General features: G+C 38.6%; 4 non-coding genes across 4 annotated transcripts; 2 read left to right on the top strand and 2 right to left on the bottom strand.

Annotated features, from left to right (window-relative positions):
• Positions 1-9,223: 9,223 nt before the first annotated feature.
• LOC148580892 (small nucleolar RNA R71) lies at positions 9,224-9,327 on the bottom strand. The gene has a single exon (XR_015896893.1). It is a non-coding gene; the product is annotated as a small nucleolar RNA R71 (small nucleolar RNA).
• A 17,876-nt stretch (positions 9,328-27,203) lies between these two features.
• Positions 27,204-27,307, bottom strand: LOC148580891 (small nucleolar RNA R71). Its single transcript, XR_015896265.1, has one exon. It is a non-coding gene; the product is annotated as a small nucleolar RNA R71 (small nucleolar RNA).
• Positions 27,308-49,044: 21,737 nt separating this feature from the next.
• On the top strand, positions 49,045-49,148 carry LOC148580890 (small nucleolar RNA R71). Its single transcript, XR_015899116.1, has one exon. It is a non-coding gene; the product is annotated as a small nucleolar RNA R71 (small nucleolar RNA).
• A 14,004-nt stretch (positions 49,149-63,152) lies between these two features.
• Positions 63,153-63,260, top strand: LOC148580889 (small nucleolar RNA R71). Its single transcript, XR_015898603.1, has one exon. It is a non-coding gene; the product is annotated as a small nucleolar RNA R71 (small nucleolar RNA).
• The last annotated feature ends 8,829 nt before the right edge of the window (positions 63,261-72,089 follow it).

Genomic DNA, 72,089 nt, shown 5'->3' with positions numbered 1-72,089 from the left:
TTTGAAAATTATGCTTTATCTTTTGTCTATGTTTGTGTCTTTATTACATGATCATTAGTGTCTAGTGTCTATGTCTTAAAGATATGAATGTCCTATGAATCCATCACCTTTCTTAAATGAAAAATATTTTAATTGCAAAAGAACAAGAAGTACATGATTTCGAATTCTATCTTGAAATTAGATTAATTATTTTGATGTGGTGGCAATACCTTTTGTTTTCTGAATGAATGCCTGAACAGTGCATATTTTTTAATTTGTTGTTTATGAATGTTAAAATTGTTGGCTCTTGAAAGAATAATGAAAAAGGAGAAATGTTATTGGTAATCTGAAAAATCATAAAATTGATTCTTGAAGCAAGAAAAAGTAGTGAATAGAAAAAGCTTGCGAAAAAAAAAAGAGAAAGAAAAAGAAAAAGCAAGCAGAAAAAGCCAATAACCCTTTAAACCAAAAGGCAAGGGTAGAAAAAGGATCCAAGGCTTTGAGCATTAATGGATAGGAGGGCCCACAGGAATAAAATCCTTACCTAAGCGGCTAAACCAAGCTGTCCCTAACCATGTGCTTGTGGCGTGAAGGTGTCAAGTGAGATAATTTATAGTTGCTTGGAAACAAGCAACAATTTAAGTTTGGTGTTGTGATGAGCGGATAATTTATACCCTTTTGGCATTGTTTTTACATAGTTTTTAGATGTTTTAATTACTTTTTATTAAATTTTTATTAGTTTTTATTCAAAAATCACATTTCTGGACTTTACTATGAGTTTGTGTATTTTTCTGTGATTTTAGGTATTTTCTGGCTGAAATTGAGGGACTAGAGCAAAAATCTTATTCAGAGGCTGAAAAAGGACTGCAGATCCTATTGGATTCTGACCCTCCTGCACTCGAAGTGGATTTTCTAGAGCTAAAGAAGCCCAATTGGCGGGGTCTCAATTGAGTTGGAAAGTAGACATCCGGGACTTTCCAGCAATATATAATAGTCTATGCTTTATCCGAGATTTGATGGCCCAAACTGGCGACCAAATACAGCCTAAAACATCTTGGCGTAAAACGCCCAAACTGGCACCAGAATTGGAGTTAAACGCCCAAACTGGCACCCAAGCTGGCGTTTAACTCCAGGAATAGCCTATGCATGAAAAAGCTTCAATGCTCAGTCCAAGCACACACCAAGTGGGCCCCAAAAGTGGATTTCTGCACTATCTGCATTTAGTTACTCATTTTCTGTAACCCTAGGCTACTAGTCTAGTATAAAAACTACTTTTAGAGATTTATTTTATGCTTTTTGTATAATCTTTTACGTCTTTGGTTGATATAGACCATTGTACACGTTTGGAGGCTGGCTTCACGGCCATGCCTAGACTTTTTTCACATATGTATTTTCTACGGTGGAGTTTCTACACCCCAAAGATTAAGGTGTGAAGCTCTGCTGTTCTTCATGAATTAATTGAATTACTACTGTTTTTTCTTCAATTCACGCCTACTTCTTCTCCATGATATACTCTTGTTCTTAATTCAGTTAAGTCAGAATGAAGGGGTGACCCGTGACAATCACCCAATCTTTGTTACTCGCTCAGCCAAGATCCGCGTGCCTGACAACCACAAAGCGGTCTACATGATGTTCAACATAGTCATTGGACAATAGCTGGAGTATATTCTCTAGGATATCTGATACACGGACCGAGTTCGTGAGATTAGTATCTTCGTTGTATAGGCTAGAACCATTGGCAGCATACCTGAGATCCGGAAAGTCTAAACCTTGTCTGTGGTATTTCGAGTAGGATCTGGCGAGGGATGACTGTGACGAGCTTCAAACTTGCAAATGTTGGGTGCAATGACAGTGTGCAAAAGAACAATGGTCCTATTCCGACGCTAGCGAGAACCGACAGATGATTAGCCGTGTGGTGATAGCGCATATGGATTTGTTTTTATCCGAGAGGATCATACAGCTTGCCATGGAAGGAGGTAACGCATGGTTGGAAGAAAGCAATAGGAAAGCAGAGGTTCATAAGTAACAAAGCATCTCCATACGCTTATTTGAAATTTCTACCAGTGAATCACATAAGTAACTTTATCTTATTTTATATTTTATTTATATTTTAATTGTCAAAATATCACAACCATCTGAATCCGCCTGACTGAGATTTATAAGAATGACCATAGCTTGCTTCAAGCCGACAATCTCCATGGGATCGACCCTTACTCACGTATGGTTTATTACTTGGACGACCCAGTGCACTTGCTGGTTAGTTACGCGGGTTTGTGTAAGAAGTCTTGAGATCACATTTTCCCATACCAAGTTTTTGGCGCTGTAGCCAGGGAACGAGCAATCACAATTTTGCGTACCAGTGGACATTAAGTTTGAGCTTCAGAATCTGGCGTTGTTAATGCCGTTAACACTGTCAACGCCAGCGATAACGCTGTCAATAACGCCAACGACCCTAGCAGGTTGATCTTGTTCACTTCAAAGGACTATAACATGGGCTACAGAGGTCAGATTGAGGTACTTCTAGTTGAGTTATATAGCTAACATTCAGAGCTTTCTAACGATGTATAATAGTCTATAGTGGGCACGAAATTGAAGAACAAACAATAGGCATCTTTAAGCCCAAAAACACCAACTGGGGAGCAAGTCCTAGCATTAGCTACACTAACACCGGGGATAACGTTGGCTAAGGAAGGATTTGTGGCATTAGTGGCAACGTTAGCCAACTAACGCCGGTGCTAATGCTAGCACCTGGACCTCAATTTAATTCATTTCTCTCTCAAATCCACTTTATAGCTCAAGCAAGCAAGCCCACAATTGTCACCAATCAAGGCCACAAGAAACATCTAGAATAGATAATTTTCATTCCATTGTAATTTGCTTTCAATTTCATTTAAGTTTGTTATTTAGGAGAGCCCATAAAAAGGCCTGAGTTTCATAGAAAAGGGGGAGATATACATAGGGTGGGAGACCAATTTGGAATTCTGTGAATTGACACACTCCTCTGGGAGTGGGTCTTCGGACCCCTCCCCTTATACACTCTTCTTTTCTTCCACTTCCTTTCTTACTTTGTACACATTTTAGTTATGAATCTTTATTTTTCATTTTAGTTATGAGTCTTTAATTTTCATTTTTACTTTCATGCACTTTAATTTTCTTTTGAGTTTTTTTTAGAGTAATGATCAACTAAACCCCCACTCATTATGGGGAGGAGCTCTATTGTTATTCCAAAGAATTAATGTAATTCTTCTTCTTCTCAAACCGCTTGTTGTAGCTAAGGGAAAGCTTTTGTGCTTCATAGATCCATTCACTACCGGAAGGAGATTTGAATCTACTTGAATCTCTATGTGAGCCTTGGAAAAGGGATCATAGGATTAGTTTAAAGCTTTTCCTTCATAACTTTTTTGATCAACACATTTCGAGTTGGTACGTGACATATAACCTCTTTGAATTGAGATCCTAAGGGTTGTGTGGCTCATGGATTAGAAATTTGAGCTTAATCTCTTCTCATGAACAATTAGATCAAGGAATTGGCAATTGATTGTGTTAAGAGAAATTGCGTTGCCAAGGAATTGGAAGTCAATTATTGACAATCCGCCATAGATCTACTTCATATGATTGAGAAGGAGTGAGATCCATTGATTCAAGAGGAATCAACATCTCCAATCCCCTATGTTTTCTATCTTTAGTTTCCATTATTTACTTTATTGCACTTCATTTCCATGCACTTTATTTCCTTTTACTTTTATTTCTTGCACTTTACTTTACTTTTCTTGCTCTTTAATTTTCCAGCACTTTATATTCTTGCAATTTACTTTTCTTGTACTTTATTGCTTTCCTTTACTTTTATGTCATTTACTTTTCATGTTCACTCATCATTCAACCATGCTTGTCTAACTAGAATAATCAATTTACTATTGATTGCTTAATCCTTTAATCCTCGTGGGATCGACCTCACTCTTGTGAGTTTTATTACTTGATACAACCCGGTGCACTTGCCGGTAGTTATTACAGAGAAAAAATTTTTTTATTATCAAGTTTTTGGCATTGCCGGGGATTAATTGTTATTAACAAACTACCGGTGGTTGATTACCTAGATGAGACACTTTTTCTTTCTCTTTGTTTTAGTCATTTCTTTTTTTTAATGCTTTCTTTTATTTTGTCCCCAACTGTTTCTGTAAATGCCTCACCAAGAAACCCTTACTCGTGACATATTTTTCTCTTGGTGATTGTGTTATTAACATACAACAGTTTCTTTTACCTAGTTATCTTTCAAATAAATTGGAAGATGATTGCATTCTAAGTTTGGTGTTGCTATGCAACAAATTTGATTTCCAAATCTTTTCAGGGTACTTGCATCAATTCCAAGTGAAAGTGTCACACTAAGTTTGGTGTGCCACTTATCTTTTATACAATGTATCATGCACACCCTCTTATTAACAATCACAATGTCTCTGTTTCTTGTGCCTTCATTGTTATCTTTTATAATTTTGCTTGCCTAACCGCATGCACTACTCACATTTCAAGGATCAAGACATCCATGACCCATCATACACCCCATCACCATTGTTTTATTTGTGCTTGAAGACAAGCAATCATCCTAAGTTAGAGTGGGAAGGGAAAGAATAAGGAGGAAAGGGACAACAACAATGAAGATGAACTACAAGGTAGTAACGTTCCTTTTTCTCTTATTTGTTTTCATTACATTTAATTGCATGGTTGTCTCTTATTTTCTTTGTATGCATGTGTATTGTGAATAAGCATAGCTTGATTGCTAAATTGTAACATGTTGTTGTGACATTATAACTACCATCTTAAATTTTGTAAGTTCAAAGCAATTGAGTTTCATGATCATAAACAAACAAGGTCATTAAAGAAGAAGATAGCATGAGCATATTAGTATCGGGAGGCTAGCATGATTATTGTTTCTCAATTGCATTTGAACTTGTTTAATTAAAGTTTTCATCTAGGACATTTTCTGAGATCATTAAAACCTCGAAGAAGCAAATGAAAATAAGGCAAGAAAAGAAAAGAGAAAGAATGAGAAAGTTGAAGGCTCTGAGTACCAATGACACTTCATTTTTCAAGTACTTGTGGTGTTTATGTATCAAGCAAAAAGCTTGAAAACAAAACATTTAGAGTTGATGAGCGGATAATTTATACGCTTTTTCGCAGTGCTTTTACATAGTTTTTAGTATGATTTAGTTAGTTTTTAGTATATTCTTATTAGTTTTTAAATAAAATTCACATTTCTGGACTTTACTATGAGTTTGTGTATTTTTTTGTGATTTCAGGTAATTTCTGGCTGAAATTGAGGGACTTGAGCAAAAATCAGATTTAGAGTTTGAAGAAGGACTGCAGATGTTGTTGGATTCTAACCTCCCTGCACTCAAAGTGGCTTTTCTGGAGCTACAGAAGTCCAAATGGCGTGCTCTCAATTGCGTTGGAAAGTAGACATCTAGGGCTTTCCAGCAATATATAATAGTCCATTCTTTGCCCGAGTTTAAATGACTCAAACCGGCGTTTAACGCCAGCTTTCTGCCATATTCTAGAGTTAAACGCCAGAAACAGGTTGCAAAGCAGAGTTAAATGCCAGAAACAGGTTACAAACTGGCGTTTAACTCCAAGGAAGACCTCTACACGTGAAATCTTCAATGCTCAGCCCAAGCACACACCAAGTGGACCCGGAAGTGGATTTCTGCATCATTTACTCATTTCTGTAAACCCTAGTAACTAGTTTAGTATAAATAGGACTTTTTACTATTGTATTTACATCTTTGGATCATTTTTAGATCTTTGGATGTTTAGTCCGTAGACCTTGGAGGCTGGCCATTCGGCCATGCCTGGACCTTGTTCTTATGTATTTTCAACGGTGGAGTTTCTACACACCATAGATTAAGGTGTGGAGCTCTGCTGTTCTTCATGAATTAATGCAAAGTACTATTATTTTCTATTCAACTCAAGCCTATTTCTTCTCTAAGATATTCATTCGCACACAAGAACATGATGAATGTGATGATTATGTGACGCTCATCATCATTCTCACTTATGAACGCGTGCCTGACAAACACTTCCGTTCTACATGCAAACAAGCTTGAATGCATATCTCTTAGCCTCCTGATCGTGAGATCAGAGTCTTCGTGGTATAGGCTAGAATTATTGGCGGCCATTCTTGAGATCTGGAAAGTCTAAACCTTGTCTGTGGTATTCCGAGTAGGATCTGGGAAGGGAGGGCTGTGACGAGCTTCAAACTCGCGAGTGCTTGGCGTAGTGACAGACGCAAAAGGATTACTGAATCCTATTCCAGTATGATCGAGAACCGACAGATGATTAGCCGTGCGGTAACAGCGCATCTTGGACCATTTTCACTGAGAGGACGGGAAGTAGCCATTGACAACGGTGATGCCCTACATAAAGCTTGCCATGGAAAGGAGTAGGAATGATTGGATGAAGACAGCAGGAAGCAGAGGTTCAGGAGGAACAAAAGCATCTCTATACGCTTATCTGAAATTCTCACCAATGAATTACATAAGTATTTCTATCCTATTTTATATTTTAATTATCAAATCTCCATAACCAATTGAATCTGCCTGACTGAGATTTACAAGGTGACCATAGCTTGCTTCAAGCCGACAATCTCCGTGGGATCGACCCTTACTCACGTAAGGTTTATTATTTGGACGACCCAGTGCACTTGCTGGTTAGTTGTGTGAAGTTATGATGAAGAACTAAGATTATGAACGTGCGTATTAAGTTTTCAGCGCCGTTACCAAGGAATGAATGATCACGATTTTGCACACCAAGTTTTTGGCGTCGTTGCCGGGGATTGTTTGAGTTTGGACAACTGACGGTTCATCTTGTTGCTCAGATTAGGTAATTTTATTTTAATTTTAAGCTTTTTTGTTTTTATTCTTTTATTTTCGAAAAAAATTTTCAAAAAAAAATTTAATAAAAGTAAATTATTCTATGTTCTTCAGAATTTTTAAGAATGAATTCTAGAGTTTCTTCATGATTTGTTGAAGCCTGGCTGGCTGTCAAGCCATGTCTAAATTTTTGGACTGAGGCTTCCACTTATCATGGCAAGAGTCCTTGGACTCTCATCTAATAAGCTATTATATGCTTGATTTGTATCTGCTGAAGCTTGGCTGGCCATTAGCCATGTCTAGTGTTTTGGACCGGAGCTTTCAATGAAAGTTTGGCTGGCTAGTAAGCCATGTCTAATTCCTGGACCGGAGGTTTAGGCTGACATTGCATGATTCCTGGAATTCTCATTAAAAATTTTGAAATCCTTATTTTTCTTTTCCAATTAATTTTTGAAAAAAAAATCCAAAAAAAAATTTAATAAAATTATAAAGAACCAAAAATTCGATGTTTCTTGTTTGAGTCTTGTGTTAAATTTTAAGTTTGGTGTCAATTTTATGTTTTTAAAATTTGTGCATTTTTCAAAAACTCATGCATGGTGTTCTTCATAATCTTCAAGTTGTTCTTGACGATTTGCTTTGTTTGATCTTTGCATTTTTATGTTTTGTATCTTTTCTTGTTTTTCATATGCATTTTCAATTTGTTAGTGTCTAAAGTTTGAAAATTTCTATGTTTAGTGTCTTGCATATTTTTCTTTTCTTAAAAATTTTCAAAAATAAGTTCTTGGTGTTCATCTTGATATTCAAAGTGTTCTTGATGTTCATCTTGACATTCAAAGTGTTCTTGCATGCATTATGTGTTTTGATACATAATTTTCATGTTTTGAGTCTTTTTATTATTTTTCTCTTTCATTATTAAAAAATTCAAAAATAAAAAAAATATCTTTCTCCTTTTCTTCTCATAAAATTCGAAAATTTGAGTTGACTTTTTCAAAAATATTTAAAATCTAGTTGTCTCTTATGAGTCAAATCAAATTTTCAATTTAAAAATTCTATCTTTTTCAAATCTTTTTCATTTTTTCTTTCATAATTTCGAAATTTTCAAAATTTATTTTCAAAATCTTTTTCTTATTTCTATTTCATATTTTCAAAATTAATGCTAACAATTAATGTGATTGATTCAAAAATTTTAAGTTTGTTACTTGCCTAGTAAGAAAGGTTCAATCTTTAAATTTTAAAATCATATCTTTTTGTTTCTTGTTACTCAAGTAATCAACTTTAATTTTCAAAATCAAATCTTTTTAAATTTCTTTTTCAAATCTTTTTCAAAATAAATTTCAATCACATCTTCTTCAAAATCAATTTCAAAATCTTTTCTAACTTCTTATCTTTTCAAAATTGATTTTCAAATCTTTTTCAATTAATCTTATCTTTTTGTTTGATTCTTATCTTTTTCAAAGCTACCTAACTAATTTTTTCTCTCTAATTTTTGAAAATTACTAACCTCTTTTTCAAAATTTCTTTTCATTAACTAATTATTTTAAATTTTAATCTTAATCTTATTCCTTTTTATATTTTCAAATTTTAACTTTAATTTTAAATTAAAAACAAAAACAAAAATATTCTTATTTTATTTATTTAATTTTCGAATTCTTCTCTCTCTCACCCCCTTCTATTTATTTATTTATCTACTAACACTTCTCTTCTACTCAAAAATTCGAACCCACACTTCTCATCTGTGTTCAAATTTTTATCTTTCCCTTCTTCTATTCTTCTCTTCTTATACTTATATAAGGAGTCTCTATACTGTGACATAGAGAATTCTATATTTTCTTTTATGTTCTCTTTTTTTTCATATGAGCAGGAACAAGGATAAGAACATTTTTGTTGAAGCTGATCCTGAACCTGAAAGGAGTCTGAAGAGGAAGTTAAGGGAACCTAAAGCATAACTCTCTGGAGAAAATCTGACAGAAATTTTCGAAAAAAAAGGACACATGGCCGAAAATAATAACAATGCAAGGAAGATGCTTGGTGACTTTACTGCACCAAATTTCAATTTACATGGAAGAAGCATCTCAATCCCTGCCATTGGAGCAAAAAATTTTGAGCTAAAGCCTCAATTAGTTTCTCTGATGTAACAAAACTGCAAGTTTCATGGACTTCCATCAGAAGATCCTTTTCAGTTCTTAACTGAATTTTTGCAGATCTGTGATACTGTCAAGACCAATGGGGTTGATCTCGAAGTCTACAGGCTTATGCTTTTCTCGTTTGCTGTAAGAGACAGAGCTAGAATATGGTTGGACTCTCAACCTAAAGATAGCCTGAACTCTTGGGATAAGCTGGTCACGGCTTTCTTAGCCATGTTCTTTCCTCCTCAAAAGCTTAGCAAGCTTAGAGTGGATGTTCAAACCTTCAAACAGAAAGAAGGTGAATCCCTCTATGAAGCTTGGAAGAGATATAAGAAACTGACCAAAAAGTGTCCTTCTGACATGCTATCAGAATGGACCATCCTGGATATATTCTATGATGGTCTGTCTGAATTATCAAAGATGTCATTGGACCACTCTGCAGGTGGATCTATTCACCTAAAGAAAACGCCTGCAGAAGCTCAGGAACTCATTGACATGGTTGCAAATAACCAGTTCATGTACACTTCTGAAAGGAATCCTGTGAGTGATGGGACGCCTCAGAGGAATGGAGTTCTTGAAATTGATACTTTGAATGCCATATTGGCTCAGAATAAAATATTGACTCAGCAAGTCAATATGATTTCTCAAAGTCTGAATAGATTGCAAGCTGCATCCAATAATACTCAAGAGGCATCTTCTGAAGAAGAAGCTTATGATCCTGAGAACCTTGCAATAACAGAGGTGAATTACATGGGGGAACCCTATGGAAATACCTATAATCCCTCATAGAGAAATCATCCAAATTTCTCATGGAAGGATCAACAAAAGCCTCAACAAGGCTTTAATAATGGTGGAAGAAATAGGTTTAGCAATAGCAAGCCTTTTCCATCATCCACTCAGCAACAGACAGAGAATTCTGAGAAGAATCCATCTAGCTTAGCAAATATAGTCTCTGATCTATCTAAGGCCACTTTAAGTTGCATGAATGAAATAAGGTCCTCCATTAGAAATTTGGAGGCACAAGTGGGCCAGCTGAGTAAAAGAGTCACTGAAACCCCTCCTAGTACTCTCCCAAGTAATACAGAAGAGAATCCAAAAAGAGAGTGCAAGGCCATTACCTTACTTGGTGTGGCCGAACCCAAAGAGGAGGAGGAGGACGTGAATCCTAGTGAGGAAGACCTCCTGGGACGTTCTCTGACCAATAAGGAGTTTCCCTTTGAGGAACCAAAGGAATCTGAGGCTCATCTAGAGAACATCGAGATTCCATTGAACCTCTTTTTACCATTCATGAGCTCTGATGACTATTCATCTTCTGAAGAAGATGAAGACATTGCAGAAGAGCAAGTTGCTCAATATTTAGGAGCAATCATGAAGCTGAATGCCAAATTATTTGGTAATGAGACTTAGGAGGATGAACCTCCATTGCTCATCAAGAAACTAAATACCTTGGTTCAGCAAGCTTTACCTCAAAAGAAACAGGATCCTGGTAAATTCCTAATTTCCTGTAACATAGGAACCATGACCTTTGAGAAGGCTCTGTGTGACCTGGGGTCAAGAATAAACTTAATGCCACTCTCTGTAATGGAGAAACTTGGGATCTTTGAGGTGCAAGCTGCCAGAATCTCATTAGAGATGGCAGACAACTCAAGAAAACAGGCTTATGGACTAGTAAAGGACGTGCTAGTAAAGGTTGAAGGCCTTTACATCCCTACTGATTTCATAATCCTAGACACTGGGAAGGATGAGGATGAATCCATCATCCTTGGAAGACCCTTCCTAGCCACAGCAAGAGCTGTGATTGATGTGGACAGAGGAGAATTGGTCCTTCAACTGAATGAGGACAACCTTGTGTCTAAAACTCAAGGATCTCTTTCTATAACCATGGAGAGTAAGCATGAAAAGCTTCTCTCACTGCAGAGTCAACCAAAGCCCCCACAGTCAAACTCTAAGTTTGGTGTTGGGAGGTCCCAATAATGCTCTGAACATCTGTGAGGCTCCATGAGAGCTCACTGTCAAGCTATTGACTTTAAAGAAGCACTTGTTGGGAGGCAACCCAATGTTATTTAATTATATCTATTTATTTTCTATTGTTCTTTTATGTCTTTTTTTAGGTTGATGATCATGTGGAGTCACAAAAACTACTGAAAAATCAAAATCAGAATGAAAAACAACATTAAAAAATAGCTCACCCTGGAGGAAGAGCTTACTGGCATTTAAACGCCAGTAAGAAGCATCAAACTGGCGTTTAACGCCAGAAAGAAGCATCAAGCTGGCGTTAAACGCCAGAAACAAGCACCAGACTGGCGTTTAACACCAGAACAGAGCATGGAAGTGGCGTTTCATGCCAAAAACAGGCAGCAGTCTGGCGTTAAACGCTAGTATTGCATACAAAGGGTATTTTGTATGCCTAATTAGACCAGGGATGCTAAATCCTTGACCCCTCAGGATCTGTGGACCCCACAGGATCTCCCACAGGATCTGTGGACCCCATAAGATCCCCACCTATCCTAACTCTCTCTCTTCACACCTTTTCATAACCCTCTTCCCCAAATACCCTTCACCAATCACCTCAATCACTTTTCTCCATCACCTCTTAACCACTCACATCCCTCCACTCTTCCTCATAAACCCCACCTACCTCCCAAATTCAAACTCTTTTCCCTCCCAAACCCAACCCTAATGGCTGAACCCTAAACCTCCCCCCACTCCTATATAAACCCCTCATTCCTTCTTCTTTTTCACCCAACACAACCCTTTCTTCTTCCCCTTGCCCGAATACACACATCTCCCCCTCTCCTCTATTTTTCTTCCTCTTCTCCTTCTTTCTTTCTTCTTTTGCTCGGGGACGTGCAAACATTTTAAGTTTGGTGTGGTAAAATCATTTCTTTTTATTTTTCCATAACCATTAATGGCACCTAAGGCCAGAGAAACCTCAAAAAAAAGGAAAGGGAAGGCAATTGCTTCCATCTCTGAGTCATGGGAGATGGAGAGATTCATCTTAAAGGCCCATCAAGACCACTTCTATGAAGTTGTGGCCAAGAAGAAAGTGATCTTTGAGGTTCCTTTCAAAGAGATTAGAAGAAGAGGATGGAAAGTTCTCTCTAATCCTATTCAACAAGTCGGGATCTTAATGGTTCAAGAGTTCTATGCAAATGCATGGATCACTAGGAACCATGATCAAAGTATGAACCCGAATCCAAAGAATTGGCTTACCATAGTTCGGGTGAAATACTTAGATTTCAGTCCAGAAAATGTAAGGTTGGCGTTCAACTTGCCAATGATGCAAGAAAACGCACGCCCCTACACTAGAAGGGTCAACTTTGATCAAAGGTTGGACCAAGTCCTCATGGACATATGTGTGGAAGGAGCTCAATGGAAAGTTGACTCAAGAGGCAAGCCGGTTCAATTGAGAAGACTGGACCTTAAGCCTGTAGCTAAAGGATGGTTGGAGTTCATTCAACACTCAATCATTTCTACTAGCAACCGGTCTGAAGTTACTATAGACCTGGCCATCATGATCCATAGTACCATGATTGGGGAAGAAGTGGAAGTTCATGAGATTATAACTCAAGAACTCTATAAGGTGGCTGACAAGTTTTCCACTTTGGCAAGGTTAGCCTTTCCTCACCTCATTTGCCACCTCTGCAATTCGGCTAGAATTGACATAGAGGGAGATATCCTCATTGATGAGGACAAGCCCATCTCTAAGAAAAGGATGGAGCAAACAAGAGATCATGGACCTCAACAATAGCATGAAGAAATTCCTCACCATGAAATCCCTGAGATGTCTCAAGGGATGCACTTCCCTCCACAAAACTATTGGGAGCAAATCAACACTTCCCTAGGAGAATTAAGTTCCAACATGGGACAACTAAGGATGGAGCACCAAGAGCACTCCATCATCCTCTATGAGATTAGAGAAGATCAAAGAGCTATGAGGGAGGAGCAACAAAGACAAGGAAGAGACATAGAGGAGCTCAAGAGCACCGTTGGTTCTTCAAGAAGAGGAAGACGCCACCCTCACTAAGGTGGACTCGTTCCTTAATCTCCTTGTTCTTATTCTCCTGTTTTTCGTTTACTATGCTTCATGTTTATTTATGTTTGTGTCTTTATTACATGATCATTAGTGTTTAAGTGTCTATGTCTTAAATCTATGAATGTCCTATGAATCCATCACCTCTCTTAATTGAAAACTGTTCTAAAAATAAAAGAACAAGAAGTACATGGTTTCGAATTCATCCTTGAAACTAGTTTAATTATTTTGATGTGGTGACAATACTTTTTGTTTTCTGAATGAATGCTTGAACAATGCATATGTCTTTTGATATTGTGGTTTATGAATGTTAAATATGTTGGCTCTTGAAAGAGTGATGAAAAAGGAGAAATGTTATTGATAATCTGAAAAATCATAAAATTGATTCTTGAAGCAAGAAAAAGTAGTGAATACAAAAGCTTGCGAAAAAAAAGAAAAGAAAAATGGCGAAAAAAAAAGAAAAAGCAAGCAGAAAAAGTCAAAAGCTCTTTAAACCATAAGGCAAGAGCAAAAAGCCAATCGCCCTTAAAACCAAAAGGCAAGGGTAATAAAAAGGATCCAAGGCTTTGAGCATCAGTGGATAGGAAGGCCTAAAGGAATAAAATCCTGGCCTAAGCGGCTAAACCAAGCTGTCCCTAACCATGTGCTTGTGGCGTGAAGGTGTCAAGTGAAAACTTGAGACTGAGCGGTTAAAGTCAAGGTCCAAAGCAAAAAAAAGAGTGTGCTTAAGAACCCTAGACACCTCTAACTGGGGACTCTAGCAAAGCTGAGTCATAATCTGAAAAGGTTCACCCAGTTATGTGTTTGTGGCATTTATGTATCCGGTGGTAATACTGGAAAATAAAGTGCTTAGGGCCACGGCCAAGACTCATAAAGTAGATGTGTTCAAGAATCAACATACTGAACTAGGAGAATCAATAACACTATCTAAAATCTAAGTTCCTATAGATGCCAATCATTCTGAACTTCAATGGATAAAGTGAGATGCCAAAACTATTCAAGAGGCAAAAAGCTACTAGTCCCGCTCATCTGATTGGAGCTAAGTTTCATTGATATTTTGGAATTTATAATATATTCTCTTCTTTTTATCCTATTTTATTTTCAATTGCTTGGGGACAAGCAACAATTTAAGTTTGGTGTTGTGATGAGCGGATAATTTATAAGCTTTTTGGCAGTGTTTTTACATAGTTTTTAGTATGATTTAGTTAGTCTTTAGTATATTTTTATTAGTTTTTAAATAAAATTCACATTTCTGGACTTTACTATGAGTTTGTGTGTTTTTCTTTGATTTTAGGTAATTTCTGGCTGAAATTGAGGGACTTGAGCAAAAATCAGATTCAGAGGTTGAAGAAGGACTGCAGATGCTATTGGATTCTGACCTCCCTACACTCAAAGTGAATTTTCTGGAGCTACAAAAGTCCAAATGGCGTGCTCTTAATTGCGTTGGAAAGTACACATCTAGGGCTTTCCAGCAATATATAATAGTCCATACTTTGCCCGAGTTTACATGACGCAAACTGGCGTTCAACGCCAGCTTTCTGCCCTATTCTGGAGTTAAACGCCAGAAACAGGTTACAAACTGGCGTTTAACTCCAAGGAAGACCTCTACATGTGAAAGCTTCAACGCTCAGCCCAAGCACACACTAAGTGGGCCTGGAAGTGGATTTCTGCATCATTTACTCATTTCTGTAAACCCTAGTAACTAGTTTAGTATAAATAGGACTTTTTACTATTGTATTTACATCTTTGGATCATTTTTAGATCTTTGGACGTTTAGTCCCTAGACCTAGGAGGCTGGCCATTCGGCCATGTCTGGACCTTGTTCTTATGTATTTTCAACGGTGGAGTTTCTACACACCATAGATTAAGGTGTGGAGCTCTGTTGTTCTTCATGAATTAATGAAAAGTACTATTGTTTTCTATTCAACTCAAGCCTATTTGTTCTCTAAGATATTCATTCGCACACAAGAACATGATGAATGTGATCATTATGTGACGCTCATCATCATTCTCACTTATGAACGCGTGCCTGACAAACACTTCCGTTCTACATGCAAACAAGCTTGAATGCATATCTCTTAGCCTCCTGATCTTGAGATCAGAGTCTTCGTGGTATAAGATAGAATTATTGGCAGCCATTCTTGAGATCTGAAAAGTCTAAACCATGTCTGTGGTATTTCGAGTAGGATCTGGGAGGGGATGGCTGTGACGAGCTTCAAACTCGCGAGTGCTGGGCGTAGTGACAGACGCAAAAGGATTACTGAATCCTATTCCAGTATGATCGAGAACCGATAGATGATTAGCCGTGCGGTGACAGCGCATCTTGGACCATTTTCACTGAGAGGACGGGAAGTAGCCGTTGACAACGGTGATGCCCTACATAAAGCTTGCCATAGAAAGGAGTAGGAATGATTGGATGAAGACAGCAGGAAGCAGAGGTTCAAGAGGAACAAAAACATCTCTATACGCTTATCTGAAATTCTCACCAATGAATTACATAAGTATTTCTATCCTATTTTATATTTTAATTATATTTTAATTATCAAATCTCCATAACCAATTGAATCTGCCTGACTGAGATTTACAAGGTGACCCTAGCTTGCTTCAAGCTGACAATCTCCGTGGGATCGACCCTTACTCACCTATGGTTTATTACTTGGATGACCCAGTGCACTTGCTGATTAGTTGTGCGAAGTTGTGAAGACGAACTAAGATTATGAACGTGCGTATTAAGTTTTCAGCGCCGTTACCAAGGAATGAACAATCACGATTTTGCATACCAAGAGTCAAGGCTAGGCTCAAGTGCAAAGCACTCCCTCAAAGCTCAAGGCTCTGAGCATCAATGATTGGAGAGTAAAGAAAAGAGACAAATGAGCTTAAAGAGTCCTCTAATTAAATGCTTGTGGTGCTTATGTATCAAGTGGTAATACTTGAAAATAAAGCATTTAGAGTTGAAGCTTTCAACTCATGGTGCAAAGCACCCAAAAAGCTAAGCCAAGAAAGAAATGAAAAGCTTGCTTCAAGGAAGGACTACAAATAAAAGATTTCATAAAATGAGCTAGTTAGAAGTATCAATCATTTGAATCTCCATTGTGATTGTAGCATGCATAAGAAACTAGCTGACCATGAATATTACACTGCTATTCTTCTTACCTTGGATTGTCAAACCTTATTGGATGATTCTCTTCTTGCTTGGGGACAAGCAAGGTTTAAGTTTGGTGCTGTGATAACTGCGCATCATGTTATATTTTTCTATGCTTTTTCACCTTTAATTTTCACTAATCATGCTTAATTATTGAATACTTTTGTGCTTAAATCATAGATTACTTTCAATTCTTTTATTTGGTTTGAATTTGTAGAAATTGGTGGAAAAAGAAGTAAAAAGAACAAAACAAGCATGAAAGAAAAAAGGAGTTTAAAAGGTGAAGCAGAGAAAAGAAGAAGCAGAGGAAAGCAAGGAGGCTGTGGCGTTAGTGGCAACGTTAGCACACTAACGCCTACATTAATGCCAGTATCAAGAACAAGGCAGCGTTAGTGGTGTAACGACCCAACTTTTAGAACGTCATGTTTGTACCAAAAGTAAGGCGTTGCTAACTTGCTTTCCTTTATTAACTATTTACTATTGAGCCTTTAGTTCGATATCGCGATTTAGTTTTATAGAAAATTCTAGAAAATTTTGTTTTTGATTATCAAAATCATATATCAAACATTTCAAAGTAATAATAATCACATAATTATTAATAATAATATCTGTCATACAAAAGATTTCAAATAAAACTCATATACAAATCCTATCCCTCTACATAAAATAAAAATCTTAGGCAATAAGGACGAGGGAACTCTATGAAAGCAAATTAACTCATACACTTAACTCATAAATAAATTCTATAATCGCCCGCAGCTTCAAACTGTGTCTTCGAACCTGTGTCAATAAAAGGGTGGAAGATTTTGGGGTGAGAACAAACCACACGTTCTCAGTAGGGAATGGGAATGCCGTAAAAGTAATGATTAACATGCAAATAATTAACTTTGCTTAATAAACTATCTTTGTCAAACCCTTTGAAATACTTTTTAATCTTACTTTAGATAAATAATTACTTTCTTTAAATTCCTAAACCCAAAACAGATCTCAATCACAAAATGTCATATTAAATATCTTTCAGCCACATAATTGATTCTCAGTCACAACAAACAGTTATTAATCATCTCTATACATTCACAGACTACTAGCAGAAGTAAGAAATTCAATTCAACACACAAACAAATCACAATAAAACAAACCACACAATCGTAGAAGTAATACAAGCAAACACAACCAAAGGCAAATGCACAACCATTATGATGCATGTCTATCCTAAGCAGGCCATGAGCTCACGTGTCGGTTTACACCCTACAGCCCGACATTACCTAGGAAGAAGTCCCAGATATGGTTTCCCTTTGTGTCCTTAGTGCATACGTGTTGGTGGTTAAGAATACCACTCCTTCGTGACTACTGGCAGTCGGCGCAAGGCTCGACCCCAAAATATACGCACAAGGGGAATAGTGATCCTCAGTTCGTGGGCGTCCCCGAGATCAATTCACAAACAAAACAATGATCCTCAGTTCGTGGGTTTCCCGGAAATCAACATGCAACAACAAACATGATCCTCAGTTCGTAGGTTATACTCGAGATCAATACACAACAATACAATGATCCTCAGTTCGTGGGTTATACCCGAGATCAACATATAACAGTTAGTGGGTTATTCCCGTAGTTAATGATTATCAATTTGTGGGTTTTCCCGCATTTAAAACAAATAACAATTTATAGGTTTTCCTGAGATCAATGATCATTCAGTTCATGGGTACTTCCCGAATTTAACCAATTATCAATTCATGGGTTTTTCCCGTAGTTAAACAACTAATAGTTCGTGGGTTTTTCCCGCCTTTTATCACTTTTCATTTTCCTTTTTAAATTCTTAATAATTTTCCTTAAACATTTCTTAATTACTCAGGCATTTGTCTATAAAAATCTGAATCATCAAATCATTTCATAATTTATACTTTAGCAAATCTTAACTCGAACCAACTTTAAAACTGTTTTCCAGTTTAATTCTCTATCAAAAGACTCAAGAAAATTATCTTTCTCTTTACTATTCCAATTCAAATGTTATAATATAAATTCACAAATCTCTAAAAGGTAATCCTTTACTTTAAGCCCAAATCATAACTTTTTTTCTATATTGAATCAAACTCAAAACATAATTTCTTTCTTAAATAACTCAAATTCAAAACATAGACCTTTCCTTGGTAAATCGAACTCAAAATTTTATAATTCTTTTCTTAACTAAATGAAATTCAAGTAATATAATTTTCCAAATTCAAAGCTTCTAAAATAACTTTTCAAATGAAACCTCAGATTTTTATAAAATTTCGTAGCACCTCTCCTAAAACTCGGACTTAACCACGCTTACGGGTTCCCTTTTTCTTAACAATTTAACAATCTTTTCTCAACAATTATCAAATAGAAGATTCTCAATCAATCAGAAAATCCACAATTCACAACTATCACATAATTCAACAATCCTATTTTCATTTCATCAATTCATAACTAAACTCATAAGTCATAGAATCCTTTTAAATTAACTCAATCAATTCTCCATCTTTTTATCCGCAGTTATCACAACACCAAAATCTCAATAATCATCTCATCATAAATTAGTTTAACAACCAACATCCTAACATTAAGTAAAATCAGAGTTTACATAAACCATTCTTTAAAAGTAAACCAGTCCAACTTCAAGAATTCATTACAAACATCCCAAACATCAACTCTTCATATTTCTTGTTATTTTTAAAGTTATTTAGTTATTAGCAAAGTTACCATTTTATTCTAAAAATCATACTTCAAAAAAATACTTCAGTAATCAACTTTTAATCCTTTAACCGTTCACAAAATCAACTGTAGTTAACCTTAAATCAACAATAACAACCAACTTGACATAATCAACTAAAATCTGAATTTCCAACAACTCTAAAATAATCAGAAGACAATCATAATTAAACCATTATCACAATAATTCCAGACCAAGCACAAGCTTAAATCAATTCAACACTCAACACAATATTATCCAGTCAAATTAACATATCCAGTGACCAATAATTTCTCAAACAAGCTTGCAACAATATCCACCTTCATCAATCACATTTCAATTTCACAACTAAATCAAGAAATCAGCATAACCAGGAATTTGAGTAATTAGTCACTTTCAAACAATTCAATCATTATTCACAAATCACAACTCACAACCTCAAATCAAAATCAGTTTTAATACCACACCAATCACACGTCCACAACCTCAATTCAAGCTTAATTCCACCAACTAATCTCATAACAAAATCATACATTCATAGCAACAATCCAAACTCAATTCATCAATTATCTATTCGACAGCTTTTCAATAATTAACTCAGCATATTTCAATTTAATAAATTACACTAAATTAATCATTATTCCCAATAGCATCTAATTTCAGTCACAGCTCAGAATAATCACAACAACCAACTAATTCCAAATGCATTTCAAGTCATTCATGTCAATTAAGAAATTCTTAACCATTGTTAATCATTTGCACTTATCAAAATAACTTTGTAGGCATTCTAAATTAAAAATGTTTAACTTTAAAATTAAATCCCCTACCTCAATGTCGCAACACGCGAAAATCAAACACAGCGAACCCCTTTTTATTTTTAACTCACATCAGTAACGGTAGCTTCAACCTCCTCCGGTGTTGACCGCAGCAGTTGCATCAACCAATCAGCAGCTTTGATGGCGGCAGAGGCTCCGGCAACTGCGAGAATCATGAGCAGAGATAGAACTGGGCAAGCCTCCACTCTAAACCTCCAAAAATAGCACCAACTCCAACAAAGCTTGACGGTCGTAAAAGCTGACTTCGGTGCTGGTGATGCTGGACAGAACGAAGAAGGGAACGGAGGGCATAAATGGCGGCACTAAAATGACGGCGGCAGAACCCTCACGGTGGTGGCCGTGGATCGATAGCGACAGCGGCGTGGAACACAGCTCCTCTCCTCGGTGGTGGCCCTGACTCTCGCATTCGTTCTCTCTCTCTGTTGGCCCCTCAACGGTGACGGCTCCAAGGAAGACTATGAGAAAGGACGGCGGTGGCTCCTCGTGGTGGTCGCTTTCCTCCTTTCGGTAACGTCAGCAGCGACGACAGACCCTTGAAGCGGCGGCGGCAGAACACGAATGAACGACGGTGACGCGGGCTCGGGCTCTATAGACGGGACAGCGCTGCGAAGCATCTCGACGGCGAGCCCCAGGGCAGTCGAAGTGACGGTGGACAGGCTCCCCCTTCCTCTCTTTTCTTCTCCTGGCGCGCCTCTCACTCTCTTTTCTTTCCCTCTTCCGTGGGTGTGGGTGGCTGTGATAGGAAATTAGGGTTTGGGTTTCTTAATTTAGAAATTAGGGTTTCTGGGTTTGATTTGGGAATTAGGGTTAGAAATTAGGGATTTTATAATGGAATATGGATAGATATGAATAGATATTTTGATAAAATTGGAGGGTAGAGTAATTTTAAAATCAAATGTACTCTATTAAAAATATTTAAAAATATTATTTATTAATATATTTCTAAGCCCAATCAATTATTTTTAATTTAAAATATAAAATGAACATATTAATCACATGTTTATAAAATATAAGTTAAACTCAATATTAATTATTCAAATTAAATGATATAACTTTTCATTAATTTTCTATCACTAGAATATTAATTTCAAGTTGTAAAATAACTAATTATAATAAAAATTGTGCATAAATATTAACTGACTTAAACTTAAAGCATTTATAAAAATCAAACTAATCGTTTCTAATAAATTAATCTCTAAGAGTTCAAATTAATAAAATAGAACATAATTCATTCATAATAAAAATTACTTAAATTGAACGGTACAATTCTTTCTTATTTTTCAATTACTAAAATTATAATTTCAATCATCTCAAATATCCAATAAAGATTATATAAAAATTCTAATTAGTTTAAACTTCAATTATTATGAAACTCTATTTAATTAACTTTAGTAAAATGATTTTCTTAAAATAAAATTATCATCAAATAAAATAAATCACAAATAACTAATTATTTAATTTTTAAAAACTAGGGTTGTTACAAGTGGCAGCGTTAGCACACTAACGCCATTGACAACTCTGAAGTAATGACTTGTGGCATTAGTGGAAGCGTTAGCTAACTAACACCGGCGATAACGTCAGGCCAAGAGAAGACTTGTGGCGTTAGTGGCAGCGTTAGCCACACTAACGCCAGTTCTAAGGCTAGCACCTGGCAGCCTGACCGTGTCTTCTTCAAACAAGAATAACTTGAGCTACAAAGCTCCAAATGACGTGATTCTAATAGTATTGGAAAGTAAAAATCTAGAGCTTGCCAAGCATATATGGCACTACATGGTGCACGCTAAATTTGAGGGAGAAAGCTTGCCCTGAAAGTGCAAAGATGAACATAGTATCAACCTGTAGTAAGGCCAGCTGACCTCTTCACCTTCCATGGAGTATAACTCGAGCTGTAGAACTCTAAATGATGCGCTTTCAAAAGAATTAGAAAGTAGACATCCAGTGCTTTCCAACAATATATAATAGTATGGGGTGGACATTAAGTTTCAGCTTCAGAATCTGGCGTTGTTAACGCCGTTAACGCTGTCAACGCTAGCAATAACGCTGCTAATAACGCCAGCGACACCGGCAGGTTGATCTTGTCCCCTTCAAAGGGGTATAACATGGGCTACACAGGTTGGATTGAGGTGCTTCCAGTTGCGTTAAAAGGATGATATTCAGAGCTTTCCAAAGATGTATAATAGTCTATAGTGGGCATGAAATTGGAGAACAAACAATAGGCATCTAAGCCCAAAAACATCAACTGGGGAGCAAGTCCTAGCGTTAGCCACATTAACGCCAGGGATAACATTGGCTAAGGAAGGATTTAACACCAGAGCTAACCCGAGCACCTAGACCTCAATTTGATTCACTTCTCTCTCAAGTCCACTTCAAAGCTCAAGCAAGCAAGCCCACAACTATCAACCAATCGAGGCCATAAGAAGCATCTAGAATAGTTAATTTTTATTTCATTGTAATTTTCTTTCAACTTCATTTAATTTTGTTATTTAGGAGAGCCTATAAAAAGGCCTGAGTTTCATATAAAAGGGGGAGATACACATTGGGTGGGAGTCCAACTCAGAATTCTGTGAATTGGCACACTCTTTTGGGAGTGGGTCTTCGGATCCCTCCCCTCATACACTCTTCTTCTCTTCCACTTCCTTTCTTACTTTGTACACATTTTAGTTATGAATCTTTATTTTTCATTTTAGTTATGAATCTTTAGTTTTCATTTTTACTTTCATACACTTTAATTTTCTTTTGAGTTTTTTTTTTAAGAAATGATCAACTAAACCCCACTCATTAGGGGGAGGAGCTCTATTGTAATTCCAATGAATTAATGTAATTCTTCTTCTTCTCAATCCGCTTGTTGTAGCTAAGAGAAAGCTTTAGTGCTTCATAGATCCATTCACTACTGGAAGGGAATTTGGATCTACTTGAATCTCTATCTGAGCCTTGGAAAAGGGATCATAGGATTCAGTTTGAAGCTTCTCCCTCAAAACTCTTTTGATAAACACATTCTTAGTTGGTACGTGACATATAACCTCTTTGAATTGAGATCCTAAGGGTTGTGTGGCTATCGGATTAGAAATTTGAGCTTAACCTCTTCTCATGAACAATTAGATCAAGGAATTGGCAATTGATTGTGTTAAAAGAAATTGCGTTGCCAAGGAATTGGAAGTCAATTATTGACAATCCGCCATAGATCTACTTCATATGATTGAGAAGGAGTGAGACCTATGGATTCAAGAGGAATCAACATCTCCAATCCTCTATGTTTTATATCTTTAGTTTCCATCATTTACTTTCTTGCACTTTATTTCCTTTTAATTTATTTCCTTGTACTTTTATTTCTTGAACTTTACTTTTCTTGCTCTTTAATTTTCCAGCACTTTATATTCTTGCAATTTACTTTTCTTGCACTTTATTGCTTTCCTTTACTTTTATGTCATTTACTTTTCATGTTCACTCATCATTCAACCATGCTTGTCTAACTAGAATAATCAATTCACTGTTGATTGCTTAATCTTTTAATCCTCGTGGGATCGACTTCACTCTTGTGAATTTTATTTCTTGTTACGGAGAAAAAAAATTTTCGTGAATTGCACACTGGTGCGCAAAATTGTGATCATCAACAATGGTGCCAAAGGACTTGGAGCTCTTAAACATGAATCACACTTTGTCACAATTCCGCACAACTAACCAGCAAGTGCACTGGGTCGTCCAAGTAATAAACCTTACGTGAGTAAGGGTCGATCCCACGGAGACTGTCGGCTTGAAGCAAGCTATGGTCATCTTGTAAATCTCAGTCAGGCAGATTCAAATGGTGATGGAGGATTGATAATTAAAAGATGAATAAAACATAAAATAAAGATAAAGATACTTATGTAATTCATTGGTGGATTTCAGATAAGCGTATGAAGATGCTTTGTTCCCCTTGAACCTCTGCTTTCCTATTGCCTTCTTCCAATCATTCATACTCCTTTCCATGGCAAGCTTTATGTTGGGCATCACCGTTGTCAACGGCTACATCCCGTCCTCTCAGTGAAAATGGTTCCTGATGCTCTGTCACAACATCGGCTAATCAGCTGTCGGTTCTCGATCATGTCGGAATAGGATCCATTGATCCTTTTGCATCTGTCACATGCCCCACAATCGCGAGTTTGAAGCTCGTCACAGTCATTCCTTCCCAGATCCTACTCAGAATACCACAGACAAGGTTTAGACGTTCCGGATCTTAGGAATGGCTGCCATTAATTCTAGCCTATACCACGAAGGTTCCAATCTTAGATTAGAAACCCAAGAGATACACATTCAAGCTTGGTTGCATGTAGAACGGAAGTGGTTGTTGATGCCAGGGCATCTTGGCCAGTTTCACTGGCCTTTTCTTTACTGTTTTTAGGTTAGTTTCATGCATTTCTTTAGGAAATAAGCTAGTTTTGGGTAAATATTCACTTATGCCTTGACTCAAGCATACATTGTGCATTTTACATGATTTCATGAGGATTTTGCATAAGTTTAGTGACAAATATTATGTTGCATTACTCATGACTTGGACTAGAGCTTTGATGCACTTTGTTGCTTGATTTCAGGACCAAAAAGAAGCAAGAAAAGGGGAGGTAACTTGCAAGATTAATGAGAAAAGTGATTGCCAATAACACTCTCAAAAGCCATCAATGCCCACGTTAGAGAGTCACGTTAACCAAGTTAACGTGAACTCTAACGTGGAGAAAAGAAGTTGAGCCAACATTAGTGACACTCAACATTGTCACTAACGTTGGCAATTACTCATAAGTGGCCACGTTAGAAGCCACGTTAACCTAGTTAACGTGGCTTCTAACGTTAAGGGGGAGGGAGAGAAGCCAATGTTAGTGACACTCAACATTGTCACTAACGTTGGCCTATGGTGCTAAGTACCACGTTAACTCCCACGTTAACTTGGTTAACGTGGGAACTAACGTAGAGGATGAAGAGTTGTCGACAACGTTAGTGACACTCAACATTGTCACTAACGTTGAAGCAACCACACAACCCCCAAGAGTCACGTTAACTTCCACGTTAACTTGGTTAACGTGGAAGCTAACGATGAGAAATGAAGGATGAGCCAATGTTAGTGACACTCAACATTGTCACTAACGTTGGGATGGCTAAAAGATGGCCACGTTAGAAGCCACGTTAACCTAGTTAATGTGGACTCTAACATGAGACCTAGGGGCACATTGGAACGTTAGTGACAATGTTGAATGTCACTAACGTTCTCGAAGGATGGCAAAGGCCACGTTAGAAGCCACGTTAACCTAGTTAACGTGAGCTTTAACGTGAAGCAAGAAGGGGCTCACTGGAACGTTAGTGATAATGTTGAGTGTCACTAACGTTCTCAAAGGTTGACAAGGCAACGTTAAAAGCCACATTAACCTAGTTAACGTGGGTTTTAACGTAAGGCAAAAGGGGTGCATTGGAACGTTAGTGACAATGTTAAGTGTCACTAACGTTCCCGAACTTGGACTTTCACTAAATGATTAACACTCATTACGCCCTGAGCTTAAGTCTCTGCCCACTCCGCACTTTCTCTCTGCAAGCAAAGCCAAGCCCAAATAAAGAAAGGAACTGCTTCAAACTCAAGATCCAAAGGCCCAAGACTTGAAGAGTGAACTAGAAGCTGAGAAGAGTAGTATATATAGGAGTAGCTTTGAATTGTAAAATAGTTCTGGAGGCTGAAGAACCACTCTCTGTATTTTACTTTCTTTGCAATTTCTAGTTTTATGATGTATTCTCCATCTTTGTTTTCATTTTCAAGAGCTATGAACAACTAAACCCCTTTCATTGGGTTAGGGAGCTCTGTTGTAATTTGATGGATCAATACTAATTTTCATTGTTCTTCTTCTAGCTTTCCTCTTGATTTTACTTGAAAGCATTCGATCTTCATCCAACTGAGTAGTTATCTTGGAAGAGAAGCTATTCAAACTTGGATCTCTTTTGAACCTTGGAAGAGGAATGAAGAGATCAAGCTAGAAATGCTTTCTCATGCTGGACCAAATTGGGTTTGGATGGGTATGTGACTGTAACCCTCTCAATACTTGGTTTGGGAAATGCATGTGGTATAATCAGTGACCACACTTCATCTCTTCTCATGAGCAATTGACCAAGGAATTGGCTATTGATCAAGATTTGAGAGTTTGAATTGCAAGGAATTGCAATTCAATCACTTAAGATTGCCAAGGAGATCAATGAGTGTATTGATTGAGGAAGAGATGAAAATGAACTTGATCCGGAGAATTGCAACATCTCCTAAGCCCAATGAACTCCCCATCTCTAATCTTACCCATTCTCTTTAATTTCTGTGATTTACTTTTATGAGCAAATCCCCCATTCCCATTTATAATTCTGTAATTTATTTTCAGTCATTTACTTCCAGTCCTTTAATTCTAGCATTTACTTTTCTGTTATTTACATTCCCGCCATTTTATTTTCTGCAACTCTCAACCCAATTTCTGGATTCGCTCAACTAGAACATTCTTCTAATTAAAGTTGCTTGATCAATCATTCCCTGTGGGATTCGACCTCACTCTATTGTGAGTTTTTACTTGACGACAACTTCGGTACACTTGCCGAAGGAAGATTTGTTGAGAGACAAGTTTTTCCCGCATCAAGTTTATGGCGCCGTTGCCGGGGATTGATTGTGCATCAACAATGATTAGATTGGAAGATCACTAGATTGAGCATTTTTATTTTGTGAGTTTCATTTTTCTGTTTGAGTGATTTACTTTTTGTTTTAGCTTAACTTCTTCCCTTCTCCCTCTACCCGTTTATTTTTCTTTGTTATTTTCAATTCTGTTTGCTAACCCACTAACTGTTTGATATATTGCATCACCCACAACTAACAATAACTCTGACACAAATACTGTCTCCACCTATTTTCTTTGCTTGTACTTGTTGGTTGTATGACAGGGAGAAGAAGCGGGGCTTCAACTTCCTTTGATTCTGAACCAGAGAGAACCTTCCTTAGACTAAGGAAGGAGGCAAAAGAAAAATGAGTAGTTGGTGCTGAAGAAGAGGAGGAACAGTTTGAGGAATACTTTGAACCAAACATGGAAGAAAACATGGAAAATCATCATGAAGAAGAGACTCACAACCATGGCAGAGGAGGTGGAGCAAATCATGCTGGGGAGGATAGAAGAGTTTTGGGCTCTTACATTAATCCAAACCCAGGCAATTGTGGAAGTAGCATCCAAAATCCAACAATCCATGCCAACAACTTTGAACTTAAACCACAGCTCATCACCCTTGTTCAGAACAACTGTTCGTTTGGAGGAGGTGTTCAAGAAGATCCCAACCAATATTTGACCACCTTCCTGAGAATATGTGACACAGTGAAATCTAATGGTGTTCATCCTGATGCCTATAGATTGCTCTTATTTCCCTTCTCACTCAGAGATAAGGCATCCAAGTGGCTGGAATCCTTCCCAAGGGAGAGCTTGACAACTTGGGAGGATGTGGTGAACAAATTCTTAGCAAGATTCTACCCTCCTCAATGAATCAATAGGTTGAGAGCTGAGGTTCAAACTTTCAGGCAACAGGATGGTGAGACTCTGTATGAAGCATGGGAGAGGTTCAAAGACTTAACAAGGAGGTGTCCACCTGACATGTTCAATGAATGGGTCCAGCTGCACATTTTCTATGAAGGGCTCTCTTATGAGTCAAAGAAGGCAGTAGACCATTCATCTGGAGGGTCCTTGAACAAGAAGAAGACCATTGAGGAAGCCATAGATGTTATTGAAACAGTAGCAGAAAACGACTACTTCTATGCTTCCGAAAGAGGGAACACAAGAGGAGTGATGGAGCTAAACAATGTAGACGCTCTGTTGGCCCAAAATAAGCTCATTACCCAGCAGCTGGCTGACCTCACCAAGAAGATGGAGATGAACCAAGTAGCAGCAATCTCCACTTCATCAACAACACAAGAAGGAGTAAACCAAGAAGCAGAAGGGAGTCAGGAGCAAGCCAACTACATTGGGAATTCACCAAGGAAAAACTATGATCCATACTCCAAGACTTACAACCCTGGATGGAGAAATCACCCGAACTTTGGGTGGGGAAGTGAGCAAGATCAAAACCAAGACCAGAGACGTTACAACTCCAACAATAATGTAGCTCACCAACAATTCACCCAGAGGACATCTCAACACCCCCACAACAACACTTCTCCACATACTTATCAAAACCAAAACAGCACATCTTCTCCGAACCACTAATCAATTGATGACAGGCTCTCTAAGATTGAAGCCTTACTTGAAGGAATATGCCAAGAGATTCAAGAAAATAAGGTGTTCAAAGAGGAGGTGCGAGCCAATATTAAGAACCAGGGAGAAACCATTAGGAAGATGGAATTCCAAGTGGGATATTTAGCTGAGAAGATTCCCAAACCTACTGATAGCTTCCCAAGTGACACTGAGAAAAACCCCAAGGGAGAAGCAAAGAAAGTAAGATAGGAAGATTACAAAATGGTCACTACAAGTGATCAAGAGATTGAAGACAAGCAAGGCAAAATGTGCAAACAACCTGAAGACAACTCAACAAAGGAGGAGGATAGAGATCACAAAGAACCAGAAATCTCACAACAAGAGCTGCTGAAGCTCTATGCACCATTCCCTCATCTGCTCAATGGTGCTGTGGGAAAAAGAATATACTCAAGGTTCCTAGACTTGTTTGCATCTCTGCATGTGAACATACCATTCATCAAGGCAATTCAACAAATGCCTGCATTCATCAAGTATATGAAGGAACTTCTTCCCAGGAAAAGCTCACTCAAGGGAGGGCAGACTATAGTGATGAACAAGGAATGTAGTGCCCTTATTCAACCTGAGTTGCCTACAAAAAGAAGAGACCCAGGAAGTTTTCATATCCCTTGTGCCATAGGTGAAAATATGTTCGACAGAGCACTATGCGATTTAGGGGCCAACATCAACTTACTGCCCTTATCCCTGGTGAAGAGGCTGCAGATCAATGAGATAATGCCTACAGATGTCATTATCAGACTGGCTGACAAAACTCAAAAGCAAGCAATAGGAGTGGTGGAAAATGTGTTGCTAAAGGTTGGGAAGTACTTTCTCTCAACAGACTTTGTCATTCTGGACATGGAAGAAAGTCACACTCACCCAATCATATTGGGAAGACCATTTCTAGCTACGGCCAGAGCACTTATCGATGTAGAGAAAGGGGAGCTAATATTGAGAATCCATGATGAACGACTCAGCTTCAATGTTTTCAAACTCTCACAAGAAACAGATCAAGAGGACAAGGAACTAAGCACAAATGATGATGAGACACTGAAGGAGGAAACAAACACTGAAGCACAGCCAGTTCGATCTGAGACCCCCTTAACTGACAAACAAGGAAAACAGCAATTGCCACATCTCAAGGAAAAGTTGGAGGAACCCAAACCTCTAGAGGCAGGTGAAGACAGCATCACAACTCCTTGGAGAAAAGAGGTCACCAAGGGGAAGGCAACCTCAAAAGAAACAAAGAAGAAGGTACCAAGGAGATGGAGGAACAAGAAGATCCCTACGGAAGACTTCTCTCTAGGGGATAGAGTTGTCTCAGCCTACTTCCCAGATATTCCCCCTAATCTCCCTATTGTGCCATCTCAATTACCCAAGGTCTTCACTATCAACAAAGTTCTTTCCCTGGAACATGTGGAGATCATTGATCCAACCAATGGATACAAGTCCACAGCAAGAGGGAAGGAGTTTAAGCACTACCAACCACTATGATGAAAGAAAAACGTCAAGCTAGTGACGCTAAAGAAGCGCTTCATGGGAGGCAACCCATGTTTTATATGCTTTCAGATGATAATGAATAAGTCAGTCTTTATGAGCTTCAATCCAAACTTAACAAACAATTGGTGAAAATCTTCTTATGCAGAATATAGTGAGGAACAAGTTTGGTGTTCAAAGCAAATCAAGTTGCATGCTAGTCTTGGGAGCTTTGAACACAAAACTTTCATCACAGTGCTTCAAACTAAGTTTGGTGTCACCCCATGGTGCCACCAAAATGCATATAAGGAACCACCAATAGTTAGTTAGTTAGTTGGAATTCATAAATAAACAATCAAATCCTTTCTTTCATTTTATTCTAGCTGTAGAGTTTAATTTTTTTTTTATGATATTAATTTCTTTAATTCAAATCTTTATATGAAAGGAAAAGACGTATGAAAAGGGATTGATTGGACAATTAAATGGGGGAGATTTTGCCACTTAATGAAGAGCACTACACACATGTCTCAAGAGGGAACGCATGGGGAAACACTGCCATGCAACATTGGAGAAAGAAGACCCTTGAAGACCGAACCAATCACTCTCATTAAGTGATGATCCTTGTCTTTCCTTCATACACAACCCCATCCGTCCATTTAGTAAACATTCATGCAATCCACACCCTTCATTCACTCATAATTTTCTTATATAAGTGAACCTTAGTGCATGCTCACTCCTCACTTTCAAATCCCCACTCTCCACACTTCTATTGGCACATTAAACCCTTCATCACACATTGCTTTAACCAACCCACTCTTCATCTATCCGAAGCCTCAAACCCCCTCAAACAACAACTCAAGTCATGGCATCATCAAGCTCAAAGAGGCAAAAGAGGAAGGAACCTATGATGAGTACTCCTTTTGAAGACAAAAGATTCAAGACTGCCTTTCATGAGCATGAATTTGAGCGGATAAGTGCCAGAAGGATATTGCCAGAATTAATCTTCCAAATCAATGCCAATGAATCACCACAGATTTGGAGAAAAATCAAACAGAGGGGGTGACAATTGCTCACCAGCGCAGAGGGGAAGATCAATGGAAACCTCATCAAAGAATTCTATGCAAATGCAGTTAGAGAGGATAAGACCAAAGCCCCAACCTTCAAAAGCTATGTGAGAGGAAGGGAGGTGGACTTTAGCCCAAGTGCCATAACAAGAGCTCTTAACTTGAAATCACCTCATTTTGATGAGGAGAGTTATCAGGCAAGGATAAGTAGAAGCCCCAATAAGGATGAGCTTTCAGAGATAGCATCAGATATCTGTGTCATAGCCGCTGACTGGGAGAAGTATTCAGATGGGAGACCAAAATTCATAAAAAGGGAGACCTTCACCCTGAGGCTAAAGGGTGGTTTGAGCTTGTAAGGAGGTCCATCCTACCAGCTGCTAATAATTCAGAGGTCAACATCAATCGAGCCACTATGGTACAATGCTTAGTACAAGGTGGGGAAATCAAAGTGCATGAGCTCATTGCCGAAGGGATTCAAGAGTCAGCTGAGAAAGCTGACTCAGGTGCCAGACTTTAGTACCCCAGCACCATTCTCTGCTTGTGCAACAAGGCCAAGGTAATATTTGAGGACAGCAGCCCAGACTGGGTGAACCCAGGGAGGCCAATCACACTCGAGCGAATGGTCTATACCACACCGGCTCAACAACTAAGAAGGCCACATATAGGAAGGCAAAGGGCCCAGGAAGGAGCTCATCAAGAAGAATACCATCAGGAAGAATATCAACAAGAAGAGCATCATGACCCAGCCAACTTGAATATGACTCACCTTCTAAGAGCCATTGAAGATTTAGGACAGAGACATATGGAAGGACAAGAGCAAATACTGAACCGGCTGAGTCAACAGGAAGCATGGCAAAAACAACAAATGGAGCAGCAGCAGGAACAATACTCCCAGCTCACTCAAGCCATCAACCAAGTGAATGAGAAGCAAGAGATTCAAGAGAAGCACTTGCAAGAGCTCAACCAGCGGCAGATAGCCCAAATGAAAACTTTCAATGAGTTCTGTGTACTCAATGAAGGAAGGCAACTACATAGGGAGGAGTTCTATGTAAACACTCAAGCCGAGTTGAACTACATGACCACTAATAAGTATCATCTACACTATGCCATCCCCACATATGATGAGGTCCAAAAAGAATTTGTAGAACAAGAAGAGAGGAAAGTGAAACAGCAAAAGGAGACACTCAAGAAGAAGATGGAAGATAGTGGTTTCTGGAAGAAGCTGCTTGGAAAAGGCAAAGGAAGTGGGAGCACAAGCACTCAAGAGAGACACAATGAGGACAAGCAAGGAGGGGAGCACGGGCATCCACATGAATGAAAGGTGGTGGAGTTCCTTTTAGTCCATTGTTTTATATGCTTTAAATAAGGAAGATCTTGTATGAAATAGAACCTGCTTCCATGTTATGTTTAAACTTTTTAAAATTCTGTCTTTTAAGTTTTCCTTCTGAATAAGTCCATGATTTCTGGTTTAAATGTCACTGCATCATTCCTTTATTTACTTGTAAGCTTGTCCCTTTTTATCAAATGAAGAAGAGAATGTTTATGTTTTTAAAAGACCAGAGTAGGGTTCATATTGTGGAAGTGCATTCATGAATCTTTGGGGTAGTCATAAGTTAGCTAAGTTGGTTCAACCACAAGGCTAGGAAGATAACTATCTACCCTGAAAACTTGACTTTGGATATACTCATGAGACTAAGATAATAACAAGATCCTAAGAAAAGAAAAGGGAAAGAACAATGGAAGTGAAAAATAAAAGAAAAAGAGTAAGCAGCAAGGCTAGGCATCAATGGTTTTAATCTTGAGGCAAGTGTCTGTGGTGCTCCTGTGTGAGGGATCTACTTGGCTGAATAAGCTCTTAGGGGTGCTTTATCACTTCGTAACTTGGGTTAACTAACCCGGGATTATCAGCTGAAAATCCACTATCAAGAGTAACCCTCACTATAAAGCATTTAGTAACCCAAAGAGGTGCTGGACCCCAAGGTCTCAAGAAAAGAAAATAAATAAACTATATGCCTGTGGTGTGTATGTATGGGGGAGAGACTTGAGGGAGTAAGTCCTTAGGGGTGCTTCAACACCTAGCACCTTGAACCAACTGGTTCGGGAGTGTTGGCTGAAAGCTTATCTTAAAGAGTTGCCCCCTTACAGAGCACTTAGCCTAAATAACACAAATAACCCTTGAAATAACAATAAAAGGATCAATGAATAAAAGTCTCATGAGATATAAACAAAGTAAGTGTTTAGGGACATGATAAAGGTCTGAAAGCCAGTAATGGAATGAACCTAAGTTGCTATGCATGAAACCACCATAAAATCAGTAATATGACTTCCACAAGAATGACTCATTCCTCTGGATATTCCATTCATCATTCTCTTGTTCCAGTACTTGCTTAGGGACAAGCAAGCTTTAAGTTTGGTGTTGTGATGCCAGGGCATCTTGGCCAGTTTCACTGGCCTTTTCTTTACTGTTTTTAGGTTAGTTTCATGCATTTCTTTAGGAAATAAGCTAGTTTTGGGTAAATATTCACTTATGCCTTGACTCAAGCATACATTGTGCATTTTACATGATTTCATGAGGATTTTGCATAAGTTTAGTGACAAATATTATGTTGCATTACTCATGACTTGGACTAGAGCTTTGATGCACTTTGTTGCTTGATTTCAGGACCAAAAAGAAGCAAGAAAAGGGGAGGTAACTTGCAAGATTAATGAGAAAAGTGATTGCCAATAACACTCTCAAAAGCCATCAATGCCCACGTTAGAGAGTCACGTTAACCAAGTTAACGTGAACTCTAACGTGGAGAAAAGAAGTTGAGCCAATGTTAGTGACACTCAACATTGTCACTAACGTTGGCAATTACTCATAAGTGGCCACGTTAACCTAGTTAACGTGGCCTCTAACGTTAAGGGGGAGGGAGAGAAGCCAACGTTAGTGACACTCAATATTGTCACTAACATTGGCCTATGGTGCTAAGTACCACGTTAACTCCCACGTTAACTTGGTTAACGTGGAAACTAATGTAGAGGATGAAGAGTTGTCGACAACGTTAGTGACACTCAACATTGTCACTAACGTTGAAGCAACCACACAACCCCCAAGAGTCACGTTAAATTCCACGTTAACTTGGTTAACATGGAAGCTAACGATGAGAAATGAAGGATGAGCCAACGTTAGTGACACTCAACATTGTCACTAATGTTGGGATGGCTAAAAGATGGCCACGTTAGAAGCCACGTTAACATAGTTAACGTGGACTCTAACGTGAGACCTAGGGGCACATTGGAACGTTAGTGACAATGTTGAATGTCACTAACATTCTCGAAGGATGGCAAAGGCCACCTTAGAAGCCACGTTAACCTAGTTAACGTGAGCTTTAACGTGAAGCAAGAAGGGGCACACTGGAACGTTGGTGACAATGTTGAGTGTCACTAACGTTCTCGAAGGTTGACAAGGCAACGTTAAAAGCCATGTTAACCTAGTTAACGTGGGTTTTAACGTAAGGCAAAAGGGGTGAATTGGAACATTAGTGACAATGTTAAGTGTCACTAACGTTCCCGAACTTGGACTTTCACTAAATGATTAACACTCCTTACGCCCTGAGCTTAAGTCTCTGCCCACTCCGCACTTTCTCTCTGCAAGCAAAGCCAAGCCCAAATAAAGAAAGGAACTGCTTCAAACTCAAGATCCAAAGGCCCAAGACTTGAAGAGTGAACTAGAAGCTGAGAAGAGTAGTATATATAGGAGTAGCTTTGAATTGTAAAATAGTTCTGGAGGTTGAAGAACCACTCTCTGTATTTTACTTTCTTTGCAATTTCTAGTTTTATGATGTATTCTCCATCTTTGTTTTCATTTTCAAGAGCAATGAACAACTAAACCCCTTTCATTGGGTTAGGGAGCTCTGTTGTAATTTGATGGATCAATACTAATTTTCATTGTTCTTCTTCTATCTTTCCTCTTGATTTTACTTGAAAGCTTTCGATCTTCATCCAACTGAGTAGTTATCTTGGAAGAGAAGCTATTCAAACTTGGATCTCTTTTGAACCTTGGAAGAGGAATGAAGAGATCAAGCTAGAAATGCTTTCTCATGCTGGACCAAATTGGGTTTGGATGGGTATGTGATTGTAACCCTCTCAATACTTGGTTTGGGAAATGCATGTGGTATAATCAGTGACCACACTTCATCTCTTCTCATGAGCAATTGACCAAGGAATTGGCTATTGATCAAGATTTGACAGATTTAATTGCAAGGAATTGCAATTCAATCACTTAAGATTGCCAAGGAGATCAATGAGTGCATTGATTGAGGAAGAGATGAAAATGAACTTGATCCGGAGAATTGCAACATCTCCTAAGCCCAATGAACTCCCCATCTCTAATCTTACCCATTCTCTTTAATTTCTGTGATTTACTTTTATGAGCAAATCCCCCATTCCCATTTATAATTCTGCAATTTATTTTCAGTCATTTACTTCCAGTCCTTTAATTCTAGCATTTACTTTTCTGTTATTTACATTCCCGCCATTTTATTTTCTGCAACTCTCAACCCAATTTCTGGATTCGCTCAACTAGAACATTCTTCTAATTAAAGTTGCTTGATCAATCAATCCCTGTGGGATTCGACCTCACTCTATTGTGAGTTTTTACTTGACGACAACTTCGGTACACTTGCCGAAGGAAGATTTGTTGAGAGACAAGTTTTCCCCGTATCAGTTGTCAGTCACGCGTTCATTGGTGAGAATGATGATGAGTGTCACGGATCATCACATTCATCAAGTTGAAGAACGAATGAATATCTTGGAGAAGAAATAGACTTGAGTTGAATAGAAAAACAATAGTACTTGTATTAATTCATGAAGAACAGCAGAGCTCCACACCTTAATCTATGGTGTATAGAAACTCCACCGTTGAAAATACATAAGAACAAGGTTCAGGCATGGCCGTGAGGCCAGCCTCCAAACGTGCATAAGACTCTCAAAGATCAAAAGTTTATCAAGTGTGAAAATACAATAGCAAAATGTCCTATTTATAGAGAACTAGTAGCCTAGGGTTTACAGAAATCAGTAATTAATGCAGAAATCTTCTTCTGGGCCCACTTGGTGTGTGCTTGGGCTGAGCATTGAAGCTTTCATGTGTAGAGACTTTTCTTGGAGTTAAACGCCAGCTTTTGTGCCAGTTTGGGCGTTTAACTCTAGCTTTTGTGCCAGTTTTGGAGTTAAACGCCAGAATTCTTGGGCTGACTTGGAACGCCTGTTTGGGCCATCAAATCTCGGGTAAAGTATAGACTATTATATATTGATGGAAAGCCCAGGATGTCTACTTTCCAAAGCAATTGAGAGCGCGCCAATTGGGCTTCTGAAGCTCCAGAAAATCCACTTTGAGTGCAGGGAGGTCAGAATCCAACAGCATCTGCAGTCCTTTTTCAGTCTCTGAATCAGATTTTTGCTCAGGTCCCTCAATTTCAGCCAGAAAATACCTGAAATCACAGAAAAATACACAAACTCATAGTAAAGTCCAGAAGTGTGATTTTTAAATAAAAACTAATAAAAATATAATAAAAACTAATTAAAATATACTAAAAACATACTAAAAACAATGCCAAAAAGCGTATAAATTATCCGCTCATCACAACACCAAACTTAAATTGTTGCTTATCCCCAAGCAACTGAAAATCAAATAGGATAAAAAGAAGAGAATATACAATGAATTCCAAAAACATCTATGAAGATCAGTATTAATTAGATGAGCGGGGCTTTTAGCTTTTTGCCTCTGAACAGTTTTGGCATCTCACTTTATCCCTTGAAGTTCAGAATGATTGGCATCTATAGGAACTCAGAATCCAGATAGTGTTATTGATTCTCCTAGTTAAGTATGTTGATTCTTGAACACAGCTACTTTATGAGTCTTGGCCATGGCCCTAAGCACTTTGTTTTCCAATATTACCACCAGATACATAAATGCCACAGACACATAATTGGGTGAACCTTTTCAGATTGTGACTCAGCTTTGCTTAGAGTCCCCAATTAGAGGTGTCCAGGGTTCTTAAGCACACTCTTCTTTTTGCTTTGAACCTCGACTTTAACCGCTCAGTCTCAAGTTTTCACTTGACACCTTCACGCCACAAGCACATGGTTAGGGACAGCTTGGTTTAGCCGCTTAGGCTAGGATTTTTATTCCTGTGGGCCCTCCTATCCACTGATGCTCAAAGCCTTGGATCGTTTTTATCACCCTTGCCTTTTGGTTTAAAGGGGTATTGGCTTTTTCTGCTTGCTTTTTTTTTTTTTGCAAGCTTTTCACTGCTTTTTCTTGCTTCAAGAATCAATTTTATGATTTTTCAGATCAGCATATAACATTTCTCCTTTTCCTTTCATTCTTTCAAGAGCCAACAATTTTAACATTCATAAACAATCAAATTCAAAAATATGCACTGTTCAAGCATTCATTCAGAAAAACAATAGCATTGCCACCATATCAAAATAATTAAACTGTTTTAAAATTTGAAATTCATGCACTTCTTTTTCTTTTTCAATTAAAAATATTTTTCATTTAAGAAAGGTGATGGATTCATTTTCATAGCTTTAAGGCATAGACACTTAGACACTAATGATCATGTAATAAAGACACAAACATAGATAAACATAAAGCATAATTTTTGAAAAACAGGAAAATAAAGAACAAGGAAGTTAAAGAACGAGTCCACCTTAGTGATGGCGGCTTGTTCTTCCTCTTGAAGATCTTATGGAGTGCTTGAGCTCCTCAATGTCTCTTCCTTGCCTTTGTTGCTCCTCTCTCATGGTTCTTTGATCTTCTCTAATTTCATGGAGGAGGATGGAATGCTCTTGGTGCTCCACCCTTAGTTGTCCCATGTTAGAACTTAATTCTCCTAGGGAGGTGTTAATTTGCTCCCAATAGATTTGTGGAGGAAGATGTATCCCTTGACGTATCTCAGATATTTCATGATGAGGAATTTCCTCATGCTCTTGATGAGGTTCTCTTGTTTTCTCCATCCTTTTCTTAGTGATGGGCTTGTCCTCATCAATGAGAATGTCTCCCTCTATGTCAATTCCAACCGAATTGCAAAGGTGACAAATGAGATGAGGGAAGGCTAACCTTGCCAAAGGAGAGGACTTGTCCGCCACCTTGTAGAGTTCTTGGGATATAACCTCATGAACTTTCACTTCCTCTCCAATCATGATGCTATGTATCATGATAGCCCGGTCTATAGTAGCTTCGGACCGGTTGCTAGTGGGAATGATTGAGCGTTGGATGAACTCCAACCATCCCCTAGCGACGGGCTTGAGGTCATGCCTTCTTAGTTGAACCGGCTTCCCTCTTGAATCTCTCTTCCATTGAGCGCCCTCTTCACATATGTCCATGAAGACTTGGTCCAACCTTTGATCAAAGTTGACCCTTCTAGTGTAGGGGTGTGCATCTCCTTGCATCATAGGTAAGTTGAATGCCAACCTTACATTTTCCGGACTAAAATCCAAGTATTTCCCTCGGACCATTGTAAGCCAATTCTTAGGGTCCGGGTTCACACTTTGATCATGGTTCTTGGTGATCCATGCATTGGCATAGAACTCTTGAACCATTAAGATTCCAACTTGTTGAATAGGGTTGGTGAGAACTTCCCAACCTCTTCTTCGGATCTCCGGATACTCATTCTTTTTGAGCTTGAAAGGGACCTCGGGGATCACTTTCTTCTTGGCCACAACTTCATAGAAGTGGTCTTGATGCACCCTTGAGAGGAATCTCTCCATCTCCCATGACTCGGAGGTGGAAGCTTTTGCCTTTCCTTTCCTCTTTCTAGAGGTTTCTCTGGCCTTTGGTGCCATAAATGGTTATGGAAAAACAAAAAAAGCTTTAGCTTTTACCACACCAAACTTAGAAGGTTTGCTCATCCTCGAGCAAAAGAAGAAAGAAGAGAGTAGAAGAAGAAGAAATAGAGGAGATGGAGTGGGCTTTGTGTTTCGGCCCTTATGGGTGGGTTTGGGAGGGAAAGTGGTTTGAATTTGAGTGGTGAGATAGGTGGAGTTTTATGAAGGATGGATGTGAGTTGTAACAACCCTGATTTTCGAGTACGCGAGATCATTTCTGAATACACGGATTTCTCCGAAAGATCAGTAAAGGGAATACCTCTTCTGTATCATCAAGCATCTCAATCCTCATTGTCATTATATTATCTTTAACTCAGGACCTTAGTTGAGACAAGCTCGATAACGCGGTCACGAAGAACCTAGTTTTTGAACCGTATCGGTTAAGGGTTTTGATTCGGTTTTTCGTAAATAGTCTCAGTTACCGGACTCGATTTATGAGAGGAGAGAGATAATAGTATAATATTATCATTATATTAGTATTAGAAAATACTTGAATGATATTATAAGGTTACCTGGTCTGTTTTAGTTAAAAACATAAAATCGGTTTAACCGGGTTTACGGTTTACTGGTGCAGCTTAGCACCAGCACTCTCTGATGACTTTAGCAATGCTAAGGCCTCATTATACATGTTTTATTCTCAAAATAAATATGTTACTAGTGTCATTTATGCTAGTAGCTCAGAAAATAATTTTTAGAGATGTTTTTACAAGTGTTCCGATACATCTAGTTTTAGTAGTTATACACCTGAGATATTTTAATATTATTTTAATCCACCTCCAATCCAACCAATCACAACTCACCTTACACCCGCAAGACCCCCAAGGCTGTCTCATTTCATCATTTTGGCCGAAAATAACAAGAGAGAAAAGAGAGAAACTTTCATGAACACTTAATCTTCAAAGCATGATTTCTTCTGAACCAAAACTCAAATCAAAACTCCGATTTCACCAAAATGATCCTCTCTTCTTCCTCTACATAACCATGTAACTTATCAAGGATGGAAATAAGGTGAGATGGCTGTCTCCCTCCCATTTCAATTCGGTTTTCAAGGAAAACCATGCAAAACATGTATTTTCTTGATGTTCTTCCTCAGGAATCTTGCTTAACCTGACTTGAGGGCCAAGAAACATGAATTTCCAGTAAGTCTAAGGTGAGATATCTCTTCCTAACATACTGAGTGAGTTTTGGTCAGTTGAGAGTTTTTGGATTTAAAGTTGTTCTGGATGTGATTTAGGAGGAAAAAGTGCTTAAGGACCACCTGAAAGTTTAACCGAATTAGGAGCGGCAAAACCAGGTAGGGTGTCACGAAATTAATCTTGATTATTTGTGTTTGAGTTGTGTGAATGTTGTATAAATTGGCTGTGCTAAAAATTGGTTGCTTATATGATTGATTCTTGGTGAAAATTTGGTGAAATTTTGATGAAATTTGATGAAATTCAAGCTTTAAAGTTCATGTTCTTGGGCAGCTGGAAAAACGAAACCCTAAGCTTAAATTGAGGTTCAATTTGTGTTGAAATCATGTAGAAAAGATGGGGTTTTAGTGGCTGCTAATTTATTATGAATTATAGTAAAAATCGGTTGCTGAAAAGACCGAAAAACGGGTAAAAACAGAGAAAGAATCTGAAGAATTTATGAAGAACATGAAGAACACTTTGAGTGTGATGAAGAATAATGAAGAACACCTTTTTGGATTCATAAAAAGGCAAGGAAGTAATTAATTTGGTGTTTGGGGGGTTATTTGGTAATTTCTGAAAGTTAGGGTGGTAAAAGTAGAAATATTAAAAGTTACGGGTGGTAAAAAGTGAATTTTAAAGGTTAAAAGTAAAAGTTAAGTTAATTTTCGAAAATTTAATGATAAAATAATAAAAAATAATAAAATATTAAATAATAATATTTAATTAAAAATAATATTTTAATAAAAATAATAAAAATAATAAAATAATGCAGAAAAGGCAGTTTTCTGTAAAAGCTTTAGAAAGACAACTTTAAGCGCAGAATCTCATAATTACCTTCATAAAACACTTAGGGAGTGGTAAAAACATATTAGTGAGGCAAAGATAAATAAAAGATAAAAAGTTAAAGAAAAGATAAAAATCGAAGAAAAAGTCTGTAAAGTTTTAATGACAGAAAAACAGACAGAGACTAGTGAATGAACTAGGACAACATAGTTAGTCCTGGAATTGCGAATAGGGTTAGGTATTATATGAAAAGTTAAACTGTTTCAGTATAGACTTAGTGAACCTATACTTGGGACAGACTAACTATTCATACCGAAATTTACATAAGCTTTAAATACATACGTTAAACAGAGAAATCAGAGCAGAGTAAAGAAACACAGAGAACAGAGTAACCAGAGCAGAATAAAGGGATACAGAGAAAAGAGTAATCAGAGCAAAGTAGAAAGACAAAGAGAAAAGAGTAATGTGATAAAGAGAATGATGATGAATAATGAGAATGATGAAAGATGTAAAGTTTGTACAGTATGATTGAACAGAGAAAGAAAGAGGTACTGCATAAAAATGTGAAAATGATGATGAATAATGAGAATGATGATGAATGATGATAATGAGAATGATTATGTGATGATTTGTTGCTTGAGGCAACCCAAGAGATATTTATTTGTTGCTTGAGGCAACCCAAGAGATGTGTTTATTCATTTGTTGCGTTAAGGCAACTCCAGATATACTTGTATGATCATCTGCTGTAGTGAGGTAATCAGATAGATAATGGTGTGATCACTGAGAACGCTTTCCTACGGTACAGATCCATATTTTATTTCTGTAAGGCAGAGGGGTTATTTCCTGCTACAGAGGTACCGTGACCACCTGTTCCATTTCTGTAGTGGCAGAGGGGTTATTTCCTGTATACAGAAGGTGTGTCGAACGTGTTATTTCCTGCGTGCAGTGGACCCTGTGGTGGCAGAGGGGTTATTTCCTGTACACAGGGGTATAGCCAATAGGAAAGCCTTATCCAGACAGAGGTTGCTGGATAACGTCGGGAGCGGGTTAGTAACCGACAGATGAGCTCATTACCTGCGCTAGGGCTAGACATGCATCATATTTGGTTGCGCATTTCCTCCGTTATGATTGTTGTTTGAATGTATGCCTTCTTTGTTTTCATTCTATTCTCTGTGTCTGTGTTTTGTTTTCTTGTATTCTTTTGTTTGTGTTTTGCTTTCTGTTTTCTTTATTTTCTCTATTTATCTGTTTTTTCTGTCTACTGCTTCTCGGTATTCTGCTATTTATATGCTAAACAACACGGAATTAATGAACGTAACTAATAACCCCGGTCCTACTAAGAACTCCCCAGTTCTTACCCCTTCTCTCTCCCTTCCCCCTTCAGATGGAAGCATGAGTACCCTTCCGTAGTTCGCTGACGATCGTTCACAAAAAGGATTCCACTCTAAATAGTCTTCTGAGTCTAGAGTGAACTCCGTTACCTGTTTATATGTATATACTATGAGGCCAGCCAACGTCTGCACCCCGCTTTTCTGCAAACTTTAGCCTAAGTCCTCCGTACGATGTTGCTGTTATGTGGCCACTCGATGAAGTACTTGAGAGACGCTCTTTGATGACATATGATCGTGCAGAGGAGTAGCAGATGATGTTCTACCTTTTGGTGACGTTCCACCTGACTTGAGTTTTGAAGACTTAGAGAGTACTTTCCCTCGCTTTAGTAGTTTAGAGGGAATAGGTGAGTATAGAGTCTAGGCTAGCCTGGGCGCCAGCTTAGGGACTTCTTGAACAGGTCAGGGCCTAGGATGTTGTATGTATATATATGTATATATATGTATATAGTTATTATTTAGCTATATCTAGGGGTGTTCTAACTAACAATCTATACTCTAACAAAGGCTGGATCACTAAATGTTGCTAGCTACTTGTGATGTATTTATGTGTGGTTGTTTATAACTGTTTTATCTGTTATTATTTGTGAATTGATTATAAATGATTCTGTCTATTAATCCAAATGTTTTCAAAAAAAAAAAATACACCTCACAAATTAACTACGTTTTTAACAATGAATCAGGCTCATATAATAAATAATAGATAATAATTAGGATGACAAATTGGTAGCACTCGGTTTCTGGTATGTCCTAGGCGTATTGAAAATTGGGTCGTTACATGAGTGGTGAAGAGAATGGTGGGATTTTATAGTTGAGGGGTTTTTGGGGAAGAGGTATTGAGGTGATTGGTGAATGGGTGAAGAAGAGAGAGAGTGGTGGGGTAGGTGGGGATCCTGTGGGGTCCACAGATCCTGAGGTGTCAAGGATATCTCATCCCTGCACCATGTGGCGTGCAAAATGCCCCTTGCTGCCAATCCTGGCGTTAAACGCCAGGCTGCTGCCCATTTCTGGCATTTAACGCCAGCTTCTTGCCCATTCTTGGCGTTAAACGCCAATCTGGTGCCCTTTTCTGGCGTTAAACGCCCAGAATGGTGCCAGACTAGGCGTTTAACGCCCATTCTGCTACCTTTACTGGCGTTTAAACGCCAGTAAGTTTCTCCTCCATGGTGTTCTATTTTTCATTCTGTTTTTTCTTTTGTTTTTGCTTTTTCAATTGTTTTTGTGACTTCTCATGATCATCAACCTATAGAAAACATAAAATAACAAAATAAAATAGAAATTTAACATAGATAAGTAAAAATTAGGTTACCTCCCAACAAGCGCTTCTTTAATGTCAATAGCTTGACAGTGGCTCTCATGGAGCCTCACAGATGTTCAGAGCAATGTTAGAACTTCCCAACACCAAACTTAGAGTTTGAATGTGGGGGTTCAACACCAAACTTAAAGTTTGGTTGTGGCCTCCCAACACCAAACTTAGAGTTTGACTGTGGGGGCTCTGTTTGACTCTGTATTGAGAGAAGCTCTTCATGCTTCCTCTCCATAGTTACAGAAGGATATCCTTGAGCTTTAAACACAAGGGAGTCTTCATTCACTTGAATGATCAATTCTCCTCTGTCAACATCAATCACAGCTTTTGCTGTGGCTAGGAAGGGTCTGCCAAGGATGATAGATTCATCCATACACTTCCCAGTTTCTAGGATTATGAAATCAGCAGGGATGTAATGGTCTTCAACCTTTACCAAGACATCCTCTACAAGTCCATAAGCCTGTTTCTTTGAATTGTCTGCCATCTCTAGTGAGATTCTTGTAGCTTGTACCTCAATGATCACTAGCTTCTCCATTACAAAGAGAGGCATAAGGTTTATGCTTGACCCTAGGTCACACAGAGCCTTCTCAAAGGTAATGGTGCCTATGGTACAAGGGATTGAGAACTTTCTAGGGTCCTGTCTCTTTTGAGGTAATCTCTGCCTAGTCAAGTCATCCTGTTCTTTGATGAGCAATGGAGGTTCATCCTCCCAAGTCTCATTACCAAACAACTTGGCATTTAGCTTCATGATTGCTCCAAGGTATTTAGCAACTTGCTCTTCAGTAACATCTTCATCCTCTTCAGAGGAAGAATACTCATCAGAGCTCATGAATGGCAAAAGTAAATTCAATGGAATCTCTATGGTCTCTGAATGAGCCTTAGATTCCCATGGTTCCTCATTAGGGAACTCCATGGAGGTCAGTGGGCGTCCATTGAGGTCTTCCTCAGTGGGAATCACTGCCTCTTCCTCCTCTCCATGTTCGGCCGTGTGGGTTGTGGTTATGGCCTTACACTCTCTTTTTGGATTCTCTTCTGTATTGCTTGGGAGAGTGCTAGGAAGGAGTTTAGTAATTTTCTTACTCAGCTGACCCAATTGTGTCTCCAAATTTCTAATGGAGGACCTTGTTTCAGTTATGAAACTTTGGGTGGTTTTGATTAGATCAGAGACCATTGTTGCTAAGTCAGAGTGGCTTTGCTTAGAATTCTCTATATGTTGCTGAGATGATGATGGAAAAGGCTTGCTATTGCTAAACCTGTTTCTTCCACCATTATTGTTGTTGAAACTTTGTTGAGGTCTCTGTTGATCCTTCCATGAGAGATTTGGATGATTTCTCCATGAAGGATTATAGGTGTTTCCATAGGGTTCTCCCATATAATTAACCTCTTCCATTGCTGGGTTCTCAGAATCATAAGCTTCTTCTTTAGAGGAAGCTTCCTTAGTACTGCCTGTAGTGATGCGGGGAAAACTTGTCTCTCAACAAATCTTCCTTCGGCAAGTGTACCGAAGTTGTCGTCAAGTAAAAACTCACAATAGAGTTAGGTCGAATCCCACAGGGATTGATTGATCAAGCAACTTTAATTAGAAGAATGTTCTAGTTGAGCGAATCCAGAAATTGGGTTGAGAGTTGCAGAAAATAAAATGGCGGAAATGTAAATAACAGAAAGGTAAATGCTAGAATTAAATGAATGGAAGTAAATGACTGAAAATAAATTACAGAATTATAAATGTGAATGGGGGATTTGCTCATAAAAGTAAATCACAAAAATTAAAGAGAATGGGTAAGATTAGAGATGGGGAGTTCATTAGGCTTAGGAGATGTTGCAATTCTCCGGATCAAGTTCAATTTCATCTCTTCCTCAATCAATGCACTCATTGATCTCCTTGGCAATCTTAAGTGATTGAATTATAATTCCTTGCAATTCAATCTCTCAAATCTTGATCAATAGCCAATTCCTTGGTCAATTGCTCATGAGAAGAGATGAAGTATGGTCACTGATTATACCACATGCATTTCCCAAACCAAGTATTGAGAGGGTTACAGTCACATACCCATCCAAACCCAATTTGGTCCAGCATGAGAAAGCATTTCTAGCTTGTTATCATTAGTTGGGGTTGCAATAGCCTCTACCCACTTGGAAACATAATCTACTGCCACCAGGATGTAATTGTTTGCATATGAGGTTGGGAATGGTCCCATGAAATCAATTCCCCACACATCAAACAGTTCAAGTTCCAAGATGACATTTTGTGGCATGGCGTTTCTTTTGGGCAGGTTTCCAGATCTTTGGCATTCATTGCAACTTTTTACTAGCTCTTTGGCATCCTTGAAAAGAGTGGGCCAAAAGAATCCGCTGTGTAACACCTTTGCTGCAGTTCTGTCCCCTCCAAAGTGCCCGCCATAGCATGAACCGTGGCAGTTCCACAGGACTTCTCTCCCTTCCTCTTCCGAGATACATCTTCTAAGAATTCCATCTGAACATTTCTTGAAGAGATATGGCTCGTCTCAGACAAAGTATTTTGCATCATTCATGAGCTTCCTCTTTTGATGTTTATTGATCCCTGGTGGTAATGCTCCAGTTGCCTTGAAATTTGCAATATCTGCGAACCATGGTGCTTTATGAACTGTCATCAACTGCTCATCAGGGAAGAGCTCGTTAACACTTGTATCATTTTCTCCACCTTGATCATGAGGGATTCTAGATAAGTGATCTGCCACCTTGTTCTCCACTCCCTTCTTGTCTCTAATTTCAATATCAAATTCCTGCAACAGTAAGATCCACCTTATTAGTCTTGGCTTCGATTCTTGCTTGGCAAACAAATATTTAAGTGCTGTGTGATCTGTAAAAACGATCACTTTAGCACCAATAAGGTATGATCTAAATTTGTCAAATGCAAAAACTATTGCTAGCAACTCCTTTTCAGTAGTAGTATAATTTCTTTGAGTTTTATTAAGGACTTTGCTAGCATAGTATATCACACGAACTAGGTTATCTTTCCTTTGTCCTAACACTGCCCCAACTGCAAAATCAGATGCATCGCACATCAATTCAAATGGTAGGTTCCAATCAGGTGGGGAAATGATAGGAGCAGAGGATAACCTCATTTTCAAATGTGTAAATGCTAGCATGCAGGTTTCATCAAAGATGAATGGTGTATCAGACACAAGGAGATTGCTTAAGGGCTTGGCTATCTTTGAAAAATCTTTAATAAATCTTCTGTAAAAACCAGCATGCCCTAAAAAACTTCTAATTGCCTTGACATCACTGGGTGGGGGTAGTTTTTCAATAAGTTCCACTTTAGCTCTATCAACCTCAATGCCTTGGTAAGAGACTTTGTGACCAAGGACTATTCCCCCTGTCACCATGAAGTGGCATTTTTCCCAGTTCAAGACCAAATTGGTCTCTTGGCACCTTTTTAATACCAAGGCGAGGTGATGTAGGCAACTAGGAAAAGAATCTCCGAATACCGAGAAATCATCCATAAAAACTTCAATGAATTTTTCTATCATATCTGAAAAGATAGAAAGCATGCAGCATTGGAAAGTTGCAGGGGCATTACATAACCTAAATGGCATGCATCTATAGGCAAACACTCCATACGGACAGGTAAATGAGGCTTTCTCTTGGTCTCTTGGATCAACCACTATTTGGTTGTAACCTGAATAACCGTCGAGAAAACAATAATAAGCGTGCCCTGCAAGTCTTTCCAACATCTGATCCATGAATGGAAGGGGAAAATGGTCCTTTCGTGTGGCCTCATTGAGCTTCCTGTAGTCTATGCACATCTGCCATCCTGTGACGGTCCTTGTAGGTATGAGCTCGTTCTTCTCATTGGTAACCACAGTGATTCCTCCCTTCTTTGGTACAACATGTATGGGGCTAACCCAAGGGCTGTCCGAAATTGGGTATATGACTCCTCCTTGCCAAAGCTTCATAACCTCTTTCTGTACCACTTCCTTCATGATTGGGTTCAGCCTTCTTTGGGATTGAATGGATGGCTTGGCGTCATCTTCCAACAGTATTTTATGCATGCATATGGCTGAACTGATTCCCTTCAAGTCAGCAAGGGTCCATCCAATGGCATCCTTATGCTCCCGCAGCACCTTGAGTAGCTCGTCCTCTTGATCTTGACTGAGGGATGAATTTATGATCACTGGGTAGTTTTCATTTTCTCCTAGATATGCATATTTGAGAGTGGGTGGCAATGCTTTGAGTTCAAGTTTGGGTGCCTCTGATTTTTCGCTCCCTTCCTTTGGTGCATCTGGTATGTGTGTTTCTGTTGTAGCTACCTCTTCACTTGATTCAGATTCTTCCTCCACCAATCTCTCGTTCTCTTCAGGTTCATCTTCTTCAAAATTCTCCTGCACTTCATCCTCAAGTGCATCTAACCTCATGCATTCCCCCAATTGTTCTGGTGGATAACTCATGGCCTTGAACACATTGAATGTCATCTTTTCATTGTGTAATCTAAGGGTGTGGTCACCCTTTTGAACATCAATGACAGCTCCAGCAGTAGCCAAGAATGGCCTTCCCAAAATGATGGAGGTTTTGGCGTCTTCCTGCATGTCCAGCACCACAAAATCTGCTGGGAATATGAAATCTCCTACTTTTACTAGCAAATCCTCCACTATCCCGTGAGGGAATTTGAACAATCGGTCTGCCAGTTGTAGAGCCATTTTTGTTGGTTTAGCCTCCTCAATTTTCATCTTTCTCATCATAGCTACTGACATCAAATTGATGCTGGCCCCTAAGTCACAAAGAGCCTTTTCTACTGTGATTTCTCCTATAATGCAAGGGATCTGAAAACTCCCAGGATCCTTCAGTTTCTGAGGTAGTTTATGCTGAATGATAGCACTGCACTCTTCAGTTAGTATCACAGTCTCATTGTTCTTCCAGCTTCTCTTCTTAGTCATTAGCTCCTTCAAAAACTTGGCATAAAGTGGCATTTGTTCTATGGCTTCAGCAAATGGTATGTTGATTTGTAGCTTCTTGAAGATTTCCAAAAATCTCAAGAACTGGTTGTCATCTTCCTTTTTCTTCAATAGCTGGGGGTATGGAGCTCTTGAGACGTTGAGTTGGGGTATCTTTTTCTCTTTCTGCAAACTTGGCGTGGGGGGTTGCATTCCATCTTGCTCTTCTTCCTTTTCAATTGAGCTTTCTTCTAGTGGTTTTTGGGGATGTTCCTTCAGTTCCTTCCCACTCCTAAGTGTGATAGCTTGACACTCCTCCCTTTTGCTTGAATGGGCATCATAGCAAAAATTGTGGTTCGGAAGCTGCTTAAAAAGATAGCTGATTTGTGTCTCCAGTTTTGTGATGACAGCATTTTGATTCTGCATGTTTGACTGCACTTCCTCTTTGAATGCTTTACTGTCTTGAATGTCTCTGCATATTCCTACAATGAAGGTTTCAATCTTAGAGAGCTTGTCATCAATTGATGAGTGATTCAGAGTAGATGTGCTGTTTTGGTTTTGATAAGTATGTGGAGAGTTGTTGTTGTGGGGGTGTTGAGATGTCCTCTGGGTGAATTGTTGGTGAGCTGCATTGTTGTTAGAGTTGTAACGTCTCTGGTCTTGGTTTTGATCTTGCTCACTTCCCCACCCAAAGTTCGGGTGATTTCTCCATCCAGGGTTGTAAGTCTTGGAGTATGGATCATAGTTTTTCCTTGGTAAATTTCCAATGTAGTTGGCTTGCTCCTGACTCCCTTCTGCTTCTTGGTTTACTCCTTCTTGTATTGTTGATGAAGTAGAGATTGCTGCTACTTGGTTCATCTCCATCTTCTTGGTGAGGTCAGCCAGCTGCTGGGTAATGAGCTTGTTTTGGGCCAACAGAGTATCTACATTGTTTAGCTCCATCACTCCTCTTGTGTTCCCTCTTTCGGAAGCATAGAAGTAGTCGTTTTCTGCTACTGTTTCAATAACATCTATAGCTTCCTCAATGGTCTTTTTCTTGTTCAAAGACCCTCCAGATGAATGGTCTACTGCCTTCTTTGACTCATAAGAGAGCCCTTCATAGAAAATGTGCAGCTGGACCCATTCGTTGAACATGTCAGGTGGACACCTCCTTGTTAAGTCCTTGAACCTCTCCCATGCTTCATACAGAGTCTCACCATCCTGTTGCCGGAAGGTTTGAACCTCAGCTCTCAGCCTATTGATTCGTTGAGGAGGGTAGAATCTTGCTAAGAATTTGTTCACCACATCCTCCCAAGTTGTCAAGCTCTCCCTTGGGAAGGATTCCAGCCACTTGGCTGCCTTGTCTCTGAGTGAGAAGGGAAATAAGAACAATCTATAGGCGTCAGGATGAACACCATTAGATTTCACTGTGTCACATATTCTCAGAAAGGTGGTCAAATGTTGGTTTGGATCTTCTTGAACACCTCCTCCAAACGAACAGTTGTTCTGAACAAGGGTGATGAGCTGTGGTTTAAGTTCAAAGTTGTTGGCATGGATTGTTGGCTTTTGGATGTTACTTCCACAATTGCCTGGGTTTGGATTGATGTAAGAGCCCAAAACTCTTCTATCCTCCCCAGCATGATTTGCTCCACCTCCTCTGCCACGGTTGTGAGTCTCTTCTTCATGATGATTTTCCATGTTTTCTTCCATGTTTGGTTCAAAGTATTCCTCAAACTGTTCCTCTTCTTCTTCAACACCAACTACTCATTTTCCTCTTGCCTCCCTCCTTAGTCTAAGGAAGGTTCTCTCTGGTTCAGAATCAAAGGAAGTTAAAGCCCCGCTTCTTCTCCCTGTCATACAACCAACAAGTACAAGCAGAGAAAATAGGTGCAGACAGTATTTGTGTCAGAGTTATTGTTAGTTGTGGGTGATGCAATATATCAAACAGTTAGTGGGTTAGCAACAGAATTGAAAATAACAAAGAAAAACAAACGGGTAGAGGGAGAAGGGAAGAAGTTTAACTAAAACAAAAAGTAAATCACTCAAACAGAAAAATGAAATTCACAAAATAAAATGCTCAATCTAGTGATCTTCCAATCTAATCATTGTTGATGCACAATCAATCCCCGGCAACGGCGCCATAAACTTGATGCGGGGAAAACTTGTCTCTCAACAAATCTTCCTTCGGCAAGTATACCGAAGTTGTCGTCAAGTAAAAACTCACAATAGAGTGAGGTCGAATCCCACAGGGATTGATTGATCAAGCAACTTTAATTAGAAGAATGTTCTAGTTGAGCGAATCCAGAAATTGGGTTGAGAGTTGCAAAAAATAAAATGGCGGGAATGTAAATAACAGAAAGGTAAATGCTGGAATTAAATGAATGGAAGTAAATGACTGAAAATAAATTGCAGAATTATAAATGGGAATGGGAGATTTGCTCATAAAAGTAAATCGCAGAAATTAAAGAGAATGGGTAAGATTAGAGATGGGGAGTTCATTGGGCTTAGGAGATGTTGCAATTCTCCGGATCAAGTTCATTTTCATCTCTTCCTCAATCAATGCACTCATTGATTGATGGGATATTTTCGTAGAGAAACGAATTTCTCCAAAACACCCAAATCTAACCGGCAAGTGCACCGGGTCGCATCAAGTAATAATAACTCACGGGAGTGAGGTCGATCCCACAGGGATTGAAGGATTGAGCAATTTTAGTTTAGTGGTTGATTTAGTCAAGAGAATCAAGATTTGGTTGAGAGATTTGTGATTTGCAGAATTTAAATTGCATAGAAAGTAAAGGGAATGGGTAATTGGCATGAAATTAAAGAGAACAGGAATTAAAGTGCTGAATCTTAAAGAACAAGAAATTAAATGGCAGAAACTTAGAACGCAAGAAATGTAAATTGCAAAATCTTAAAGTGCAAAAAATGTAAATGGCTTGAATTGTAAAGGGAATGGGGAGTTGGATTTGCAGAAATTAAACAAGGAAATGTAAAATTGCAACAAACAGAGAAGTAAAGAAGGACTTGAATCGAACCGGATCTTAAAACAAAAATGTAAATGAGCATGAAAACAGTAAACAGGGAATGGGAAATGGAAATTCCAGATCTCAGGACCCAAGAGACTAGAAAGCCAAGTCTAGATCTCAATGCCTTCCTAGATCCAATCAAGAGCAATTGCAAAGAAAATGTAAATTGCAAAGAAAGTAGATGAAAAGCAATTAACCGAAACTGAATTCAATTGTGCAGTAAAATTAAACAGAGATATCTTAGGATGAGATTGAAACAGAATTCCTTCAATTCTCCAACCCAAGATCCAAGACAATTGTAATTGAAATTGAAAGCAAGAAAACTAAGAGGAAGGGAATTCAATTCTCCTTCCCCGAGACTTAGAAATTAAAATTCACTCAACACCAAAAGCTCTCCGAAAACTCTCTATGAAAACTAAAAGAGAAAGCTCTCTTCAAAACTTAAATTCTAATCTATTTATACACTTTCTTCAAATGGTCTTCAAGCCTTCAATTGGGCCTTTGCTCTTGGTGGAATTGGGTTGAGAGAGGCCTTGGTTGATTGCTCTTGGAGTTTGGAGAAGAACCGAATTGAACCGGGTTGGAATCATGAAAGCTTGAGTAAAAGTTGGAGTAAAAGTTAGGGGTCTAACTTTTGCTCCAACTTTTCACATCAGCACCCTTGTTTTGCTGATACCAACGTTGGGGCAAAAGTTAGGGGTCTAACTTTTGCTCCAACGTTGGCCTCCCCTTGGTTATTCATGGCGCCAACGTTAGCCAAAAAGTTAGGGGGCTAACGTTGGCGCAAACTTTTGCTAGTCCAGGGAGTGTTTTTCATGTGCCAACGTTAGCCAAAAAGTTAGGGGGCTAACGTTGGCGCAAACTTTTTGTGCATCCAGGGAGTGTTTTTCATGCCAAAAGTTAGCCAAAAAGTTAGGGGTCTAACTTTTGCTCCAGCTTTTGCCCAAAAGTTAGCCAAAAAGTTAGGGGTCTAACTTTTGCTCCAGCTTTTACTTCCTAGTTCATAATTAATCCAAAAGTTTGAGCTAAAGTTTGAGGGCAAACTTTTGCTCAAACTTTTTGTTCTCTCTTCCTCCTAGCCCTTCCTTCTTGCATCAACCTTTCTCCAAGCTTTCTTCACCTATCATTAATCAACCAAACACATCAAAGCTATGCTCAAAATCATGAGATATTCATTCTTTCATAATATGTGACAATTATAGCACAAAACCTCATGAAATAGCATGAATTCATACATGGTTGATTAAATCAAAGGAAACAAGAAAATCTACCCAATTGGCTTGCTTTTGGCTCAAGAAAGTGCATAATTCAGTTGAAAACAAAAGAAAAAGGCTAGTGAAACTAGGCTAAGATGACTTGTCATCACAACACCAAACTTAAAGCTTGCTTGTCCCCAAGAAAGAAATGATTTATTGAGAAGAAAGAATGAAATGGAAGAGGATGTTCATGCTAGTAGAGTGTTATTGGTGGTTCATGGGGTTTTATGTGGATATGCACACACTCACCTCTTATTGACTCTTAAGCCTAGAAAACCTCCTTCAAGCTTCAAGTGACATACTGCTATGACCTCTCATTATTCCTTTATCCTTGGCTATTATCTTGTTCATGAGCTTTATTTGAGTGTCATGTATAGCAAGTTCATTTCCTTTCTTTATACTTGACACATTATTCACTATAGACACTTGGCTCACATTCCTTCTTAGAACATTGATGCCCAGCACCTCTTTGGGCTACTAAATGCCTTGTAGTTAGGTTGCTCTTGATAGTGGACTTTCAGCTGATGATCCCGGGTTAGTTAACCCAAGTCATCAAGTGTTGATGCACTCCAAAGAGCTTAATAATCCAAGCAGATCCTAATACAAAGACACCACAGGCATATATTCTAAGGTTCAAGCTATTGGTGTCCAACTTTGTTTCTTTTTGCTTTTCTTTTGTTCTGCCACTTCTTGGCTGTTTCTTTTTCTCCCCTTTTTTTCTTTCTTTTTGTTTTTCTTTCTAACCAAGGATTTTTTATTCAATTGAGATTCATAGACAGTAGCTACTTTCTACTTAAGAGGAGACATCCTAGTGTTCTTATTCATTAAAGGTGAGCTATTATACAATCACACACATACCACCACTTACTTTTATTTTACTTCTATCTAACAGAGAACTATCTCACTTCACATTCAAACATTTCTTTTATTGAATTGAAAATGCAGGGGACAAAGCATGCTTTTTTTGTTCAGTGAAGGTAAACACACAAGCACACACATAGACTAGCTTACTTATTCTAAGATAAACAAACATGATGCAAACCCTATTGATTATGATAACTACTTAAAGATGCAAGTACTACTTAAAACAGACACAATGCATGCTTTCTTAGTGATGAACAAGGAGCAAGTCCACCTTTTATTTGTCATGCTTTTTCTTTCTTCTTTCATAAACATGGTTGCTGGTGTTTCCTGTGTTCATGTCTGTTGTCTATTGATCCCGCCAGAAACCAGCTCTATTCATTGCTTCCTCTACTCTATCTTCAAGCTTCATTGCATTGCTTACTTCTATCTAACTTCTCCTTTTGAAGAATTCATCAAAAGTTGGAAAAGCTGGATCCATGTTGTGCAGATGCTCTCCAATATAGTTCAGCTTGATTTGACTATTTATGTTGTAGTCGGCTTGGACTTCATACCTTGCATCTTGGAGTGTTGTGAACTCTTTGAGAGCCCTCAAATTTTCAGCTTGCATTTGTTCCAACTTTCCAAATGATTCATGAGATTGAAAGGCATGTTCTTCTTGCATCACAAGGAATCTTGACTCGAATTCACTTTGTTTGTTCATCATTCTTAGCTCCCGTTCTTCTTGTGCTTGTTGGTTTTTCATGTATAGTGAGTGGTATTCCTCTTGCCTTTCTTGAATTCTCATGTACTGTTGTGATAATCTTTCAATTGCTTCCTGCATTTGAATCATGTCCAGATTGTTATGTAGAGGAATGTGCTGCTATTCATCCTCCTCTTGTGGCTCTTCTTCCTCTTGTAATTCTTCTCCCTCCATTGATTCCTCTCTTTCCCTTCTTCCATGTGGTCTTCGGCCTTGATGTGCTTCAGGAGCCATCATCATTCTCTCAATGGTTATAGGCATGCCTTGGCTTAACCACATTGGATTCTCCTCTTCCATTGGCACTTTAGCCTTTGCACACAACCTCCAAATGGTACTCGGATAGTACAACCAAGACCCAGCCGAATTCTTCTCGGCAAGCTTTTGAATGTCCTTTGCCAGAATTTCATGAACTTTCACCTCTCCTCCCATAATTATGCAATGCAACATAATAGCTCTATTCTTGTTAACTTATGAGGTGTTTACTGTGCCCAGAATTGATCTTTTCAACAACTCATACCATCCCTTTGCTTCCGGGGTGAGGTTAACTCTCTTCAAATACTTGTATTTATTCTTGTCATCTCCTTCCCACTCTGAGTTTTCCATACAAATATCTCTAGCAATCCCATCATAATCCGGATCACCATTTACCCTTTGGTGGTATCCCGGTTCACTAAAGCGAACTGATTTTAGTCCCAAGACTTTCTTGATTGCATCCGAGCTAAAATCTACTTCCACTCCCCGCACATAGCTCTTGTATGTTAGGGCCTCACTCATGTCAAGACTTGAGACATTGGCATAGAACTCTCTTATGATATTAGCATTGATTCGGGTGATTGGTGATATGAGTTCCTCCCACCTCCTCTTTCGAATTTTGTCCTTCATTTCTTGACATCCATCATCCGGCAGCAAGAATGGAATTTCTGGATATATCTTCTTCTGATTCATCCATTCAATTTGCATCTGATGGTACCGAGATTTGAATCTCCATTGGTCATATTCAGGGGTGCTCTCCTCCACCATGGGATCTTTCCCTCTTCTTCGTTTGGTTCTTGAGGAAGAGGCCATGATCACTTGGTTGTTTGAGACTCTTGAGGTTAAAGGGAGTGTGAAGAATGTTAGAGATTTTGATGTGTGTCTTGGAGAAAGATGAAATTTGAGGCCGAGCTTGTTATGATGAGAAATGATGAAGGGAAGTTTAAATGGTTGGAGTGCAGGGATTCGGTCACATACATGGCTTGGAGGTGGTATGTCATTTAAATGAACAATCAAGGGCTAGGATGCAATTAGATACCATGTGAATCAAAGGTGTGCATGTAGAGATGAATGAAGACAAAGCATTCCTTCTTCAATTGTCTCTGCCGTGATCATTTCAAGGAGTGGCAGATTCTCTTTTTGAGGCATGTGATGAGATTTTGCCCTCATGCTATGCTTTCCTTTGTCTTGTCTCTTTCATAAAGTGTTCTTTGACCATCTAGTCATCACAACAAGACAACACACATTAGCTATATCAAACCGTGGCAATAGTGCTTCTTTTCATTAACACTATATGAATTATCATTCCTTATATCCATTTGAACCGTGACCTTCCTTGGAGGACACCAAACTTAATGTTTGGTCATATAGTTGAAAATATGTGGTTCTCCCTCCAACTAGTGAAATTGAAATCCCAATGTCATTCTTGGTCAAATGTTTATAAGAAATGTTTTCATCATAATTTTCCTTTTTCTCTCTCTCTTTTTTTTTTTCATGAAGGATCAATTGTGCCCCTAAATCCGTGCATCAAAGTTTGGTGAACACCAAATTTGTATCTTGCTTAAGGGGTAAATGTGAGATGCTAGTGGTAAATCACAATTGATGCCTTCATCATAGAGTATGATTTCTTTTTAATTGAAAAGTCTCGGTAAGAGATAATGTATGATCATTGATGCATGATTTTTTTAATTTTCATGAGAAGAGAAACACCAAACTTAGTGTTTGGTCATATGCTAGGCATATAGTATGAAAATGTTTGCAACACTGGTTTGGTGTGCTTGAAGGCACACCAAACTTTAGAAGTCTTAGCATATAAAAAAAAAATTTGCATGCATTCATTGAGTACGTCTATGAAAATAAATTTCATGCTCAGATGATCATAACTTATTGAATTTAAAATGACATAAATCTTAAATCATGGGTTGCCTCCCATGGAGCGCTCTTTTATTGTCACTAGCTTGACATTGGAGCTTTCTTTTATGGTGGTTGAGGGTTGTAGTGCCTCAACTTGTCTCCCCTGACTGTGATCCTCCTCTTTGTTCTCTGGTGTTCAATTTCAGCATGTTCCAACGAGAGTATGTTGCTGACATTGTAATAGTCATCAGTCCGTCGGCTTGCTCCCAGTTGTTGATATATCAATTGCACTTTGTCACCTTTGGAAAGCCCCTCTGTTGGAATCTTCCTATTCTTCCAACCCCTTTTTGTTTCGTTTCTGCGTTTCATCCTTTCTTTCGTTGACCTTTCTTTTCTGGCTGTAGGCTTACCTTGGGGATCTTTCATCCTTTCAGTGGCTAATAATCCAATATTCTCTTGGACTTCTTCATCAGTTTGCACAATCTTTTGCCTTGTGATGTTGTTGTGAATCGCCTTGTTGCTTTCTTCCTTTAACTGTGATTCTTCCTTGTCAAGTTCCATATAGTTTTTCTTCTCATTACCAAACTGTGCTTCTGGTAACACCTTCAGAGTGACACTCTTATCATGCATTCTAAGAGTTAATTCTCCTTCCTCTATGTCTATGATAGCTCTAGCAGTGGCCAAGAATGGCCTTCCCAAAATAATAGAGTCACCATCATCCCCTTCTGAATCTAGAACCACAAAATCTGTAGGGTATATGAAATTGTCCACCTTGACCAGCAGGTTTTCAATCATACCCCTGGGGTATACTGTTGACTTATCTACTAGCTCTAAAGATATCTGTACTGGTTTAACTTCCTCTATATGCAGCTTTTTTACCAAGGAGGATGGTATTAAGTTGATACTTGCTCCTAGATCGCACATTGCTTTAGTGATGGTTAATTCCCCAATGGTGCAAGGTAGCAAAAAGCTCCCTGGATCTTCAAGCTTAGGGGGAAACCCCTTTTGAATCAAAGCCCTGCATTCCTCAGTGAGCAGTATGGTTTCCTTCTCATCCCAACTTCTTTTCTTGTTGATAAGCTCCTTCAAAAATTTGGCATACAGAGGCATTTGCTCAAGTGCTTCAGCAAAAAGAATATTGATTGCCATCTTTTTGAAAGTCTCAAGGAACTTGTGAAAATGATGGTCCTTGGTTTCTTTGTTGAACCTCTGGGGATATGGCAGTGGAGGTACAAAGGTTTTCTCTGCTTGTTGCTTTTGATTCTTAGTTGGCTCTTCAACTGCTTCATTCCCTTTTTTTTGGAATTTTTGATTGTTTCTCCTTTGCTTGAGTTTGCTTTGAAGCTTCCTTACTTGCCATTGCATCATCATCATTGGCTTCCTCTGTGTGTGTTGGTTGTTCCTCTTCTATTGGTCTTTTGCTGCTTTCTACTTGCTTCTTAGTAGTGTCATTATTGCTCATCAATGTTCTCCCACTCCTTAATTGTATCGCCTTGCATTCTTCTTTAGGATTTGGGATTGTGTCACTCGGCAGTGAGCTTGAGGGTCTCTCAAGAGAAATATGCTTGGAGATTTGCCCCATCTGTCTCTCTAGGCTCTTCAGGGATGCTTCATGATTCTTGGTTGTCATTTCCTGGTGTTTCAACATTTTGTCTATCACGGCCTCCAAGTTAGTGATTCTTTGGGCTTCAGGTGATACTTGAGGTGGGTTATGAGATGTGGGTGGTGGATGGTAGGCATTTTGGTTGGTGGGTTGGTTATTAGATTGGTACTGGTTGGGGTTGGGGTAGTTGTTTTGAGGTTTTCTGTAGGGGTTTTGGTTAGTATGCTGCTGGTTGTGGTTTGGGTTGCTTCTTGGGTTGTTTTGGTTTGAGTTCCTCTGCCATGGTTGTTGGTTTTGGGTATGATTATCTCCCCACCTGAGGTTTGGGTGGTTCTTCCAGGATGGATTGTATGTATCACCATACACTTCATTTGGTCCTTGGTTGTGCATATACTGTACTTGCTCTTGTTGTTGTTCTTCTTGAGTTTCATCATTCTGTCCCCATGTGGTTGATGGTTGGCTAGTGTTAACTGCTGCAACTTGGAGACTATCAATCCCCTTGGCCATTTGTTTAAATTATTGTTGAATTTGCTGCTGCATCATCTTGTTTTGAGCCAAGATTGAGTCCACTCCTTCTAGCTCCATTACTCCTCTTCTTTGTGATGGTTGGCGGTTTCTTTGATGAGCAAAGAAATATTGGTTGTTAGCCACCATATCAATGAGATTTTGAGCTTCCTCTGCAGTTTTCATGAGTTGCAAGGAACCTCCAGCTGAATGATCCAAAGTTTCTTGAGATTTCAGTGTTAAGCCCTCATAGAAATTCTGCAGCTTATCCCACTCAGTGAACATTTCAGGAGGACATTTCCTGATTAGAGCCTTGTATCTCTCCCATGCCTCATGGATGGGTTCAGCCTCCATTTGTGTAAATGTTTGTACCTCAGTCTTCAACCTTATGATCCTTTGCGGTGGGTAAAATTTGGCAAGGAACTTGGTTACCAAATCATTCCAATTGTTGATGCTGTCTCTTGGAAAGGATTCCAACCATTGAGTGGCCTTGTCTCTGAGAGAAAATGGGAATAGCAATAGCTTGTAGCTGTCAGGAGGCACACCATTAGTTTTAACAGTGTTACAAATCCTCAAGAAGGTGGATAGGTGTTGGTTCGGATCTTCAAGTGGTCCTCCACCAAAAGAGCAATTGTTTTGAACCAAAGTGATGAGTTGTGGCTTTAGTTCAAAATTGTTTGCATTGACATTTGGAGTTAAGATGCTACTTCCACAATGTCTAGGATTTGCAAAAGTATAGGAGGCTAAAACTCTCCTCTGGGGTGGATTGTTATTGTTGTTGTCTGCTCCACCTGGTGGATTGGTTGAATGTTCCTCCATATCTTGGAATTCTTCTTCTGATTCCTCTTCTCCAACAATATTTTTCCCTCTTTCAGCTCTTCTTAACCTTCTAAGAGTTCTTTCGTCTTGTTCATGAAAGATGGGTGTATTTCTTCTTGTACCTGACATACAAGCAGAACATAAGAAACACACAAACCAGTGACACTTCAATCTACTGCTAGAATGAAGTTTTAGTTAGCTTAAGCAAAAATTCAAACAGTTAGTGGGTTAGTCAAAAATTAAAGAAACAGGAAATAAAAATGCTAGATCTATATCACCACCTCACTTAATCATTGTCAATCTAATCAATCCCCGGCAACGGCGCCAAAAACTTGATGAGATATTTTCGTAGAGAAACGAATTTCTCCAAAACACCCAAATCTAACCGGCAAGTGCACCGGGTCGCATCAAGTAATAATAACTCACGGGAGTGAGGTCGATCCCACAGGGATTGAAGGATTGAGCAATTTTAGTTTAGTGGTTGATTTAGTCAAGCGAATCAAGATTTGGTTGAGAGATTTGTGATTTGCAGAATTTAAATTGCATAGAAAGTAAAGGGAATGGGTAATTGGCATGAAATTAAAGAGAACAGGAATTAAAGTGCTGAATCTTAAAGAACAAGAAATTAAATGGCAGAAACTTAGAACGCAAGAAATGTAAATTGCAAAATCTTAAAGTGCAAGAAATGTAAATGGCTTGAATTGTAAAGGGAATGGGGAGTTGGATTTGCAGAAATTAAACAAGGAAATGTAAAATTGCAACAAACAGAGAAGTAAAGAAGGACTTGAATCGAACCGGATCTTAAAACAAAAATGTAAATGAGCATGAAAACAGTAAACAGGGAATGGGAAATGGAAATTCCGGATCTCAGGACCCAAGAGACTAGAAAGCCAAGTCTAGATCTCAATGCCTTCCTAGATCCAATCAAGAGCAATTGCAAAGAAAATGTAAATTGCAAAGAAAGTAGATGAAAAGCAATTAACCGAAACTGAATTCAATTGTGCAGTAAAATTAAACAGAGATATCTTAGGATGAGATTGAAACAGAATTCCTTCAATTCTCCAACCCAAGATCCAAGACAATTGTAATTGAAATTGAAAGCAAGAAAACTAAGAGGAAGGGAATTCAATTCTCCTTCCCCGAGACTTAGAAATTAAAATTCACTCAACACCAAAAGCTCTCCGAAAACTCTCTATGAAAACTAAAAGGGAAAGCTCTCTTCAAAACTTAAATTCTAATCTATTTATACACTTTCTTCAAATGGTCTTCAAGCCTTCAATTGGGCCTTTGCTCTTGGTGGAATTGGGTTGAGAGAGGCCTTGGTTGATTGCTCTTGGAGTTTGGAGAAGAACCGAATTGAACCGGGTTGGAATCATGAAAGCTTGAGTAAAAGTTGGAGTAAAAGTTAGGGGTCTAACTTTTGCTCCAACTTTTCACATCAGCACCCTTGTTTTGCTGATACCAACGTTGGGGCAAAAGTTAGGGGTCTAACTTTTGCTCCAACGTTGGCCTCCCCTTGGTTATTCATGGCGCCAACGTTAGCCAAAAAGTTAGGGGGTTAACGTTGGCGCAAACTTTTGCTAGTCCAGGGAGTGTTTTTCATGTGCCAACGTTAGCCAAAAAGTTAGGGGGCTAACGTTGGCGCAAACTTTTTGTGCATCCAGGGAGTGTTTTTCATGCCAAAAGTTAGCCAAAAAGTTAGGGGTCTAACTTTTGCTCCAGCTTTTGCCCAAAAGTTAGCCAAAAAGTTAGGGGTCTAACTTTTGCTCCAGCTTTTACTTCCTGGTTCATAATTAATCCAAAAGTTTGAGCTAAAGTTTGAGGGCAAACTTTTGCTCAAACTTTTTGTTCTCTCTTCCTTCTAGCCCTTCCTTCTTGCATCAACCTTTCTCCAAGCTTTCTTCACCTATCATTAATCAACCAAACACATCAAAGCTATGCTCAAAATCATGAGATATTCATTCTTTCATAATATGTGACAATTATAGCACAAAACCTCATGAAATAGCATGAATTCATACATGGTTGATTAAATCAAAGGAAACATGAAAATCTACCCAATTGGCTTGCTTTTGGCTCAAGAAAGTGCATAATTCAGTTGAAAACAAAAGAAAAAGGCTAGTGAAACTAGGCTAAGATGACTTGTCATCATTGATCTCCTTGGCAATCTTAAGTGATTGAATTACAATTCCTTGCAATTCAATCTCTCAAATCTTGATCAATAGCCAATTTCTTGGTCAATTGCTCATGAGAAGAGATGAAGTATGGTCACTGATTATACCACATGCATTTCCCAAACCAAGTATTGAGAGGGTTACAGTCACATACCCATCCAAACCCAATTTGGTCCAGCATGAGAAAGCATTTCTAGCTTGATCTCTTCATTCCTCTTCCAAGGTTCAAAAGAGATCCAAGTTTGAATAGCTTCTATTCCAAGATAACTACTCAATTGGATGAAGATCGAAAGCTTTCAAGTAAAATCAAGAGGAAAGATAGAAGAAGAACAATGAAAATCAGTATTGATCCATCAAATTACAACAGAGCTCCCTAACCCAATGAAAAGGGTTTAGTTGTTCATAGCTCTTGAAAATGAAAACAAAGATGGAGAATACATCATACAACTAGAATTGCAAAGAAAGTAAAATACAGAGAGTAGTTCTCTTTTTCCAGCCTCCAGAACTCTTTCTCAATTCAAAGCTACTCCTATATATACTACTCTTCTCAGCTTCTAGTGTGATTCTTCAAGTCTTGGGCCTTTGGATCTTGAGTTTGAAGTAGTTCCTTTCTTTTTTTGGGCTTGGCTTTACTTGCAGAGAGAAAGTGTGAAGTGCGCAGAGAGTTTAGTTCAGGACGTTAGGGGTGTTAACATTTAGTGAGAATATAAGTTCGAGAACGTTAGTGACACTTAACATTGTCACTAACGTTCCAATACACCCCTTTGCCTCACGTTAAAACCCACGTTAACTAGGTTAACGTGGCTTTTAACGTTGCCTTGTTATCCTTCGAGAACGTTAGTGACACTCAACATTGTCACTAACATTCCAGTGTGCCCCTTCTTGCTTCACGTTAAAGCCCACGTTAACTAGGTTAACGTGGCTTCTAACGTGGCTTTTGCCAACCTTCGAGAATGTTAGTGACATTCAACATTGTCACTAACGTTCCAATGTGCCCCTAGGTCTCACGTTAGAGTCCACGTTAACTAGGTTAACGTGGCTTCTAACGTGGCCATTCTTAGCCATCCCAACGTTAGTGACAATGTTGAGTGTCACTAACGTTGGCTCAACCTTCATTCCTCATCGTTAGCTTCCACGTTAACCAAGTTAACGTGGAAGCTAACGTGACTCTTAGGGGTTGTGTGGTTGCTTCAACGTTAGTGACAATGTTGAGTGTCACTAACGTTGTCGACAACTCTTCATTCCTTTACGTTAGTTCCCACGTTAACCAAGTTAACGTGGGAGTTAACGTGGTACTTAGCACCATAGGCCAACGTTAGTGACAATGTTGAGTGTCACTAACGTTGGCTTCTCTCCCTCCCCCTTAACGTTAGAGGCCACGTTAACTAGGTTAACGTGGCTTCTAACATGGCCACTTATGAGTAAGTGCCAACGTTAGTGACAATGTTGAGTGTCACTAACGTTGGCTCAACTTCATTTCTCCACGTTAGAGTTCACGTTAACTTGGTTAACGTGACTCTCTAACGTGGGCATTGATGGCTTTTTGAGAGTGTTATTGGCAATCACTTTTCTCATTAATCTTTGCAAGTTACCTCCCCTTCTCTTGCTCTTTTTTAGTCCTGAAATCAAGCAACCAAGTGCATCAAAGCTCTAGTCCAAGTCATGAGTAATGCAACATAATATTTGTCACTAAACTTATGCAAAATCCTCATGAAATCATGTAAAATACACAATGTATGCTTGAGTCAAGGCATAAGTGAATATTTACCAAAACTAGCTTATTTCCTAAAGAAATGCATGAAACTAACCTAAAAACAGTAAAGAAAAGGTCAGTGAAACTGGCCAAAATGCCCTGGCATCATGTAGCTGCTTGCATTTCAGACAGACTCTGAGAAATCGTATTGACTTGTTGAGTCAATATTTTATTCTGAGCCAATATGGCATTCAGAGTATCAATCTCAAGAACTCCTTTCTTCTGAGTTGTCCCATTATTCACAGGATTCCTTTCAGAGGTGTACATGAATTGGTTATTTGCAACCATTTCAATGAGTTCTTGAGCTTCTGCAGGCATCTTCTTCAGATGAAGAGATCCTCCAGCAGAGCTATCCAATGACATCTTGGATAGTTCAGATAGACCATCATAGAAGATTTCTATGATGCTCCATTCTGAAAGCATGTCAGAAGGGCACCTTCTGATCAATTGCTTGTATCTTTCCCATGCTTCATAGAGGGATTCTCCTTCCTTCTGTCTGAAGGTTTGGACTTCCACTCTACGCTTACTCAATTTTTGAGGTGGAAAGAACTTTGCCAAGAAGGCATTGACTAACTTTTCCCAAGAGTTCAAGCTTTCTTTAGGTTGTGAGTCCAACCATGTCCTAGCTCTGTCTCTTACAGCAAAAGGAAAAAGCATAAGTCTATAGACTTCAGGGTCAACCCCATTGGTCTTGACAGTGTCACAGATTTGCAAGAATTCAGCCAAGAACTGATGAGGTTCTTCCAATGGAAGTCCATGAAACTTGCAATTCTGTTGCATTAGAGAAACTAATTGAGGCTTAAGCTCAAAGTTGTTTGCTCCAATGGCAGGGATAGAAATGCTTCTCCCATAGAAATCAGGAGTAGGTGCAGTAAAGTCACCAAGCACATTCCTTGCATTGTTGGCATTGTTGTTGTTTTCGGCTGCCATAGTTTCTTCTTCTTTGAAGAGCTCTGTTAGGCCTTCTAGAGAGAGTTGTGCTTTAGTTTCTCTTAGCTTTCTCTTCAAGGTCCTTTTAGGTTCAAGATCAGCTTTAACAAGAATGCTTTTATCTTTGCTCCTGCTCATATGAAAGAGAAGAGAACAAGAAAGTATGGAATCCTCTATGTCACAGTATAGAGATTCTTTGTGGTGTCAGAGGAAAAAAAGAATAGAAGGAGGAGGTAAAGAAGAGGGAATTCGAACTTATCAAGAGGGACAGAGTTCGAATTGCACCTTGAGGAGGAGTGTTAGTCCCTTAAATATAATGATGTGAGAAGAGAGGAAGAAATTTTCGAAAAATAAAAAGAAATTTGAAAAATTGATTGAGATTTTCGAAAACTAAGATTGGGAAAGAAATTAAGTGATTTTGAAAAAGATTTTGAAATTAGAAATCAGAAAGATATGATTGAAAATTAATTTTAAAAAAAAAGATGTGATTGAAAAGATATGATTGAGAAGATATGATTGAAAATCAAATTAAAAAGAGAAAGTTTTAAAACTAAAGTTGATTACTTGACTAACAAGAAATTAAAAGATATGATTCTAAAAATTTAAAATTTGATCCTTTCTTAATAGGCAAGTAACAACTTGAAAATTTTGAAGCAAATCTTGAATTGAAGCAAAGATTTTTGAAAATAGTAAAAATAAATATAAAATGGAAAGAAATTGATTTTGAAAGAGATATGATTGAAAAGATATGATTTGAAAAAGATTTGATTTTGAAAAATTATGAAAACTTGAAAAAAATGTGAATTAAAAACAAAATCTTCCCTCTAGTGTCATCCTGGCGTTAAACGCCCAGCCAGGTATCCTGGCTGGCGTTTAAACGCCAGTTTTCCTTCTTCACTGGGTGTTTTGAACGCCCAGCTTTTTCTGTTTGATTCCTCTGCTGACTGTTCTGAATCTTCAATTCTCTGTGTTATTGACTTGAAAAGACATAGTTTTAAAAATATTTTTGAATTTTTTTTTGATGATGAGAAACAATAAAAATGCAACTAAGATCAAATAAACAATGCACGCAAGACACCAAACTTAAAAATTTTCATATAGGAGACACTAACAAATTGAGAATGCATATGAGAAACAACAAAACACGCAAAACAAGAGAATTTAAAGATCAGAGCAAGGAAATCATCAAGAATAACTTGAAGATCAATAAAGAACATAATGCATAAAATTTCTAAAATTAGAAGGATAAAGACATGCAATTGACACCAAACTTGAAATAAGACAATAGACTCAAACAAGAAACATAAAATATTTTTGGTTTTATGATTTTAAAATTTTTTTGTATTTTTTTTCCGAAAATTATATAGAAAAGAAAATAAAGAGAATCAAAACTTTTAATAAGAATTCTAGGAATCATGCAATGTTAGTCTAAAGCTTCAGTCTAAAAAGGATTAGACATGTTTGGCCAAGCTTCAGCAGGACATTACATTCAATAGCTAAATTGATGAGAATCAATCAGCTTTTGTGATGGTGGGAACATCACCTTGAAACTCTAGAATTCATTCTTAAAAATTCTGAAGAAAAGATACCTAATCTAAGCAACAAGATGAACCGTCAGTTGTCCAAACTCGAACAATCCCCGGCAACGGCGCCAAAAACTTGGTGCGCGAAATTGTGATCATCAACAATGGAGCCAAAGGACTTCGAGCTCTTAAACATGAATCACACTTTGTCACAATTCCGCACAACTAACCAGCAAGTGCACTGGGTCGTCCAAGTAATAAACCTTACGTGAGTAAGGGTCGATCCTATGGAGACTGTCGGCTTGAAGCAAGCTATGGTCATCTTGTAAATCTCAGTCAGGCAGATTCAAATGGTGATGGAGGATTGATAATTAAAAGATGAATAAAACATAAAATAAAGATAGAGACACTTATGTAATTCATTGGTGGATTTCAGATAAGCGTATGAAGATGCTTTGTTCCCCTTGAACCTCTGCTTTCCTATTGCCTTCTTCCAATCATTCATACTCCTTTCCATGGAAAGCTTTATGTTCGGCATCACCGTTGTCAATGGCTACATCCCGTCCTCTCAGTGAAAATGGTCCTGATGCTCTGTCACAACATCGGCTAATCAGCTGTCGGTTCTCGATCATGTCGGAATAAGATCTATTGATCCTTTTGCGTCTGTCACACGCCCCACAATAGCGAGTTTGAAGCTCGTCACAGTCATCCCTTCCCAGATCCTACTCAGAATACAACAGACAAGGTTTAGACGTTCCGTATCTCAGGAATGGCTGCCATTAATTCTAGCCTATACTACGAAGGTTCCAATCTTAGATTAGAAACCTAAGAGATACACATTCAATCTTGGTTGCATGTAGAACGGAAGTGGTTGTCAGTCACGCGTTCATAGGTGAGAATGATGATGAGTGTCACGGATCATCACATTCATCAAGTTGAAGAACGAATGAATATCTTGGAGAAGAAATAGACTTGAGTTGAATAAAAAAACAATAGTACTTGTATTAATTCATGAAGAACAGCAGAGCTCCACACCTTAATCTATGGTGTGTAGAAACTCCACCGTTAAAAATACATAAGAACAAGGTTCAGGCATGGCCGTGAGGCCAGCCTCCAAACGTGCATAAGACTCTCAAATATCAAAAGTTTATCAAGTGTGAAAATACAATAGCAAAAGGTCCTATTTATAGAGAACTAGTAGCCTAGGGTTTACAGAAATCAGTAATTAATGCAGAAATCTTTTTCCGGGCCCACTTGGTGTGTGCTTGAGCTGAGCATTGAAGCTTTCATGTGTAGAGACTTTTCTCGGAGTTAAACGCCAGCTTTTGTGCCAGTTTGGGCGTTTAACTCCAGCTTTTGTGCCAGTTTTGGAGTTAAACGCCAGAATTCTTGGGCTGACTTGGAACGCCTGTTTGGGCCATCAAATCTCGGGAAAAGTATGGACTATTATATATTGCTGGAAAGCCCAGGATGTCTACCTTCCAACGAAATTAAGAGCGCACCAATTGGGCTTCTGTAACTCCAGAAAATCACTTTGAGTGCAGGGAGGTCAGAATCAAACAACATCTGCAGTCCTTTTTCAGTCTCTGAACCAGATTTTTGCTCAGGTCCCTCAATTTCAGCCAGAAAATACCTGAAATCACAGAAAAATACACAAACTCATAGTAAAGTCTAGAAATGTGATTTTTAAATAAAAACTAATAAAAATATAATAAAAACTAATTAAAATATACTAAAAACATACTAAAAATAATGCCAAAAAGCGTATAAATTATCTGCTCATCACGCACGTAGTGTGTGCGAGTTGTGCATCTAGCACAAGTTCCTCCCATGCGTACGCGTGACCCACGCGTACGTGTCACCTTCTTTTTCCCCTTGTCATGCCTACTCGTGACTGATGCATGCGTGTCAGTTCCCATTTTTGCCACGCATGCGTACGCGTGACCTTCCGCGTACGTGTGAGCTCCCCTGTCCTACATACTCTTCTTTTCTTCTCTTCTCTCTATTTCTTTTCTTCTTTTCTCTTCTTCTCTTTCTTTCTTTCAACCATCATCCACCACCATCATTTCTTTTAGTTAGTTAGTTAATTAGTTAATTAGTTAGTTAGTTAGTTAGTTTAATTTTCTATTTTAGGTGGTAAGTGTTTGATTATTGATTTCATTTATTGTTTCTTGATGTTGAAATTATTCATTGTTGGATTTCTTTATTGAGGTTATACTTTATTACTTGGTATTGAATTTTGATTGTTGGATATTTGTGTATACCAAGTACTTGTGACATTACCCTTAAGATTGTTTTTGGATTTTTAAATTGCATGTTGTAGCTAGCCATTATGTAATTTAAATTCACTATCTATTGTATGGCAATTGTATGTAATTGATAAACAACTATTTTATGGTTTATCTTGTGCTAATTGATAAATTCACATTATCCTTTGCTCACTTATTCATATAATTTGCATGGTTTTATAAATCCTTCCTGATTCTGTAACATAATTGAAAACATGTTTCTTTGGCCTTTAAACTGTCAATTTTAATTATCCTTTGTTACCATTCGATGTCGTGATCTGTGTGTTGAGTATTTTCAGGCTTTATAGGGCAGGAATGACTTAGAGGATGGAAAGGAAACATGCAAAAGTGGAAGGAACATGAGAAATAAAGTTTCGAGAAGTTGGCAGCGATGCGCACGCATGAGTGACACGTACGCGTGCCTAACGCAGAAGATGAGCAATGCGTATGTGTGACTAATGCGTACCCGTGACAAGGAATTTTGCCAAATGACGTGCACGCATGACCTACGCGTATGCGTGACATGCGCCACGTGCAGAAATTGCAGAAAGCGCTGCGAGCAATTTCTGGGCTCCTTTTGGCCCAGTTCCAAGCCCGAAAAACACAGAATAGAAGCTGCAGAATAGGGGAAACACAAAGAGGACGATTCACTTCTCATTCATAATTTTAGGTTTAAATGTAGTTTTCTAGGGAGAGGGGCTCTCTCCTCTCTCTAGGTTTTACGATTTTAGGTTTAGCTTTTCTTAACATCAGATTTCTACTTTGCTTTAATTTAGTTTTCTTCTTCTCTTATTTGTTCTAGTCCTTTAGTTTACTTATTTCTCTTGTTGATTTCTTTATTTTCTCAATTTGGTTTATGAACTCCATGTTAGATTCAATTTCTTATTAATGCAAGTTGAGGTATTTCATATTTATTGCTTCTTCCTTTATTTGATATCATTGATGCTTGCAATTGTTGGTTTTAGATTTTACATTCTGTATTGTTTTTCTATGCTTTTATGTTGTGCCTCCCAAGTGTTTGATAAAATGCTTGGGAGAGTTTTAAGTTAGATTTTTTATATTCTTAGCTTGAATTGATTAATTGGAGACTCTTGAATCATCAAAGTCTCTTGTTGGTTGGTGATTGAGACTTGCTAGTTGGCTTGAGCTTCACTAATGCTAGTTTTTGACTAGGACTTGTGAACTTAAGTTAACTTTACTCACTTGACTTTCCTTCATTGTTAGAGGTTAACTAAGTGAAAGCAAAAGGCAATTACCATCACAATTGACAATGATAATGAGGATAGGAATTCCAATTATCAATCCTTGCTGAGACTTTTCTTAATTATTAGTTTATTTTCTTGTCATTTACATTCCTTGTTCAACCTTTAAAAAAACCCAAAAACATACTATCTCATAACTAATAGTAACATACTTCCCTGCAATTCCTTGAGAGACGACCCAAGGTTTAAATACTTTGGTTTATTTTTATTTGGTTTGATTTATTGACAACCAAATTTTTGTATGAAAGGATTCTTTGTTGGTTTAGAAATTATACTAGCAACGAGAATTTATTATGAATTTTTTACTGACAAAGGTCCGTTCATCAAAATGGCGCCATTGCCGGGGACTTGGAAACGTGTGCCTTATTATTGGTTATTGTGAATATTGTGAATAATTTTGCTTTTTCGTTTCTTTGTTAGTGTTTCTAGTTTTAGGAGTTCATTTTCATTAATCTTTATTAGTTTTTATTTCTCTTGCTACTATGAATTCTCACCCCTTTGGCTATGAGTTTGGTTACAACCATGTTGTAGGAAGAGGAGATTACAATGAGAGCTTGGATCAAGGATGGGGCAATCAAAGATGGAAGGAGCCACAAGGATTTGATCAACCCTCTTGGCAACAACCATCTCCAAGGTATTATCAACAACCATTCTATGATGCTTACCAAGACAATGGTTACGGTGGACCTCTTCGTAATAATCAACACCCACCACAATATACCTATGAACCCCCTCCTCAACATAGCTTTGAACCACCATACTCACAAGCCCCTCTCCACCATTCACCCCCATATGACCCTGACCCTTATCCACCCAACCAATCACCATACAAACTATATGAACCATACATAGACCCACCCCAATTCCAACACAATTACCCCCAAGAACCACCACCTCCATATTCACCATATCCATGCCCTTACCAAAAAGAACCACCTTCCTACTTTGAACCCTTTCTCCAAAATAATGAACCCTTCTATCCACTCCAACCTCCACTGGATAGCAACACCCTTAGTGTTATTCGCCAAGGGCAAATACAGCTTTAAACCACACTTGCTTCTACTCTCACTAGTCTCACCTTTACTCTCCAAACTTTTATATCCCATGTAGATGCATCAATCCAAGAGCAACATGATCCCAATAATGCTATTGACACGGAACTAGAGAGAAGGAATCGGCTTGAAGATGAAGGAATAGCTGAAGAACTGGTGAAGGAAGACATCAAGGAGGAGTTCGATTTTATATTAGAGCAAGTGGAGAAAGCCAAAATTATAGAAGAAGAAGAAGTTGTCGAAGACCTAGGAGATGCTGAACCTCCATGGGAATTGAGCGTTATAGAGAATTCCGCCAAGAAGTTTGAATTTGATGTTGAGGAGGATATTGCACAACCTCCAAGGCATGTTCCTTATGAAGAATTGGGCAAAATAGATCAAGAGGCAAGTTCCTTTGGTGACGATGATCATGAATCAAGCCCTCCTAGTGATGAACTTGCATCCGCAATTGAACCCCTTGAGTTTGAAGAACTTTCTCCAAGTGAATCTAAAGATGATGTGGAGGTAGACTTTTCTCAACCTCCAACTTATGACTTAAGTGATGGGGAAGAATTAGAAGATTTTGATCAGGACGCAGTTGAAGTTGAAGAGGTTTGCAAGGAGGTGGAAGAATTCAAAGAAGAGCACAAGAGAGTGGAGCCTGCAAGACCATTGGAAACACCTCTCCCAAAGCCATTACCATCCAATACAACATTCAAGTGGGTAAAATCCTTATCCTTAACCTTTACTTTCCCACTTGAATATGGTTTACTTGAGACGGATGGTCAACTTAGAGCTCTTTGTGGCTTTAAGAGTAAGAGGGAGATAGCTAGTGGTAGAAATTGTCAGGAAAGGTTCAATATGGTTGCATACTCCAAATTGAAGTACAAAAATTGGTGTAGAGCTAGATTGAATAGGTCTCGGAAGTTGTTTGGATATCTCAGAGAGAATTCCGATTACTCACCACCCAAGTGGAAAAATGATGATCAACAAGAAGGCGGGTGCAGGCGGGAGGTTTGGAACCCCAGAGGCTATTGGAATTGCAAGCATTGGTGGAAATTTCAAGATGAGTTCAAGCACAAGCCACCATGACAGGGAGCTCCCCAAATGTCCAACTTAAGGTCTTTAACTAAAAGTGCTAGGTGGGAGATAACCCACCATGGTATGATCGTTCTTTTTTAGTCTCAATTTTATTTTATCTTGTTCTATTCTTAGTTTTATTTTATTCTATTTTCATTAGTGTTCATTCATAATGTCTGCATCTGCATTCTAGAATTCTGCATTTTGCATAATAAAAAAAAAAAGAAGAAGAAGAGAAAATCCAACCCACGCGTGAGCGTAGGCCACGCGTGGGCGTCGACCCAATTCGGCGTCTGTGACGTGTATGTGTCATGCGGCTAGTGTGTAAAACGCACAATTAGAACCATGCGAACGCGTCTGTGACGTGTATGTGTCAATTTCAGTTTTAGCATACCACTTGTAGGCGTGCGCGACGCGCACGTGTCTCATGAAAAATCTAGCCCCCTTCAATCTGAACAGAGAGTTGCACTAAAACGACGCTGGAATCGTGCGTTTAGCACAATTCCGGTCGACGCGTACGCGTGCTTTATGCGTACGTGTCATCTTTATTTACCCTCAATCCTGCGTTTGCGTCTACGACGCTTACGCGTCGATGCATTTTTGCCTCATCCACGATCAAGCGTGATCCACGCGTACGTGTGGATTTAATTTCATTAACCCCCTGACGCAAGAACCCTAACCCCCTCGCGTGCCCTTTTCCCTCTCTTCCCTCCAACGTTTCTTTCTCTCCCTCTCTTCCATTGCAACCCTCACCATCACTCACCACCATCAACCTCCCACCGCAGCCACCGTCGGTAACCCCGAACCGCCGCCGATGCCACCGACCATCCCCCTCTCCCTCCGTTCCTCTTCTTCTTTTCCTACTTCTCTTCTCCTCCTTCCGTGCCTCACCAAGCACCGCCGCGGGTACCACTGCGCCGCCGTGCCACCCCCTTTCCACTTCCTTTCCCAATTCTGTTACTGCTGATGATAAGTCATCTTATGCTAGTTTTACAAGCATTTTTCATTACTTTCATTAGGTTTTATGCACCTTCTTGCACAATAAGTAAGTGATTGGAGTGGATTTTCATGATTATCTTAAATCAATCAAACATCATGTATTTTACACAAAATCATAGGTTTTATGGTAGAATTAATTGATTTTATAAATGATGCAAAGATCTTGTGGTTTTGGTGAGACTTTGATGTATTTGTTTGGTTGATGATAGGTAAAAAGATAAAGGAAAAGAAGCAGAAAGCA

This window comes from Arachis ipaensis, chromosome B10, assembly GCF_059453495.1.
Source record: "Arachis ipaensis isolate K30076 ecotype BB chromosome B10, ASM5945349v1, whole genome shotgun sequence".
NCBI lineage: Eukaryota > Viridiplantae > Streptophyta > Magnoliopsida > Fabales > Fabaceae > Arachis > Arachis ipaensis.
The sequence above is the reverse complement of the archived record's forward strand: the minus strand, read 5'-3'. Positions and strand labels throughout refer to the sequence as shown.